This window comes from Leiobunum rupestre, chromosome 10 (assembly GCF_980474605.1).
Source record: "Leiobunum rupestre chromosome 10, qqLeiRupe1.1.hap1, whole genome shotgun sequence".
Taxonomy (NCBI): Eukaryota; Metazoa; Arthropoda; class Arachnida; order Opiliones; family Sclerosomatidae; genus Leiobunum; species Leiobunum rupestre.
This window is the reverse complement of record NC_143393.1, coordinates 36,828,811-36,900,899: the sequence shown is the minus strand read 5'-3', so window position 1 is coordinate 36,900,899 and position 72,089 is coordinate 36,828,811. Positions and strand designations below refer to the sequence as shown.

Genomic DNA, 72,089 nt, shown 5'->3' with positions numbered 1-72,089 from the left:
TGCGTATTCTCTCGGCGTTGTGAACGATGGAATCGAACGAAACCCCCTTGGTTCGCGATAAAATGATTCAGTGGCATGTAAGCGGCTGCGTTTTCTCTCGGCGTTGTGAACGATGCAATCGAACGAAACCCCCTTGGTTCGCGATAAAATGATTCAGTGGCATGTAAGCGGCTGCGTATTCTCTCGGCGTTGTGAACGATGGAATCGAACGAAACCCCCTTCGTTCGCGATAAAATGATTCAGTGGCATGTAAGCGGCTGCGTTTTCTCTCGGCGTTGTGAACGATGGAATCGAACGAAACCCCCTTCGTTCGCGATAAAATGATTCAGTGGCATGTAAGCGGCTGCGTTTTCTCTCGGCGTTGTGAACGATGCAATCGAACGAAACCCCCTTCGTTCGCGATAAAATGATTCAGTGGCATGTAAGCGGCTGCGTATTCTCTCGGCGTTGTGAACGATGGAATCGAACGAAACCCCCTTCGTTCGCGATAAAATGATTCAGTGGCATGTAAGCGGCTGCGTTTTCTCTCGGCGTTGTGAACGATGCAATCGAACGAAACCCCCTTGGTTCGCGATAAAATGATTCAGTGGCATGTAAGCGGCTGCGTATTCTCTCGGCGTTGTGAACGATGGAATCGAACGAAACCCCCTTCGTTCGCGATAAAATGATTCAGTGGCATGTAAGCGGCTGCGTTTTCTCTCGGCGTTGTGAACGATGGAATCGAACGAAACCCCCTTCGTTCGCGATAAAATGATTCAGTGGCATGTAAGCGGCTGCGTTTTCTCTCGGCGTTGTGAACGATGCAATCGAACGAAACCCCCTTCGTTCGCGATAAAATGATTCAGTGGCATGTAAGCGGCTGCGTATTCTCTCGGCGTTGTGAACGATGGAATCGAACGAAACCCCCTTCGTTCGCGATAAAATGATTCAGTGGCATGTAAGCGGCTGCGTTTTCTCTCGGCGTTGTGAACGATGCAATCGAACGAAACCCCCTTGGTTCGCGATAAAATGATTCAGTGGCATGTAAGCGGCTGCGTATTCTCTCGGCGTTGTGAACGATGGAATCGAACGAAACCCCCTTCGTTCGCGATAAAATGATTCAGTGGCATGTAAGCGGCTGCGTTTTCTCTCGGCGTTGTGAACGATGGAATCGAACGAAACCCCCTTCGTTCGCGATAAAATGATTCAGTGGCATGTAAGCGGCTGCGTATTCTCTCGGCGTTGTGAACGATGGAATCGAACGAAACCCCCTTCGTTCGCGATAAAATGATTCAGTGGCATGTAAGCGGCTGCGTTTTCTCTCGGCGTTGTGAACGATGGAATCGAACGAAACCCCCTTCGTTCGCGATAAAATGATTCAGTGGCATGTAAGCGGCTGCGTATTCTCTCGGCGTTGTGAACGATGGAATCGAACGAAACCCCCTTCGTTCGCGATAAAATGATTCAGTGGCATGTAAGCGGCTGCGTATTCTCTCGGCGTTGTGAACGATGGAATCGATCGAAACCCCCTTCGTTCGCGATAAAATGATTCAGTGGCATGTAAGCGGCTGCGTATTCTCTCGGCGTTGTGAACGATGGAATCGAACGAAACCCCCTTCGTTCGCGATAAAATGATTCAGTGGCATGTAAGCGGCTGCGTTTTCTCTCGGCGTTGTGAACGATGCAATCGAACGAAACCCCCTTCGTTCGCGATAAAATGATTCAGTGGCATGTAAGCGGCTGCGTATTCTCTCGGCGTTGTGAACGATGGAATCGAACGAAACCCCCTTGGTTCGCGATAAAATGATTCAGTGGCATGTAAGCGGCTGCGTTTTCTCTCGGCGTTGTGAACGATGCAATCGAACGAAACCCCCTTGGTTCGCGATAAAATGATTCAGTGGCATGTAAGCGGCTGCGTATTCTCTCGGCGTTGTGAACGATGGAATCGAACGAAACCCCCTTCGTTCGCGATAAAATGATTCAGTGGCATGTAAGCGGCTGCGTTTTCTCTCGGCGTTGTGAACGATGGAATCGAACGAAACCCCCTTCGTTCGCGATAAAATGATTCAGTGGCATGTAAGCGGCTGCGTATTCTCTCGGCGTTGTGAACGATGGAATCGAACGAAACCCCCTTCGTTCGCGATAAAATGATTCAGTGGCATGTAAGCGGCTGCGTATTCTCTCGGCGTTGTGAACGATGGAATCGATCGAAACCCCCTTCGTTCGCGATAAAATGATTCAGTGGCATGTAAGCGGCTGCGTTTTCTCTCGGCGTTGTGAACGATGGAATCGAACGAAACCCCCTTCGTTCGCGATAAAATGATTCAGTGGCATGTAAGCGGCTGCGTTTTCTCTCGGCGTTGTGAACGATGGAATCGAACGAAACCCCCTTCGTTCGCGATAAAATGATTCAGTGGCATGTAAGCGGCTGCGTATTCTCTCGGCGTTGTGAACGATGGAATCGATCGAAACCCCCTTCGTTCGCGATAAAATGATTCAGTGGCATGTAAGCGGCTGCGTATTCTCTCGGCGTTGTGAACGATGGAATCGATCGAAACCCCCTTCGTTCGCGATAAAATGATTCAGTGGCATGTAAGCGGCTGCGTATTCTCTCGGCGTTGTGAACGATGGAATCGATCGAAACCCCCTTCGTTCGCGATAAAATGATTCAGTGGCATGTAAGCGGCTGCGTATTCTCTCGGCGTTGTGAACGATGGAATCGAACGAAACCCCCTTCGTTCGCGATAAAATGATTCAGTGGCATGTAAGCGGCTGCGTATTCTCTCGGCGTTGTGAGCGATGGAATCGAACGAAACCCCCTTCGTTCGCGATAAAATGATTCAGTGGCATGTAAGCGGCTGCGTATTCTCTCGGCGTTGTGAACGATGGAATCGAACGAAACCCCCTTCGTTCGCGATAAAATGATTCAGTGGCATGTAAGCGGCTGCGTATTCTCTCGGCGTTGTGAACGATGGAATCGATCGAAACCCCCTTCGTTCGCGATAAAATGATTCAGTGGCATGTAAGCGGCTGCGTATTCTCTCGGCGTTGTGAACGATGGAATCGAACGAAACCCCCTTCGTTCGCGATAAAATGATTCAGTGGCATGTAAGCGGCTGCGTATTCTCTCGGCGTTGTGAGCGATGGAATCGAACGAAACCCCCTTCGTTCGCGATAAAATGATTCAGTGGCATGTAAGCGGCTGCGTATTCTCTCGGCGTTGTGAACGATGGAATCGAACGAAACCCCCTTGGTTCGCGATAAAATGATTCAGTGGCATGTAAGCGGCTGCGTATTCTCTCGGCGTTGTGAACGATGGAATCGATCGAAACCCCCTTCGTTCGCGATAAAATGATTCAGTGGCATGTAAGCGGCTGCGTATTCTCTCGGCGTTGTGAACGATGGAATCGAACGAAACCCCCTTCGTTCGCGATAAAATGATTCAGTGGCATGTAAGCGGCTGCGTTTTCTCTCGGCGTTGTGAACGATGCAATCGAACGAAACCCCCTTCGTTCGCGATAAAATGATTCAGTGGCATGTAAGCGGCTGCGTATTCTCTCGGCGTTGTGAACGATGGAATCGAACGAAACCCCCTTGGTTCGCGATAAAATGATTCAGAGGCATGTAAGCGGCTGCGTTTTCTCTCGGCGTTGTGAACGATGCAATCGAACGAAACCCCCTTGGTTCGCGATAAAATGATTCAGTGGCATGTAAGCGGCTGCGTATTCTCTCGGCGTTGTGAACGATGGAATCGAACGAAACCCCCTTCGTTCGCGATAAAATGATTCAGTGGCATGTAAGCGGCTGCGTTTTCTCTCGGCGTTGTGAACGATGGAATCGAACGAAACCCCCTTCGTTCGCGATAAAATGATTCAGTGGCATGTAAGCGGCTGCGTATTCTCTCGGCGTTGTGAACGATGGAATCGAACGAAACCCCCTTCGTTCGCGATAAAATGATTCAGTGGCATGTAAGCGGCTGCGTATTCTCTCGGCGTTGTGAACGATGGAATCGATCGAAACCCCCTTCGTTCGCGATAAAATGATTCAGTGGCATGTAAGCGGCTGCGTTTTCTCTCGGCGTTGTGAACGATGGAATCGAACGAAACCCCCTTCGTTCGCGATAAAATGATTCAGTGGCATGTAAGCGGCTGCGTTTTCTCTCGGCGTTGTGAACGATGGAATCGAACGAAACCCCCTTCGTTCGCGATAAAATGATTCAGTGGCATGTAAGCGGCTGCGTATTCTCTCGGCGTTGTGAACGATGGAATCGATCGAAACCCCCTTCGTTCGCGATAAAATGATTCAGTGGCATGTAAGCGGCTGCGTATTCTCTCGGCGTTGTGAACGATGGAATCGATCGAAACCCCCTTCGTTCGCGATAAAATGATTCAGTGGCATGTAAGCGGCTGCGTATTCTCTCGGCGTTGTGAACGATGGAATCGATCGAAACCCCCTTCGTTCGCGATAAAATGATTCAGTGGCATGTAAGCGGCTGCGTATTCTCTCGGCGTTGTGAACGATGGAATCGAACGAAACCCCCTTCGTTCGCGATAAAATGATTCAGTGGCATGTAAGCGGCTGCGTATTCTCTCGGCGTTGTGAGCGATGGAATCGAACGAAACCCCCTTCGTTCGCGATAAAATGATTCAGTGGCATGTAAGCGGCTGCGTATTCTCTCGGCGTTGTGAACGATGGAATCGAACGAAACCCCCTTCGTTCGCGATAAAATGATTCAGTGGCATGTAAGCGGCTGCGTATTCTCTCGGCGTTGTGAACGATGGAATCGATCGAAACCCCCTTCGTTCGCGATAAAATGATTCAGTGGCATGTAAGCGGCTGCGTATTCTCTCGGCGTTGTGAACGATGGAATCGAACGAAACCCCCTTCGTTCGCGATAAAATGATTCAGTGGCATGTAAGCGGCTGCGTATTCTCTCGGCGTTGTGAGCGATGGAATCGAACGAAACCCCCTTCGTTCGCGATAAAATGATTCAGTGGCATGTAAGCGGCTGCGTATTCTCTCGGCGTTGTGAACGATGGAATCGATCGAAACCCCCTTCGTTCGCGATAAAATGATTCAGTGGCATGTAAGCGGCTGCGTATTCTCTCGGCGTTGTGAACGATGGAATCGATCGAAACCCCCTTCGTTCGCGATAAAATGATTCAGTGGCATGTAAGCGGCTGCGTATTCTCTCGGCGTTGTGAACGATGCAATCGAACGAAACCCCCTTCGTTCGCGATAAAATGATTCAGTGGCATGTAAGCGGCTGCGTATTCTCTCGGCGTTGTGAACGATGGAATCGATCGAAACCCCCTTCGTTCGCGATAAAATGATTCAGTGGCATGTAAGCGGCTGCGTATTCTCTCGGCGTTGTGAACGATGGAATCGAACGAAACCCCCTTCGTTCGCGATAAAATGATTCAGTGGCATGTAAGCGGCTGCGTATTCTCTCGGCGTTGTGAGCGATGGAATCGAACGAAACCCCCTTCGTTCGCGATAAAATGATTCAGTGGCATGTAAGCGGCTGCGTATTCTCTCGGCGTTGTGAACGATGGAATCGATCGAAACCCCCTTCGTTCGCGATAAAATGATTCAGTGGCATGTAAGCGGCTGCGTATTCTCTCGGCGTTGTGAACGATGGAATCGATCGAAACCCCCTTCGTTCGCGATAAAATGATTCAGTGGCATGTAAGCGGCTGCGTATTCTCTCGGCGTTGTGAACGATGCAATCGAACGAAACCCCCTTCGTTCGCGATAAAATGATTCAGTGGCATGTAAGCGGCTGCGTATTCTCTCGGCGTTGTGAACGATGGAATCGAACGAAACCCCCTTCGTTCGCGATAAAATGATTCAGTGGCATGTAAGCGGCTGCGTATTCTCTCGGCGTTGTGAACGATGCAATCGAACGAAACCCCCTTCGTTCGCGATAAAATGATTCAGTGGCATGTAAGCGGCTGCGTATTCTCTCGGCGTTGTGAACGATGGAATCGATCGAAACCCCCTTCGTTCGCGATAAAATGATTCAGTGGCATGTAAGCGGCTGCGTATTCTCTCGGCGTTGTGAACGATGGAATCGAACGAAACCCCCTTCGTTCGCGATAAAATGATTCAGTGGCATGTAAGCGGCTGCGTATTCTCTCGGCGTTGTGAACGATGCAATCGAACGAAACCCCCTTCGTTCGCGATAAAATGATTCAGTGGCATGTAAGCGGCTGCGTATTCTCTCGGCGTTGTGAACGATGGAATCGATCGAAACCCCCTTCGTTCGCGATAAAATGATTCAGTGGCATGTAAGCGGCTGCGTATTCTCTCGGCGTTGTGAACGATGGAATCGATCGAAACCCCCTTCGTTCGCGATAAAATGATTCAGTGGCATGTAAGCGGCTGCGTATTCTCTCGGCGTTGTGAACGATGGAATCGAACGAAACCCCCTTCGTTCGCGATAAAATGATTCAGTGGCATGTAAGCGGCTGCGTATTCTCTCGGCGTTGTGAGCGATGGAATCGAACGAAACCCCCTTCGTTCGCGATAAAATGATTCAGTGGCATGTAAGCGGCTGCGTATTCTCTCGGCGTTGTGAACGATGGAATCGAACGAAACCCCCTTCGTTCGCGATAAAATGATTCAGTGGCATGTAAGCGGCTGCGTATTGTCTCGGCGTTGTGAACGATGGAATCGAACGAAACCCCCTTCGTTCGCGATAAAATGATTCAGTGGCATGTAAGCGGCTGCGTATTCTCTCGGCGTTGTGAACGATGGAATCGAACGAAACCCCCTTCGTTCGCGATAAAATGATTCAGTGGCATGTAAGCGGCTGCGTATTCTCTCGGCGTTGTGAGCGATGGAATCGAACGAAACCCCCTTCGTTCGCGATAAAATGATTCAGTGGCATGTAAGCGGCTGCGTATTCTCTCGGCGTTGTGAACGATGGAATCGAACGAAACCCCCTTCGTTCGCGATAAAATGATTCAGTGGCATGTAAGCGGCTGCGTATTCTCTCGGCGTTGTGAACGATGGAATCGAACGAAACCCCCTTCGTTCGCGATAAAATGATTCAGTGGCATGTAAGCGGCTGCGTATTCTCTCGGCGTTGTGAACGATGGAATCGAACGAAACCCCCTTCGTTCGCGATAAAATGATTCAGTGGCATGTAAGCGGCTGCGTATTCTCTCGGCGTTGTGAACGATGGAATCGAACGAAACCCCCTTCGTTCGCGATAAAATGATTCAGTGGCATGTAAGCGGCTGCGTATTCTCTCGGCGTTGTGAACGATGGAATCGAACGAAACCCCCTTCGTTCGCGATAAAATGATTCAGTGGCATGTAAGCGGCTGCGTTTTCTCTCGGCGTTGTGAACGATGGAATCGAACGAAACCCCCTTCGTTCGCGATAAAATGATTCAGTGGCATGTAAGCGGCTGCGTATTCTCTCGGCGTTGTGAACGATGGAATCGAACGAAACCCCCTTCGTTCGCGATAAAATGATTCAGTGGCATGTAAGCGGCTGCGTTTTCTCTCGGCGTTGTGAACGATGGAATCGAACGAAACCCCCTTCGTTCGCGATAAAATGATTCAGTGGCATGTAAGCGGCTGCGTTTTCTCTCGGCGTTGTGAACGATGGAATCGAACGAAACCCCCTTCGTTCGCGATAAAATGATTCAGTGGCATGTAAGCGGCTGCGTATTCTCTCGGCGTTGTGAACGATGGAATCGATCGAAACCCCCTTCGTTCGCGATAAAATGATTCAGTGGCATGTAAGCGGCTGCGTATTCTCTCGGCGTTGTGAACGATGGAATCGAACGAAACCCCCTTCGTTCGCGATAAAATGATTCAGTGGCATGTAAGCGGCTGCGTATTCTCTCGGCGTTGTGAGCGATGGAATCGAACGAAACCCCCTTCGTTCGCGATAAAATGATTCAGTGGCATGTAAGCGGCTGCGTATTCTCTCGGCGTTGTGAACGATGGAATCGAACGAAACCCCCTTCGTTCGCGATAAAATGATTCAGTGGCATGTAAGCGGCTGCGTATTCTCTCGGCGTTGTGAGCGATGGAATCGAACGAAACCCCCTTCGTTCGCGATAAAATGATTCAGTGGCATGTAAGCGGCTGCGTATTCTCTCGGCGTTGTGAACGATGGAATCGAACGAAACCCCCTTCGTTCGCGATAAAATGATTCAGTGGCATGTAAGCGGCTGCGTATTCTCTCGGCGTTGTGAACGATGGAATCGATCGAAACCCCCTTCGTTCGCGATAAAATGATTCAGTGGCATGTAAGCGGCTGCGTATTCTCTCGGCGTTGTGAACGATGGAATCGAACGAAACCCCCTTCGTTCGCGATAAAATGATTCAGTGGCATGTAAGCGGCTGCGTATTCTCTCGGCGTTGTGAACGATGGAATCGATCGAAACCCCCTTCGTTCGCGATAAAATGATTCAGTGGCATGTAAGCGGCTGCGTATTCTCTCGGCGTTGTGAACGATGGAATCGAACGAAACCCCCTTCGTTCGCGATAAAATGATTCAGTGGCATGTAAGCGGCTGCGTATTCTCTCGGCGTTGTGAACGATGGAATCGAACGAAACCCCCTTCGTTCGCGATAAAATGATTCAGTGGCATGTAAGCGGCTGCGTTTTCTCTCGGCGTTGTGAACGATGCAATCGAACGAAACCCCCTTCGTTCGCGATAAAATGATTCAGTGGCATGTAAGCGGCTGCGTATTCTCTCGGCGTTGTGAACGATGGAATCGAACGAAACCCCCTTGGTTCGCGATAAAATGATTCAGTGGCATGTAAGCGGCTGCGTTTTCTCTCGGCGTTGTGAACGATGCAATCGAACGAAACCCCCTTGGTTCGCGATAAAATGATTCAGTGGCATGTAAGCGGCTGCGTATTCTCTCGGCGTTGTGAACGATGGAATCGAACGAAACCCCCTTCGTTCGCGATAAAATGATTCAGTGGCATGTAAGCGGCTGCGTTTTCTCTCGGCGTTGTGAACGATGGAATCGAACGAAACCCCCTTCGTTCGCGATAAAATGATTCAGTGGCATGTAAGCGGCTGCGTATTCTCTCGGCGTTGTGAACGATGGAATCAAACGAAACCCCCTTCGTTCGCGATAAAATGATTCAGTGGCATGTAAGCGGCTGCGTTTTCTCTCGGCGTTGTGAACGATGGAATCGAACGAAACCCCCTTCGTTCGCGATAAAATGATTCAGTGGCATGTAAGCGGCTGCGTTTTCTCTCGGCGTTGTGAACGATGGAATCGAACGAAACCCCCTTCGTTCGCGATAAAATGATTCAGTGGCATGTAAGCGGCTGCGTATTCTCTCGGCGTTGTGAACGATGGAATCGATCGAAACCCCCTTCGTTCGCGATAAAATGATTCAGTGGCATGTAAGCGGCTGCGTATTCTCTCGGCGTTGTGAACGATGGAATCGAACGAAACCCCCTTCGTTCGCGATAAAATGATTCAGTGGCATGTAAGCGGCTGCGTATTCTCTCGGCGTTGTGAGCGATGGAATCGAACGAAACCCCCTTCGTTCGCGATAAAATGATTCAGTGGCATGTAAGCGGCTGCGTATTCTCTCGGCGTTGTGAACGATGGAATCGAACGAAACCCCCTTCGTTCGCGATAAAATGATTCAGTGGCATGTAAGCGGCTGCGTATTCTCTCGGCGTTGTGAACGATGGAATCGATCGAAACCCCCTTCGTTCGCGATAAAATGATTCAGTGGCATGTAAGCGGCTGCGTATTCTCTCGGCGTTGTGAACGATGGAATCGAACGAAACCCCCTTCGTTCGCGATAAAATGATTCAGTGGCATGTAAGCGGCTGCGTATTCTCTCGGCGTTGTGAGCGATGGAATCGAACGAAACCCCCTTCGTTCGCGATAAAATGATTCAGTGGCATGTAAGCGGCTGCGTATTCTCTCGGCGTTGTGAACGATGGAATCGAACGAAACCCCCTTCGTTCGCGATAAAATGATTCAGTGGCATGTAAGCGGCTGCGTATTCTCTCGGCGTTGTGAACGATGGAATCGATCGAAACCCCCTTCGTTCGCGATAAAATGATTCAGTGGCATGTAAGCGGCTGCGTATTCTCTCGGCGTTGTGAACGATGCAATCGAACGAAACCCCCTTCGTTCGCGATAAAATGATTCAGTGGCATGTAAGCGGCTGCGTATTCTCTCGGCGTTGTGAACGATGGAATCGATCGAAACCCCCTTCGTTCGCGATAAAATGATTCAGTGGCATGTAAGCGGCTGCGTATTCTCTCGGCGTTGTGAACGATGGAATCGAACGAAACCCCCTTCGTTCGCGATAAAATGATTCAGTGGCATGTAAGCGGCTGCGTATTCTCTCGGCGTTGTGAGCGATGGAATCGAACGAAACCCCCTTCGTTCGCGATAAAATGATTCAGTGGCATGTAAGCGGCTGCGTATTCTCTCGGCGTTGTGAACGATGGAATCGATCGAAACCCCCTTCGTTCGCGATAAAATGATTCAGTGGCATGTAAGCGGCTGCGTATTCTCTCGGCGTTGTGAACGATGGAATCGATCGAAACCCCCTTCGTTCGCGATAAAATGATTCAGTGGCATGTAAGCGGCTGCGTATTCTCTCGGCGTTGTGAACGATGCAATCGAACGAAACCCCCTTCGTTCGCGATAAAATGATTCAGTGGCATGTAAGCGGCTGCGTATTCTCTCGGCGTTGTGAACGATGGAATCGAACGAAACCCCCTTCGTTCGCGATAAAATGATTCAGTGGCATGTAAGCGGCTGCGTATTCTCTCGGCGTTGTGAACGATGGAATCGATCGAAACCCCCTTCGTTCGCGATAAAATGATTCAGTGGCATGTAAGCGGCTGCGTATTCTCTCGGCGTTGTGAACGATGGAATCGAACGAAACCCCCTTCGTTCGCGATAAAATGATTCAGTGGCATGTAAGCGGCTGCGTATTCTCTCGGCGTTGTGAACGATGGAATCGATCGAAACCCCCTTCGTTCGCGATAAAATGATTCAGTGGCATGTAAGCGGCTGCGTATTCTCTCGGCGTTGTGAACGATGGAATCGAACGAAACCCCCTTCGTTCGCGATAAAATGATTCAGTGGCATGTAAGCGGCTGCGTATTCTCTCGGCGTTGTGAACGATGCAATCGAACGAAACCCCCTTCGTTCGCGATAAAATGATTCAGTGGCATGTAAGCGGCTGCGTATTCTCTCGGCGTTGTGAACGATGGAATCGATCGAAACCCCCTTCGTTCGCGATAAAATGATTCAGTGGCATGTAAGCGGCTGCGTATTCTCTCGGCGTTGTGAACGATGGAATCGATCGAAACCCCCTTCGTTCGCGATAAAATGATTCAGTGGCATGTAAGCGGCTGCGTATTCTCTCGGCGTTGTGAACGATGGAATCGAACGAAACCCCCTTCGTTCGCGATAAAATGATTCAGTGGCATGTAAGCGGCTGCGTATTCTCTCGGCGTTGTGAGCGATGGAATCGAACGAAACCCCCTTCGTTCGCGATAAAATGATTCAGTGGCATGTAAGCGGCTGCGTATTCTCTCGGCGTTGTGAACGATGGAATCGAACGAAACCCCCTTCGTTCGCGATAAAATGATTCAGTGGCATGTAAGCGGCTGCGTATTGTCTCGGCGTTGTGAACGATGGAATCGAACGAAACCCCCTTCGTTCGCGATAAAATGATTCAGTGGCATGTAAGCGGCTGCGTATTCTCTCGGCGTTGTGAACGATGGAATCGAACGAAACCCCCTTCGTTCGCGATAAAATGATTCAGTGGCATGTAAGCGGCTGCGTATTGTCTCGGCGTTGTGAACGATGGAATCGAACGAAACCCCCTTCGTTCGCGATAAAATGATTCAGTGGCATGTAAGCGGCTGCGTATTCTCTCGGCGTTGTGAACGATGGAATCGAACGAAACCCCCTTCGTTCGCGATAAAATGATTCAGTGGCATGTAAGCGGCTGCGTATTCTCTCGGCGTTGTGAGCGATGGAATCGAACGAAACCCCCTTCGTTCGCGATAAAATGATTCAGTGGCATGTAAGCGGCTGCGTATTCTCTCGGCGTTGTGAACGATGGAATCGAACGAAACCCCCTTCGTTCGCGATAAAATGATTCAGTGGCATGTAAGCGGCTGCGTATTCTCTCGGCGTTGTGAACGATGGAATCGAACGAAACCCCCTTCGTTCGCGATAAAATGATTCAGTGGCATGTAAGCGGCTGCGTATTCTCTCGGCGTTGTGAACGATGGAATCGAACGAAACCCCCTTCGTTCGCGATAAAATGATTCAGTGGCATGTAAGCGGCTGCGTATTCTCTCGGCGTTGTGAACGATGGAATCGAACGAAACCCCCTTCGTTCGCGATAAAATGATTCAGTGGCATGTAAGCGGCTGCGTATTCTCTCGGCGTTGTGAACGATGGAATCGAACGAAACCCCCTTCGTTCGCGATAAAATGATTCAGTGGCATGTAAGCGGCTGCGTATTCTCTCGGCGTTGTGAACGATGGAATCGAACGAAACCCCCTTCGTTCGCGATAAAATGATTCAGTGGCATGTAAGCGGCTGCGTATTCTCTCGGCGTTGTGAACGATGGAATCGAACGAAACCCCCTTCGTTCGCGATAAAATGATTCAGTGGCATGTAAGCGGCTGCGTATTCTCTCGGCGTTGTGAACGATGGAATCGAACGAAACCCCCTTCGTTCGCGATAAAATGATTCAGTGGCATGTAAGCGGCTGCGTATTCTCTCGGCGTTGTGAACGATGGAATCGAACGAAACCCCCTTCGTTCGCGATAAAATGATTCAGTGGCATGTAAGCGGCTGCGTATTCTCTCGGCGTTGTGAACGATGGAATCGAACGAAACCCCCTTCGTTCGCGATAAAATGATTCAGTGGCATGTAAGCGGCTGCGTATTGTCTCGGCGTTGTGAACGATGGAATCGAACGAAACCCCCTTCGTTCGCGATAAAATGATTCAGTGGCATGTAAGCGGCTGCGTATTCTCTCGGCGTTGTGAACGATGGAATCGAACGAAACCCCCTTCGTTCGCGATAAAATGATTCAGTGGCATGTAAGCGGCTGCGTATTCTCTCGGCGTTGTGAGCGATGGAATCGAACGAAACCCCCTTCGTTCGCGATAAAATGATTCAGTGGCATGTAAGCGGCTGCGTATTCTCTCGGCGTTGAGAACGATGGAATCGAACGAAACCCCCTTCGTTCGCGATAAAATGATTCAGTGGCATGTAAGCGGCTGCGTATTGTCTCGGCGTTGTGAACGATGGAATCGAACGAAACCCCCTTCGTTCGCGATAAAATGATTCAGTGGCATGTAAGCGGCTGCGTATTCTCTCGGCGTTGTGAACGATGGAATCGAACGAAACCCCCTTCGTTCGCGATAAAATGATTCAGTGGCATGTAAGCGGCTGCGTATTCTCTCGGCGTTGTGAACGATGCAATCGAACGAAACCCCCTTCGTTCGCGATAAAATGATTCAGTGGCATGTAAGCGGCTGCGTATTCTCTCGGCGTTGTGAACGATGCAATCGAACGAAACCCCCTTCGTTCGCGATAAAATGATTCAGTGGCATGTAAGCGGCTGCGTATTCTCTCGGCGTTGTGAACGATGCAATCGAACGAAACCCCCTTCGTTCGCGATAAAATGATTCAGTGGCATGTAAGCGGCTGCGTATTCTCTCGGCGTTGTGAACGATGGAATCGAACGAAACCCCCTTGGTTCGCGATAAAATGATTCAGTGGCATGTAAGCGGCTGCGTATTCTCTCGGCGTTGTGAGCGATGGAATCGAACGAAACCCCCTTCGTTCGCGATAAAATGATTCAGTGGCATGTAAGCGGCTGCGTATTCTCTCGGCGTTGTGAACGATGGAATCGAACGAAACCCCCTTCGTTCGCGATAAAATGATTCAGTGGCATGTAAGCGGCTGCGTATTCTCTCGGCGTTGTGAACGATGGAATCGAACGAAACCCCCTTGGTTCGCGATAAAATGATTCAGTGGCATGTAAGCGGCTGCGTATTCTCTCGGCGTTGTGAGCGATGGAATCGAACGAAACCCCCTTCGTTCGCGATAAAATGATTCAGTGGCATGTAAGCGGCTGCGTATTCTCTCGGCGTTGTGAACGATGGAATCGAACGAAACCCCCTTCGTTCGCGATAAAATGATTCAGTGGCATGTAAGCGGCTGCGTATTCTCTCGGCGTTGTGAACGATGGAATCGAACGAAACCCCCTTCGTTCGCGATAAAATGATTCAGTGGCATGTAAGCGGCTGCGTATTCTCTCGGCGTTGTGAACGATGCAATCGAACGAAACCCCCTTCGTTCGCGATAAAATGATTCAGTGGCATGTAAGCGGCTGCGTATTCTCTCGGCGTTGTGAACGATGGAATCGAACGAAACCCCCTTCGTTCGCGATAAAATGATTCAGTGGCATGTAAGCGGCTGCGTATTCTCTCGGCGTTGTGAGCGATGGAATCGAACGAAACCCCCTTCGTTCGCGATAAAATGATTCAGTGGCATGTAAGCGGCTGCGTATTCTCTCGGCGTTGTGAACGATGGAATCGAACGAAACCCCCTTCGTTCGCGATAAAATGATTCAGTGGCATGTAAGCGGCTGCGTATTCTCTCGGCGTTGTGAACGATGCAATCGAACGAAACCCCCTTCGTTCGCGATAAAATGATTCAGTGGCATGTAAGCGGCTGCGTATTCTCTCGGCGTTGTGAACGATGCAATCGAACGAAACCCCCTTCGTTCGCGATAAAATGATTCAGTGGCATGTAAGCGGCTGCGTATTCTCTCGGCGTTGTGAGCGATGGAATCGAACGAAACCCCCTTCGTTCGCGATAAAATGATTCAGTGGCATGTAAGCGGCTGCGTATTCTCTCGGCGTTGTGAACGATGGAATCGAACGAAACCCCCTTGGTTCGCGATAAAATGATTCAGTGGCATGTAAGCGGCTGCGTATTCTCTCGGCGTTGAGAACGATGGAATCGAACGAAACCCCCTTCGTTCGCGATAAAATGATTCAGTGGCATGTAAGCGGCTGCGTATTCTCTCGGCGTTGTGAACGATGCAATCGAACGAAACCCCCTTCGTTCGCGATAAAATGATTCAGTGGCATGTAAGCGGCTGCGTATTCTCTCGGCGTTGTGAACGATGCAATCGAACGAAACCCCCTTCGTTCGCGATAAAATGATTCAGTGGCATGTAAGCGGCTGCGTATTCTCTCGGCGTTGTGAGCGATGGAATCGAACGAAACCCCCTTCGTTCGCGATAAAATGATTCAGTGGCATGTAAGCGGCTGCGTATTCTCTCGGCGTTGTGAACGATGGAATCGAACGAAACCCCCTTCGTTCGCGATAAAATGATTCAGTGGCATGTAAGCGGCTGCGTATTGTCTCGGCGTTGTGAACGATGGAATCGAACGAAACCCCCTTCGTTCGCGATAAAATGATTCAGTGGCATGTAAGCGGCTGCGTATTCTCTCGGCGTTGTGAGCGATGGAATCGAACGAAACCCCCTTCGTTCGCGATAAAATGATTCAGTGGCATGTAAGCGGCTGCGTATTCTCTCGGCGTTGTGAACGATGCAATCGAACGAAACCCCCTTCGTTCGCGATAAAATGATTCAGTGGCATGTAAGCGGCTGCGTATTCTCTCGGCGTTGTGAACGATGGAATCGAACGAAACCCCCTTCGTTCGCGATAAAATGATTCAGTGGCATGTAAGCGGCTGCGTATTGTCTCGGCGTTGTGAACGATGGAATCGAACGAAACCCCCTTCGTTCGCGATAAAATGATTCAGTGGCATGTAAGCGGCTGCGTATTCTCTCGGCGTTGTGAACGATGGAATCGAACGAAACCCCCTTCGTTCGCGATAAAATGATTCAGTGGCATGTAAGCGGCTGCGTATTCTCTCGGCGTTGTGAACGATGCAATCGAACGAAACCCCCTTCGTTCGCGATAAAATGATTCAGTGGCATGTAAGCGGCTGCGTATTCTCTCGGCGTTGTGAGCGATGGAATCGAACGAAACCCCCTTCGTTCGCGATAAAATGATTCAGTGGCATGTAAGCGGCTGCGTATTCTCTCGGCGTTGTGAACGATGGAATCGAACGAAACCCCCTTGGTTCGCGATAAAATGATTCAGTGGCATGTAAGCGGCTGCGTATTCTCTCGGCGTTGAGAACGATGGAATCGAACGAAACCCCCTTCGTTCGCGATAAAATGATTCAGTGGCATGTAAGCGGCTGCGTATTCTCTCGGCGTTGTGAACGATGCAATCGAACGAAACCCCCTTCGTTCGCGATAAAATGATTCAGTGGCATGTAAGCGGCTGCGTATTCTCTCGGCGTTGTGAGCGATGGAATCGAACGAAACCCCCTTCGTTCGCGATAAAATGATTCAGTGGCATGTAAGCGGCTGCGTATTCTCTCGGCGTTGTGAACGATGGAATCGAACGAAACCCCCTTCGTTCGCGATAAAATGATTCAGTGGCATGTAAGCGGCTGCGTATTCTCTCGGCGTTGTGAACGATGCAATCGAACGAAACCCCCTTCGTTCGCGATAAAATGATTCAGTGGCATGTAAGCGGCTGCGTATTCTCTCGGCGTTGTGAGCGATGGAATCGAACGAAACCCCCTTCGTTCGCGATAAAATGATTCAGTGGCATGTAAGCGGCTGCGTATTCTCTCGGCGTTGTGAACGATGGAATCGAACGAAACCCCCTTGGTTCGCGATAAAATGATTCAGTGGCATGTAAGCGGCTGCGTATTCTCTCGGCGTTGTGAACGATGGAATCGAACGAAACCCCCTTCGTTCGCGATAAAATGATTCAGTGGCATGTAAGCGGCTGCGTATTCTCTCGGCGTTGAGAACGATGGAATCGAACGAAACCCCCTTCGTTCGCGATAAAATGATTCAGTGGCATGTAAGCGGCTGCGTATTCTCTCGGCGTTGTGAACGATGCAATCGAACGAAACCCCCTTCGTTCGCGATAAAATGATTCAGTGGCATGTAAGCGGCTGCGTATTCTCTCGGCGTTGTGAACGATGGAATCGAACGAAACCCCCTTGGTTCGCGATAAAATGATTCAGTGGCATGTAAGCGGCTGCGTATTCTCTCGGCGTTGTGAACGATGGAATCGAACGAAACCCCCTTCGTTCGCGATAAAATGATTCAGTGGCATGTAAGCGGCTGCGTATTCTCTCGGCGTTGAGAACGATGGAATCGAACGAAACCCCCTTCGTTCGCGATAAAATGATTCAGTGGCATGTAAGCGGCTGCGTATTCTCTCGGCGTTGTGAACGATGCAATCGAACGAAACCCCCTTCGTTCGCGATAAAATGATTCAGTGGCATGTAAGCGGCTGCGTATTCTCTCGGCGTTGTGAACGATGCAATCGAACGAAACCCCCTTCGTTCGCGATAAAATGATTCAGTGGCATGTAAGCGGCTGCGTATTCTCTCGGCGTTGTGAGCGATGGAATCGAACGAAACCCCCTTCGTTCGCGATAAAATGATTCAGTGGCATGTAAGCGGCTGCGTATTCTCTCGGCGTTGTGAACGATGGAATCGAACGAAACCCCCTTCGTTCGCGATAAAATGATTCAGTGGCATGTAAGCGGCTGCGTATTGTCTCGGCGTTGTGAACGATGGAATCGAACGAAACCCCCTTCGTTCGCGATAAAATGATTCAGTGGCATGTAAGCGGCTGCGTATTCTCTCGGCGTTGTGAGCGATGGAATCGAACGAAACCCCCTTCGTTCGCGATAAAATGATTCAGTTGCATGTAAGCGGCTGCGTATTCTCTCGGCGTTGTGAACGATGGAATCGAACGAAACCCCCTTCGTTCGCGATAAAATGATTCAGTGGCATGTAAGCGGCTCCGTATTCTCTCGGCGTTGTGAGCGATGGAATCGAACGAAACCCCCTTCGTTCGCGATAAAATGATTCAGTGGCATGTAAGCGGCTGCGTATTCTCTCGGCGTTGTGAACGATGGAATCGAACGAAACCCCCTTGGTTCGCGATAAAATGATTCAGTGGCATGTAAGCGGCTGCGTATTCTCTCGGCGTTGAGAACGATGGAATCGAACGAAACCCCCTTCGTTCGCGATAAAATGATTCAGTGGCATGTAAGCGGCTGCGTATTCTCTCGGCGTTGTGAACGATGCAATCGAACGAAACCCCCTTCGTTCGCGATAAAATGATTCAGTGGCATGTAAGCGGCTGCGTATTCTCTCGGCGTTGTGAACGATGCAATCGAACGAAACCCCCTTCGTTCGCGATAAAATGATTCAGTGGCATGTAAGCGGCTGCGTATTCTCTCGGCGTTGTGAGCGATGGAATCGAACGAAACCCCCTTCGTTCGCGATAAAATGATTCAGTGGCATGTAAGCGGCTGCGTATTCTCTCGGCGTTGTGAACGATGGAATCGAACGAAACCCCCTTCGTTCGCGATAAAATGATTCAGTGGCATGTAAGCGGCTGCGTATTGTCTCGGCGTTGTGAACGATGGAATCGAACGAAACCCCCTTCGTTCGCGATAAAATGATTCAGTGGCATGTAAGCGGCTGCGTATTCTCTCGGCGTTGTGAGCGATGGAATCGAACGAAACCCCCTTCGTTCGCGATAAAATGATTCAGTGGCATGTAAGCGGCTGCGTATTCTCTCGGCGTTGTGAACGATGGAATCGAACGAAACCCCCTTCGTTCGCGATAAAATGATTCAGTGGCATGTAAGCGGCTGCGTATTCTCTCGGCGTTGTGAACGATGCAATCGAACGAAACCCCCTTCGTTCGCGATAAAATGATTCAGTGGCATGTAAGCGGCTGCGTATTCTCTCGGCGTTGTGAGCGATGGAATCGAACGAAACCCCCTTCGTTCGCGATAAAATGATTCAGTGGCATGTAAGCGGCTGCGTATTCTCTCGGCGTTGTGAACGATGGAATCGAACGAAACCCCCTTGGTTCGCGATAAAATGATTCAGTGGCATGTAAGCGGCTGCGTATTCTCTCGGCGTTGAGAACGATGGAATCGAACGAAACCCCCTTCGTTCGCGATAAAATGATTCAGTGGCATGTAAGCGGCTGCGTATTCTCTCGGCGTTGTGAACGATGCAATCGAACGAAACCCCCTTCGTTCGCGATAAAATGATTCAGTGGCATGTAAGCGGCTGCGTATTCTCTCGGCGTTGTGAGCGATGGAATCGAACGAAACCCCCTTCGTTCGCGATAAAATGATTCAGTGGCATGTAAGCGGCTGCGTATTCTCTCGGCGTTGTGAACGATGGAATCGAACGAAACCCCCTTCGTTCGCGATAAAATGATTCAGTGGCATGTAAGCGGCTGCGTATTCTCTCGGCGTTGTGAACGATGCAATCGAACGAAACCCCCTTCGTTCGCGATAAAATGATTCAGTGGCATGTAAGCGGCTGCGTATTCTCTCGGCGTTGTGAGCGATGGAATCGAACGAAACCCCCTTCGTTCGCGATAAAATGATTCAGTGGCATGTAAGCGGCTGCGTATTCTCTCGGCGTTGTGAACGATGGAATCGAACGAAACCCCCTTGGTTCGCGATAAAATGATTCAGTGGCATGTAAGCGGCTGCGTATTCTCTCGGCGTTGTGAACGATGGAATCGAACGAAACCCCCTTCGTTCGCGATAAAATGATTCAGTGGCATGTAAGCGGCTGCGTATTCTCTCGGCGTTGAGAACGATGGAATCGAACGAAACCCCCTTCGTTCGCGATAAAATGATTCAGTGGCATGTGAGCGGCTGCGTATTCTCTCGGCGTTGTGAACGATGCAATCGAACGAAACCCCCTTCGTTCGCGATAAAATGATTCAGTGGCATGTAAGCGGCTGCGTATTCTCTCGGCGTTGTGAACGATGGAATCGAACGAAACGCCCTTGGTTCGCGATAAAATGATTCAGTGGCATGTAAGCGGCTGCGTATTCTCTCGGCGTTGTGAACGATGGAATCGAACGAAACCCCCTTCGTTCGCGATAAAATGATTCAGTGGCATGTAAGCGGCTGCGTATTCTCTCGGCGTTGAGAACGATGGAATCGAACGAAACCCCCTTCGTTCGCGATAAAATGATTCAGTGGCATGTAAGCGGCTGCGTATTCTCTCGGCGTTGTGAACGATGCAATCGAACGAAACCCCCTTCGTTCGCGATAAAATGATTCAGTGGCATGTAAGCGGCTGCGTATTCTCTCGGCGTTGTGAACGATGCAATCGAACGAAACCCCCTTCGTTCGCGATAAAATGATTCAGTGGCATGTAAGCGGCTGCGTATTCTCTCGGCGTTGTGAGCGATGGAATCGAACGAAACCCCCTTCGTTCGCGATAAAATGATTCAGTGGCATGTAAGCGGCTGCGTATTCTCTCGGCGTTGTGAACGATGGAATCGAACGAAACCCCCTTCGTTCGCGATAAAATGATTCAGTGGCATGTAAGCGGCTGCGTATTGTCTCGGCGTTGTGAACGATGGAATCGAACGAAACCCCCTTCGTTCGCGATAAAATGATTCAGTGGCATGTAAGCGGCTGCGTATTCTCTCGGCGTTGTGAGCGATGGAATCGAACGAAACCCCCTTCGTTCGCGATAAAATGATTCAGTTGCATGTAAGCGGCTGCGTATTCTCTCGGCGTTGTGAACGATGGAATCGAACGAAACCCCCTTCGTTCGCGATAAAATGATTCAGTGGCATGTAAGCGGCTGCGTATTCTCTCGGCGTTGTGAACGATGGAATCGAACGAAACCCCCTTGGTTCGCGATAAAATGATTCAGTGGCATGTAAGCGGCTGCGTATTCTCTCGGCGTTGTGAGCGATGGAATCGAACGAAACCCCCTTCGTTCGCGATAAAATGATTCAGTGGCATGTAAGCGGCTGCGTATTCTCTCGGCGTTGTGAACGATGGAATCGAACGAAACCCCCTTCGTTCGCGATAAAATGATTCAGTGGCATGTAAGCGGCTGCGTATTCTCTCGGCGTTGTGAACGATGGAATCGAACGAAACCCCCTTCGTTCGCGATAAAATGATTCAGTGGCATGTAAGCGGCTGCGTATTCTCTCGGCGTTGTGAACGATGCAATCGAACGAAACCCCCTTCGTTCGCGATAAAATGATTCAGTGGCATGTAAGCGGCTGCGTATTCTCTCGGCGTTGTGAACGATGGAATCGAACGAAACCCCCTTCGTTCGCGATAAAATGATTCAGTGGCATGTAAGCGGCTGCGTATTCTCTCGGCGTTGTGAGCGATGGAATCGAACGAAACCCCCTTCGTTCGCGATAAAATGATTCAGTGGCATGTAAGCGGCTGCGTATTCTCTCGGCGTTGTGAACGATGGAATCGAACGAAACCCCCTTCGTTCGCGATAAAATGATTCAGTGGCATGTAAGCGGCTGCGTATTCTCTCGGCGTTGTGAACGATGCAATCGAACGAAACCCCCTTCGTTCGCGATAAAATGATTCAGTGGCATGTAAGCGGCTGCGTATTCTCTCGGCGTTGTGAACGATGCAATCGAACGAAACCCCCTTCGTTCGCGATAAAATGATTCAGTGGCATGTAAGCGGCTGCGTATTCTCTCGGCGTTGTGAGCGATGGAATCGAACGAAACCCCCTTCGTTCGCGATAAAATGATTCAGTGGCATGTAAGCGGCTGCGTATTCTCTCGGCGTTGTGAACGATGGAATCGAACGAAACCCCCTTGGTTCGCGATAAAATGATTCAGTGGCATGTAAGCGGCTGCGTATTCTCTCGGCGTTGAGAACGATGGAATCGAACGAAACCCCCTTCGTTCGCGATAAAATGATTCAGTGGCATGTAAGCGGCTGCGTATTCTCTCGGCGTTGTGAACGATGCAATCGAACGAAACCCCCTTCGTTCGCGATAAAATGATTCAGTGGCATGTAAGCGGCTGCGTATTCTCTCGGCGTTGTGAACGATGCAATCGAACGAAACCCCCTTCGTTCGCGATAAAATGATTCAGTGGCATGTAAGCGGCTGCGTATTCTCTCGGCGTTGTGAGCGATGGAATCGAACGAAACCCCCTTCGTTCGCGATAAAATGATTCAGTGGCATGTAAGCGGCTGCGTATTCTCTCGGCGTTGTGAACGATGGAATCGAACGAAACCCCCTTCGTTCGCGATAAAATGATTCAGTGGCATGTAAGCGGCTGCGTATTGTCTCGGCGTTGTGAACGATGGAATCGAACGAAACCCCCTTCGTTCGCGATAAAATGATTCAGTGGCATGTAAGCGGCTGCGTATTCTCTCGGCGTTGTGAGCGATTAAATGAACAAAACCTCTTTCATTCGCGATATACTTGTTCCACCCGTTGAGAGTGAACGTCGCACTTTGTCGTTTGCGCAGGCTCACTTAGTTACTAGTTGTAGTAGCTTAACGTCTCTAATAACTTAATTAAAAGATTGAGCGGGATTTTCCAACTATAAAAATCACTTTTGGATATAAAAATGTGATTCTGCCCAGGTCTGTCTACCACAGAACCACGGATACATTGTTTTTTTACATTAACTATTTGTTTTTTTTGTAGTAAATAAATTGGCTCAGAAGTAAATATTAAAAACACATTCGTTAAATGACCGCTGTCTGGCTTGTCAGATTACTCACAATGTATTACTCTCTTCTCACATTCCGCGCTGTGAACAAGTTTCTCCTTCCCGCCCTCCTTAGAGAGGGGAAATGGTGCTCGTCATTTTTTATTGATATTTGATACGTTTACTAGTTTTCTTAATAAACCAGTAGGTATAAAAGTGACATAAGATAGGTTTAATGAAAAAGGTTTAAGAAAATTTGGATATGGGTTTACACCGATTTTCTATGTTTTAATTTTTTGGTTCAGGGAGAGCTATATTTTACGTTACGTCGCCGACTGAAAAACGATGTAAGGGTGGCTCACTCCTGTAATCCCAGGCGTCCGGGAGGCAGAATTTGTGGTAGGCCGTGTTAGGGAGGTTTCTAATGGACCTATAACAAAAGAGGGGCCGCAGACGAGGCTTAAGTGAGACCTCTGGACGGAACATCCTGTTTGTGACGTTTTGAACCACGTGGCTGCCATTGTAATATACAGGCGGAAGTAAGGAAACGGATGTTCCGTCCAAATGCTGAGTTGCCAGGTAAAAATGTTAATTTTCGGCCCCCCAACTTTCATCATGGGTCTATTGCGCCTATATAATTTTGTTCCGGACTGAAGTTTATCTAAGTAAATGACAAGTTTTGTTTTTTTAAAGTTTAGTTTTATTTTTAGGAATGGTGGTTTTCTCCATCCTTGTCGACTTCGAGGCTAGGTCGAGAGTGCCAATACATTTTACAAATACAATGAAAGAAAGCTGGGTTGTGACGTCAACGGTCTCGATGTGGGAATCTTGGACACCTGGGTAAAAGGGGGGAAATTTGGCCCAAAGTGGCGAAATTTCATTTCCGCGGTTCCAAGAATCCCGCGTCGACAACCGAGCTTACGCGTTACAATACAATAGACATTTTTGGATTTTATTCAAAATAGCCAAGAAGCCCGCCCTACGGGCAGGCCCTCAGCTAGTTGTTTGTTTCAATGTGCTTTAATTATTCATATAAAGTGATTTGTGGTATTGGTCAAGAACTCGTATCTGCCTCGTCCCAAAAACTATAGTAGAACCACCCCAGCAAGCCCCTTCCCCCCTTTTCCCATGCGATAATTTCCATGGTACCCTTTTTCACCCCCGCAAGACCCCCCTACCTCTTTAAACCCCTGTATCCAATGGCTGATTTGTCCCTCTCCCTAAACGCCAGAATAAGGGGGAAAATAAAATAACCTATCGAGAGAACGGATATACCCTATAAAAATAAACGTGTACCCCTTTAAAGATATAAGTGAATTCATATAACAAGTTGGCAAGCCAAAATATACCTCTCCTCGGAAGAATTGTCCCTAGTGGTATTAATCTCTCGAGATAACCCTTAAAGATATATCTCCGCAATTCAGAGTTATTTACTAAAAACGTAATCCCGGTTCAATCCCGCACGGTATACAATTTAATTATAATTAAAATAATTTAGACGAAACAACCGAGTTTACTTTATTCAGAATATTATAAATTAAGTAGTTACAACAGTGAGTTAGACGAACTAGAACAATGCACAATTGAATTTAACCCTATTTACAGAACTTTATCAGTTAAATGTAATACGAAGTAAAATTTAATGAAAGAAACATCTACAGAGGGTATTTGTATTTTTCTCGCTTACGAAATAACAACACAAAAAAACCTTCTTTAAACCACTTCACACGAAAAAATGATAATTAAAAGCCAATAATACCGCCCAAAAGCTCAACACAATCAAAAAATTAAAATACAAAAACCCAATCGACCAAACTTTGGAGCCAAAACGACCAATAGAAAAATATATAATAACAACCCAATCAATCAGACCAGAGCAGAGCAAAAATAATTGTTAGAAAAATATTTAATAATATCCCAGTCACCATCAAAAACCAGCGCGCCAATCACAATCACGTCAATTTGACTCCTTTGGTTGGCAAACGGGGGGTAGGTATTGTTTGGTGCAACTGCGAAGGAACAGAGTGTATTTCTCACTGAAAAGCCCCAGGGCGTCCACACCCTGAAAGCGGAAGTTGCTGAACCGGACGAGGACAATACAACCACCGAGAGAGAAATAGTTTCCGGCTTTGAATGCCTCAGCATCGATGGCAGCAGCGTCAAACAAGAGTCTTTCTATGACTTCATCGACCGATTTCCCATTTCGTCAGTCATAAAGAGAGAAGAGTTGGAATGTCGCCCAAATGGGGACCAAAACGAGTTCGTCCCAAGTTACCTAAATCCCCCGATCAAGGTCGAGTTCCCTCCCGAAGAAGAAAACTTGTGATTTTTTTGGACGAAACTAACGAAAGCCGTTGTTCGTTTTAATTACTGGTATCTATATCCAACATTCAAAGTACATTTTATAAACTTAGAAATGCCTTCAAAGCGTTTAATTTGGTGGACGTATTCATAGACGTATTTTCCATTTATAAACTCTTTCAGATATTGTTTTTAAATTGAAGGAGATTGTTTGAGCTTTTCATGTTTATTTTAAGTCTAAATAAAAGTTGTTTGAGCTTTTCATGTTTATTTTAAGTCTAAATAAAAGTTGTTTCTGGTAGATTTGTTCTTTTTAAAGCGTTTACATTAAAAGCAGGCGAAATTATGTAGTTACTCGACCGCCATCTCAAGATTATTTTCTAAGCCTCTATTTAGCAGACGCCTGTTTCTAGTGGCAGGATAGCTTCGCTAATTAATAGACGGATTAGTGGAGACGTACTTAGTTTAATTGTGGTAAGGCCGTTCAGCAAGCGATTTAGAGATGGCACCACTTTAGCGGTTTGTGCGCACTAGTTTCCCACTCTCCATGGCAGCGTGGCAGCCAGTGATGTTCCGGCGCGATTTAGGAATGTACTTTCCACCTAGGTCAAAATGTACTTTTGGAGGATAAAATGTACTTTTTGTCTATATTACCAAAAAGCGCGGGAAATTTAAAAACGTTTCTAGATTTTAACTTTTTTATTGCTATAATCATATGTAACTCATAAGTATGCCATAAAAGCATTTTTGTTAATGAAACCTTGTTCACGGGATATGACGTAAATTACGCCACTTACAATTCCGTGACGAAATACGCGTCATCAACTTTACTGATTGGAAACGGAAGTTAGTGAGAATTCCTCACGCGTTTCTGGCTTTGTCCTTGTCAAATTTAGTTCGTGAATCGCGATCACATGATTTCATTTAGATGGTAACCTTTTCAATAGCGCAAGGATTATAAGCATTTTTGCATTTTTGGGTCCGCTCAATGTATGTTCCACTGAAACAAGGTCTCATTGAATTTTTTTCAATGGAAATGTTATACAGAGGCATACTTATCTGTAATTATGTTACATATGCTATAATAAAAGAACAAACTTTAATAACGCAGATGTTCCTAGGTAGAACTCAGATGTTACATTACACAAAATAAGATGATGGACGCGAAAATTGCAAATACAAGCAATGAGTGGAAACAAAAATAATCTAAAATTTTAATATTTTCAACTTAAATTTTTTTTGTATATTTTCAAAAACTTGTTTACAGTCTCCTTGATTTTGATAAGCGAAACTGTCCAAAGTTTCCTAAAACCCACCCCCACTATTGTGTGGTGAAAACCCGAAAATAAACAGTAAAAGGAGTAAGTACACAAAACATTCCACAAAACCAATGTACACCTGTTACCCCGCGAGTGCTTCAGAGCGGCCAAGTAGATTGCACTATTCACTTCATTTCCTGCATTTAAAGCTGCTCTATGTCTGCAAAAGGGGTTGACCCCCCCTATTGATACAGATGAACGGTCAAAAGAAGAAGTCCGAAATATTAACTGCCTTTAAAACGCAGCTGTCCTTGAAAACCAGTATTCCAGTAAGTCGGAGCTATGAGCGGAATTTTGCTATCTATACAGGTGGCTGAGGTGGGGAGGGTGGGAGAGCGGGGTTTACAATGGAAATTCGGAGATAAGCTAAAAATTTGTGATGGTTCAATCCCCCAAATTAAAAAATGTACTAAATATATGTCAAAAATATAAAAATGTATTTTCGTTTCATAAATTTTCAAAATGTACTAAATCCGTATCTAAAAGTTTACTTTGGTATCATAAATTTACAAAATGTACTAAATACGTATTAAAAATCTCAAAATGTATTTTTGTACTTCAAAATCAAAAATGTATCAAAAAGTACAAATGTACCGCCTGGAACATCACTGGTGGCAGCTAGGAGCAACAAACACAAGGAGAACGCAGCCCGCCTTTAAACACGCTAACGAAGGGCTGGGTACGAATTTCATTGGACGAGCGTCACGAGCCTTAACGCGAACGTTTTAAGGGCGGGGGGGGGGGGTAGACAATTTCCTAATTTTCCCCTTCCGACGTCAGCAATTTAAAAACTTACTATTAGCTCGTACCGATAGGTCTTCGAGTGAACAAAAAGACGCGAAACTCGGACCAAATAGATCTCCGAGTGAAAAATTAAATTAAGTTAAATTAAATTAAATAGCCAAAAATTCCAACGGTAGACCGGTTTCGTCCTATTTGGGACTCGTCAGTACCGTGCGTGAAATCTGGCTTGCGACTATAACACCGAATAGAGAAGCTAAAAATAAAAATTTCAGTTATATTATTATTATTATTCTTTCTTTATTTGTCCAAAAAATAAATTTACATTACTTTTTTTAGCTTAGACCTCAGTGGGTTTTATAACGGACAAAAATTCCCCCTAGCAAAGCAGTGCTTGTGTTTAGGGGGATATTTGACAGAAATAATTATTTAACATTTTTAGTTACTTTATTCATTATATTATGCTACCATAAGTAACGTAATAACTTATATGTATATCATTTGTACTCTTGTCCATGGTGAGTTTTTCTTCAATTAGTAATAGAGTTATAGTCGGACCAGCCGAAATATTTGTTCCCTATCGAGGTAGCAGGGAAAATCGGTGTAATTTGCCCTAGTTCCGAGAGGTTTTTTATCTTGTGTAACCCCTTTTGCCCAGATATATATTTCAAACGCGAGGCTACAATATTTCCAATCGATTGATATATCATAATCATTTGTGGACGAAAAACCTCCTTTGTATAATGGAAATTTCAATTAGGGGGCCGTAAAATCCTGAAACCCCCTTTCTCTAATATCGGCGGGACTGCACTGCAATTAATCGACGCCGCATTGAAAAATCTATCAAATGCCTTGGGAATTCGACGTTTGTCGGGAATCCATACGGGGACAAAATTCCAGAGATATTGAATGCCCAATTTTGTGGAGCCCCTAGGAGCAATAATATAACAAGTCTGCCAAGGCCGTAATATTAGTTCCACATCGTGAAAGCTGGGAAAAATTATTCTACATCATATGCTAAAATCAACAAAATTCAAGATGAAAAATCGAATTGGAAATGCTTAGTACGAACAGACCCTTTTCATAATGAGTTAACTAAAGTTTTGGAGGATATAGCAAATGCAAACGGAACCCTACTGCCGAAAGTCACGAGGATCACTTTAAGCTGTTAGTATAAGTGAAGAAGGGATGAAACTGTTACAAAATTAATTTTAAATTAATAACCTTTGGTTAAATTAAAATTAAATCTGGTAAAAAGTTATACCTCAAATCGCACGCGAATAGCTTTAAAATTAGCCCAAAACATTCTAAGCCTTCTTTAAATTAAAATGAAGTCTGGTAAAATATCCGCAATACCCATCCTAATAACTACATCCAGTTTCAAAGTTATACCTCAAATCGCACGCGAATTGCGTTAAAATTAGGCCAAAACAAGCTAAGCCTTGGTTAGATTAAAATTAAGTGTGGTAAAATATCCGCAATACCCATCCTAATAACTACATCCAGTTTCAAAGTTATACCTCAAATCGCACGCGAATTACGTTAAAATTAGGCCAAAACAAGCTAAGCCTTGGTTAGATTAAAATTAAGTCTGGTAAAATATCCGCAATACCCATCCTAATAACTACATCCAGTTTCAAAGTTATACATCAAATCGCACGCGAATTGCGTTAAAATTAGCCCGAAACATGCTAAGCCTTGGTTAGATTAAAATTAAGTCTGGTAAAATATCCGCAATACCCATCCTAATAACTACATCCAGTTTCAAAATTATACCTCAAATCGCACGCGAATTGCGTTGGCCATGCGCGGCTTCGATAAGTAAGTTACGCACTCTGCGCAAAGCAAAAACGAACGCCAGCGGAAATACGGTTTAAGTAGCGCCCAAGGCCCCCTAATTCTTTTAGGGTGCCATAACCTGGCACACCATTAAAAGTAAGATAAATACGTATTTTAAAACGTAAATACATTTTTTATATAACTCAGTTCGGTAATAATTGGAGTGCGTAAATCAGAAAAGGGGGGATGTAGCGCCCCCCCCATTTAAATTACAGGGTTGAAACTTGCACACAATGTAGAGCTATAGCAGTAATATAGATTACTGATGAAACTGAATTTAAAAGTCAATCGTATCCAAAATTGTTAGACTAAGTGTTTAAGGGGGGTCGGATAGAAGGGGCTGGCAAATCGCCGCTAACTACTTTTAACGCGCGGAACTTGGTTGTGCAGATAGTGGAAACCCTATAAAGTATTCTTAGAAAAAACGGCCTGGTTATGTCACCACGTTAAAAAGATATGGAAGGTGTTGCAAATGTGGACCTGGACGTGGACGTGGACGACGTGGACGACGACGACGACACTTCACAACATTCTAACGAAAACAATAGTCCCACTCGATATATACAGGGTGTTAACTAAAAAACGATACAGAGCCAATTACTCAAAATGTGTTTTATGTAAGAATTTGAAATTTGCAGGTTAGATAGAGGGTGCAGGGGGACAAATGTCAATGAAAATTTCAATGACCTTGAACCAGGTCTTCAAGGTCATTCAAATTTTATCTCGAGAACCATTAGGATTAAAAGAATGGTTCCAATTGGAAATTTGTTCTACGTTTAATTTTAAGTGTAACCATCTTGGACCCGATCTAATTTGACCAATGGGAAGCCGAGAAATGTTAGACCAAACACCATAAGGTCGTGGGTGGTATTCTAATCAAGACACGACATTTAACAGCTTATAAATCGAAAACTACCAGATCTAATGGATCAAAATTGTCGTGACACTCTAACCGAGTGGGGGAGTTCAAAATTTGTAACTTATGATGACCTTGAAACATAAGTTCAAGGTCATTCAAAATTTATCTCGAGGACCATTAAGATTAGGAGAAAGGTTCCAATTAGAAAAATGCCCGCCAAGGTTTTTTTTAAGTCAACTTACCTTTCACCTGAGGTAAATAAACCAATTAAACTCCAAAATAAACGATAATTAATTAAATTAAGACGTACCAAGTATTTTAATAGTAAAGAACCACAAAACTAAATAGGCAACTTAGACGTCGATGTCTTAGCGTATTTTAATGCAAATCCCCGCCGTAGTACCAGAGAAGCTCAAGCAGAATTGGGAAAGTTAATGACCTTGAACTTATGTTTCAAGGTCATCATAAGTTACAAATTTCGAACTCCCCCACTCGGTTTAGAGTGTCACGACAATTTTGATCCATTAGATCTGGTAGTTTTCGATTTATAAGCCGTTAAATGTCGTGTCTTGATTAGAATACCACACACGACCTTATGGTGTTTGGTCTAACATTTCTCGGGTCAAATTAGATCGGGTCAAAGCTGTTTTAACTTAAAATTAAACGTAGAACACATTTCTAATTGGAACCATTCTTCTAATCCTATTGGTTCTCGAAATAAAATTTGAATGACCTTGAAGACCTGCTTCAAGGTCATTGAAATTTTCATTGACATTTGTCCCCCTGCAACCTCTATGTAACCTGCAAATTTCAAATTCTTACATAAAACACATTTTGAGTAATTGGCTCTGTATCGTTTTTTAGTTAACACCCTGTATATATCATGTGGAACTAAAAATAATATGCGTAAATACACACAAATGGGTTGTAGGTAAATATAAGCTAATTAATATAATAATCGAATTAATTTAGTTTTATGCAATTAAACCAAATTATGCAAATATTAAATTTAAATTAAAACCAATTTTCAATCATCTTGTACTTAATAAACTCAAGGGGAATTTTATTTAGAAATAAGGTAGCGAAACGCGAACGCCACAAATTTAACTGAATTTCTAGCCAAACAGAATTTTGAATTACCTGGTTTTGGAAAACAAGTCGGTCAAGACCGTAATATTACCTCTCCTCGGAGTGGATTTATTCGGCTTACAACCCTATAACTACGCTTAATCAAAACTGTTACAACGGCGATAAATTTGTTTTTAGAAAAGAAAAATAAGAGAGCGGGCCGTAAATTTAAAAATTGAACCTATTATTGTTACCCATAAACAAATATATAATAATAACTCAATCGATCAGCCATCAAAGTAAAAATAACCCATATAAAATATATAATAATAACCCAATCTATCAGGTTTCAGAGCAAAAATAACGAATAAAAAATGTAAACTAACTCAATCTATCAGGCTTCAAAGCAAAAATAACCGGAAGAAAAATATAACGCAATCAAGTCACAAATTACTTCAAATATTTTAGAAACTAAGCAATAGAAAATGTAATTATAGCAAAAGTACAACAAATGACCATTCACAAATTCAAATTTTCGACGATACTATAATGCAACCGGATAAATTTTAGAACACTTTAAAACCTCCTCTAAGCCGGGAGTAGTGGCTCACTCCTGTAATCCCAGGCGTCCGGGAGGCAGAGTTTGTGGAAGGCCGTGTGAGGACGACCACCAATCCCCCAACGGGTACTTCCGCCGCGGATGTCCCCACCCCTGTCCCCACGTATCGCCCCGTTGGCGTGGCCGTTACACATATCTCACCCTGATTAATCAGTTATTGTGTGTGTGCTGGTGTCTAAGGCCTAGGGAAAAACAAAGAAAAATATGAAACAGGAACAAACCAACGATACGGAAAAATAGACAAAAAAATCAACGTTATCAAGATCAGTAAAATAACATAAGACCCTTCCTTTGTCTGAAAAAAAAATTCTTATTATATTACAAAAAAAAGCGTATCCAGAAAAAAATAAACTTACTGACAACAAATAACGAGTAAAGAAAACGACATTGATAACATCAAAAGTAACATAAGACCCAAAAGTGTGTCAGAACTGTATAGTAATTAATGAGAATTTGTCCTAAAGTAAAAAAGGGAAACGAAGAGGGAGTCGGAAAATACGTCATAAAAATCGAGATACTCGAGCGCTACCGTGTGAGGCGGCCAGGGTTGGCAAAGTGGATACCAGTCCGGTTTAATCCACCCGGATAAATCTGGATTAAACCACTAAAAAAAATCCACAATCAAATCCGGATTTTGCTAAAATTTCAAAAATACAAGAAATCGACCACTGAACCGAACTTTTATTTATTTTTCTCAACTCATATTCAAGAATCTGTTTATTTTAACCAGTTTTTCAGCTTTTTCGAATCCTAACCGGTTTCTTAAATTCGTCCACATTAGTCCATATGTAGAAAATAACATTTCAATTCCCGCTGAACTTGCAGGACAAGACATTAGTGATGAAACCTAAGAGCAACAAACCCAACACCCCACACAAGGAGAACGCAACCCGTCAAAAGTCGTGGAGTTTCTTGTGTACGTTTTTCATTGGCTAGACGCTTTAGCGTATGCTGCCGTTGGAAGGGGAAAATTCGGAAAATGTCTCCCCCCCCCGCCCGTAAAACGTTCAGCGTAAAGGCTCGTGACGCTCGTCCAATGAAATTCGTACACAGCCCTTCGTTAGCGTGTTTAAAGGCTAGCTGCGTTCTCCTTGTGATTGTGACGTTTTAGGACTTTAATCACAAGCTCTAACAGCGCTCTGTTCCCCGCGCGCGCTTGCTCCGCGTGCGGTCTGCGGAGGGAAGGCGAAAGAAAATGGCAGCTCGCTTGGCGGGTAAATTTCGCTCGTTTAAAAATTAATTTCTCGTCATTAAAAACAGATGCAATTTTACGACTGATATTTTTGAGTATATTTAAACATGATCTTTCAAATAGACCCAAGTTTTACCCAACCTGGACTTTTCCTTTAAGATATTAGGCCTAACGTCGTTTTATTAGTACATCGCGCAATATAGGTTCGCGTCCAATATTTTATTCGTCCAAGAAAGTCAGTGAGTGAAAATTTTGTTCCCCATCTTGTGAATACTCATTTCCCCTACGTCATAAAGTCGTCTATTCTATCGTCTTCCGTTAAAGGGAAACCGTTTAAATTCTTAACAACGCTTTCTGCCACAAGATGGGGTAAGAACACTATCAGTATTGCCATATTTTGCTAATGTAACGTTCAAATATTATAAATAAAAACAGAGTTAGTCTGTGGAAGGTACACTTTTCAAGCAAATAACTTTAGGGATATGAATACCTCACTAGTAAGAGATATATTATACTCTTCTGCTATGACGTTTTTTTTTTAAATAGAGCTAATACCCAAGGCACCACCTTCGACCACATAAGCAATGTTGCTTGTGCGTGATCAAGTAACAGGTGGCCGGGTTACAATGCGTAGGAGGGTGGTGGCAAGCCCTTCATGCCACGCGAGCCAACAGCTCCCTACACTAACTATTACCGTTACCTCAACAAGTTTTTATGGAAGGGGAAACCGAAGAGCTCGGGGGAAAACCCCTTAAACCAGCGGGGAGAGAACTTGCAAACTCAACGCAGAAGGAGTGGTTCCGAGTTTTCACCCAGTGCCAAAAGCTGGGTTCGAACCCGGCTCCTCTTGCTGCGAGTCGAAAGTGCTAACCTCTCCACCACCCCACCTTACTTCTGATATTATATCTCATTTCAAAGAATTCTAGTTTTCAACAGTTTAAAGGGGAACGGTCAAGCTTTACCCAGTTAGATAGCCCTATAGCCCATTAAAAACTAAAATTTATGGCGAAAACCGCATCAAAAAATATTGAGTGGTTAATTTTTAATATAATAAAGAAATGTCGGGAAATCGAAAAGAACGCGTCCGTCGCGACACCTGGTGAGAATTCGGTGAGACAGAAAAACAACGTAAAAGTGCGCGCTGCTGAAGACGCGAAAAATATGTTTAGAACGCGCGGCGCGTTCCAGTTATAAGATACCTAAGCCTAAATCGCGCGATTTTAAAAGATAGGATAGTTCGCAAATCGCTCGTACGGGGTTAGGGGCGCAGGCGGCAGCCACTAAGATGGCGGCGAAAATTCAAACCCAAACACCTGGCGTTATTTTTCGTTTCAAGCTTTTGGGCCAAAAGCTATTTTTTCAAGACAAAAAAAGGTACGTGTTAGTATATTGAACGACTTGTTAATCTTTTGATACGGGAAAGGCCATATTTTTGAAAAGCTTGGCCGTTCCCCTTTAAGTAATCTCTAAATTTAAGTGAATTAATAAGAGATTATGCTGATGGTAACGCGGCAGCACGTAATGCTCGAGTAATTACAACTTATATAAAAGGCAAATGTGGAACTGATAGATCCAAAACTCACTCTAGCGTACGGGCTGGCGATTCCGGTCAAAGTTTGACCAAATGATGGTCGTTGGTCTTCCGAGGAGAAATTTCTGAGCATTTGCTTCTGCCCCAACTTAAAGCGAGGTCGTATTTTATAGAGATAGGTCGAGGCAAAAGTGACATAATTCCCAAAAGTGTGACAATACCTGTACTTTCGTATGCTTAAGGTTTAATGAATGCTCGACTCGACGTAGCAGTCCTTAATATTAGACCGTTATTTGGGAAAATTTTCAAAGTTTAATTTTTTAATTAGAATAAATATATAAATAAAATACTATTAATTATTAAATTTATAAATAAACTACTATTAATTATTAAATTTATAAATAAACTACTATTAATTATTAAATTTATAAATAAACTATTATTAATTATTAAATATATAAATAAAATACTATTAATTATTAAATATAAAAATAAAATACTATTAATTATTAAATATATAAATAAAATACTATTCATTATTAAATATACAAATAAAATACTATTAATTATTAAATATACAAATAAAATACTATTAATTATTAAATATACAAATAAAATACTATTAATTATTAAATATACAAATAAAATAATATTAATTATTAAATATACAAATAAAATACTATTAATTATTAAATATTTAAATAAAATACTATTAATTATTAAATATATAAATAAAATACTATTAATTATTAAATATATAAATAAAATACTATTAATTATTAAATATATAAATAAAATACTATTAATTATTAAATATATAAATAAAAAACTAATAATTATTAAATATATAAATAAAACACTATTAATTATGAAATATATAAATAAAACACTAATAATTATGAAATATATAAATAAAATACTATTAATTATTAAATATACAAATACAATACTATTAATTATTAAATATACAAATAAAATTAACGGTGACACCGTCCCACGCCAGGACTCGGTTAAAGACCTCGGAGTGTACCTCGACCAAGGACTATACTTTAGAAAACATATTCAATACACTGTCAATAGCTGCAGAAGACTACTCGGCGTTATTCTAAAACTCCCGAAAAAAATTAATTATAAATTCCACTATATTTTACTGTATAAAAGTCTTATCTTCTCGAAGGTCATGTACGACTCTTTGGCCTGGGGAGGCTGTAGCACTTATCTTTTATTAAGTATCGAAGCTATTCAAAAGAAGTTTATCGAATATCTGCATACTAACTTCACTAAAAGTCATATTTACAATTATAATCAATTATTAGAAGACCTAAACATGGAAAAACTCAATGTAACTCGAGAGAAATCCGAGATTATCTTCCTATATAAATTGTTCCATAACTCAATCCCAAGTGAAGACTTACTGTATAATATCAATTTTTCCGTCCCAAATTATTCTATTAGAAACGTAAATCTATTTAAAACTATTAAAAGCCCCTTAAATCCTATCTCTAGAATCTTAAAAACTTCGAACAAATACGGTAGAGATATTGATCTGTTCAGCTGTACAATAAGAGACATAAAAAATCTCCAACCTCACTAGCTTTAAGACACTCTCTAAACATTTGTAACTATTGTTTATATTTTCATTCTAATTGTGTTTATATAATCTTCTAACCTTCTCGTTTTTTCCTTATTTATTTTTCTTACATTGTGTATCAACTTGCTGATGCTGTAACTAGTATTGTTTTGGTGCACATTAAATTTCATTTCATTTCATTTCAAAATACTATTAATTATTAAATATACAAATAAAATACTATTAATTATTAAATATTTAAATAAAATACTATTAATTATTAAATATATAAATAAAATACTATTAATTATTAAATATTTAAATAAAATACTATTAATTATTAAATATATAAATAAAATACTATTAATTATTAAATATATAAATAAAATACTATTAATTATTAAATATATAAATAAAATACTATTAATTATTAAATATATAAATAAAACACTAATAATTATTAAATATATAAATAAAACACTATTAATTATTAAATATATAAATAAAATACTATTAATTATTAAATATATAAATAAAACACTAATAATTATTAAATATATAAATAAAACACTATTAATTATTAAATATATAAATAAAATACTATTAATTATTAAATATATAAATAAAACACTAATAATTATTAAATATATAAATAAAACACTATTAATTATTAAATATATAAATAAAATACTATTAATTATTAAATATATAAATAAAAAACTAATAATTATTAAATATATAAATAAAACACTATTAATTATGAAATATATAAATAAAATATTATTAATTATTAAATATACAAATAAAATACTATTAATTATTAAATATACAAATAAAATACTATTAATTATTAAATATACAAATAAAATACTATTAATTATTAAATATACAAATAAAATACTATTAATTATTAAATATACAAATAAAATACTATTAATTATTAAATATTTAAATAAAATACTATTAATTATTAAATATATAAATAAAATACTATTAATTATTAAATATATAAATAAAATACTATTAATTATTAAATATATAAATAAAATACTATTAATTATTAAATATATAAATAAAATACTATTAATTATTAAATATATAAATAAAAAACTAATAATTATTAAATATATAAATAAAACACTATTAATTATGAAATATACAAATAAAACACTAATAATTATTAAATATATAAATAAAATACTATTAATTATTAAATATACAAATACAATACTATTAATTATTAAATATTTAAATAAAATACTATTAATTATTAAATATTTAAATAAAATACTATTAATTATTAAATATATAAATAAAATACTATTAATTATTAAATATTTAAATAAAATACTATTAATTATTAAATATATAAATAAAATACTATTAATTATTAAATATATAAATAAAATACTATTAATTATTAAATATATAAATAAAATACTAATAATTATTAAATATATAAATAAAACACTTTTACATGCTAGAAGTATCAAGAGCATTATTGTAAAGGAATCCCACCTGCCAGGCTGCCAACATGCGCAGTCAAAGATTCAAATTCTTGTAAAAAAGGAATAGGGACGACTTTTTGTCTGACATCCAGTGACGTTTCTTTCGGGGAATAAGTCGATGTCTTTCCCCTTTTCTCTCCTTCGTGAGTTTTTATATTTTCTCCTTTGAAAAGGGGCTTTATGCGCCAACCTAATTGTAAGCGTAGCTTTTTTCCAGGAACCTTGGAGATCGACCACTTAAAATACTATTTATTGTCGCCTTTCTGGATCTTTTTTAGTCTATGGTATTATATCGTAGGTAGATGGCGATAGCATCTCCACCGAACGACGAAAAATAAAAAATACACTAACTTTGACCAGTGCTACTTAGTTCCTCCGTTCCTCACTAGGAGGCGTAATTTGTGGGTTTTAACTTACTTCCCTCCCCAAGGCATACTTTCTCTTCTCCCCTCCCAACTTGTATTTCGCTCGTAAGTCGTAACATTCATTCGGAAATAGGTCCGATTGACACACTTTTGGTAATTATGTCACTTTTGGTCCCTTATTTTTAAGTTTAATTCGGATCCAATAAAAAATAATTAACAGGGTTTCCCATTTACTATTAAAATTTAATTACGCAATTTTTAAATAGAGATATTAAGTAAAGCATTGTTTAACGGAAATTTCAGTACGCTTTTACGGTACTGCCAAGTTATCTTAACGAATCTGTAGAAGTCTAGATGTTCTTGTTTATAACATGTGATGTTGCTAATTTCACCTGATACGAAGTCGTATTAATCGACGCCCGGAGTCCATACCTCTACTTGGAATGCTTATCCGGCCGCTTCGTGCCGGGTCGGGCAGAAATAAATTTTAATATTTACGGGTCGGGTCGGGCAAATTTATTTTTTGAAAATTTCGGGTCGGGCCGGGTTTTTTTATTTTAAAATTAAATGGCCTGGGTCGGGCCCGGCTAATTTTCAAAAGGGCCGGGCTTTTAAAAAAGAATTCTAGATATTCCCGCGTCACAAACCAGTATTTTCCAGCACGGGACTGACACTTGGTCCTCGAAGAACGAATTGATGCTATGGGTTGCGGCGGTTCTACGGGTCTTATCGGCAATTATCTGGTTTTCGGGTCTTGTCGGGTTTCCGGGCCGGGCCGGGCAAAATCGATTTTTTAAATTATCGGGTCGGGTCGGGCAAAAATTATTTTAATTTTTTACGGGTCGGGTCGGGCCGGGCAAAATTTAATTAAAAAAATTACGGGTCGGGTCGGGTCGGGTCGGGCAAAATTTTATTTTATTTATTTCGGGTTGGGTCGGATCGGGCAAAATTTATTTTTACGTTTTTCGGGTCGGGTCGGGTCGGGCCGGACTCGTCTCTAATGCCAAGTAGAGGTAAGGATTCGTGTCGACGCTTAAAAACATAAAAGTCTGTTGATTATCACGCTCAATTGATTTTATTTTTTATCTTATAAATATAGGTTAAATTCCGTATCAAGAATATCTACACCTGTCTCTTTTTTTTATAAAAGAAATTATCCAATTCGTCGTTTGGTTAGTTTGACATCATAAGTGTTAAAATCGTACGGAGAATCATTTCTAAACCAAAAAATGTCATTAAGCCTAATAAGTGCTGGTTGGTTGGTCGTCATATTGATGTCATGCAGGAAGCCGTGTCAAGGAGAATGACCGACGCGTGATAATTTGTTTTTAAGTGGAGTAGTTTTTTCACAATAGTCGTTTATCTTTTTATGACGTCACTTTTAGGTCACTCCACATAAGTATCAACATAAGTGTATATTATTATGATATAAGTGTGACATTTCCTATTCTTCACGTGTCAAAGTTTTACTGAGAGCTACTATCAAGACAGACTGCATTACGCGTCACACGAAGCCTTTGACAGCGCCTTGCTAGGGGGAGATTTTAAGCTTTTGATGACGTCACTTCGTTACTAGCTCTCGGTAAAATATTCCCCAAAGAGACAAACTTATGGAATAATATTATAGACTTATGGTATCAGTATAGTTATTTCGGTTAAGTGACCCACTTATGGTAAATAATTGTAGACTTTTGATGGTAGATTGTAGTGAATAATAAAAAGTATCTTTTATTTATTAGTTTGAATTAAACGAGCGGCTTACAACTTCGTGATTTTCTGTTCAATGATGGATTACAGCGGTTACAAAATGATAAAAGAATAATAACGGCTTGATTACACAGATATTACCGTAATCATTTGATAGAGTGTACACTGATTACGTGATGAGTCACTGAGGAATGCGGAATAATAATTTTCGGGCTTTAAAAGTCAGCACTTCTCTGTTCTTCGAAAACGCTCTTTATCCGGATGGTTTTCTGGAGGGAGTGTCCGACCAGATATTCGCCCATCGCGTAAAACGACTCTTTCGTCGTGAACGTCTTCAGCAGCCCCAAAAGGCAGGCCGAATGAGGGACGTACACTATTTGTTTATTGGTCAAAACTCCTTCGACGATTTTGTCCACCACCTCTTGCGCTTCCACTAACGGCAACAGTCCGTCGTATTTACTTTGAAAGAGAGGTGTGGTACTGAAGAAAGGACAAACCACCGTGCTCTTGACGTTGCTCTTCCCGCATTCGATCAGGTCCAAGCTGACCGAGTCCAGAAAACCGATGGCCGCGTGTTTACTGGCCGAATACGCGCTGGCTCGTTGGGCCGCCATTAAACCGGATGTGCTGGCCACGGTGACCAAGTGTCCGTGGTTGTTCTCGACCATGCTCGGCAGGAACGCCTTCAAGGTCCAGAAATGAGCCATGGTATTAACATTAACTACTTTCTCCAGTAAGGAATCGGGCGTGTCCAGAAAGTAGTTGGAATGGGCGATTCCGGCGTTGTTGACCAAGATGGTCACTTTTCCTACTTCAATTTGCACCCGTTTGGCCGTCTCGTACACTTTGACCCGATCGGACACGTCCACGATGTTATAGTGGACTTTATGAGCTTCACTGACCTCGCGTTCGACTTTTCGGATTGTGTCCAAGCATCCCTTTTCGTCGACGTCCCAGATGACCACTCGGCAGCCCAATTGAGCGAACCGGACCGCCAGCAATTGTCCAAACCCGCTTCCACCGCCCGTGATCAAGACTACCTCGTTTCGAATGTCCTTTTTCCGTTTCAAACTAGCCGGGATTAGATTTGAGAAGGCGAGACATAGCGAGTCAGCTATTAGTAAGACGATACTCCAAACGAACCCCAAAACGCGGCTCATATCGCCGAGCTTAGTACCGAATAAATGATAGGTTCCAAACAAACCTCCGTTCTCGGTTGAAAAAGCATATTTTCAAGGTATTTCTAAGTCGAGTCGAATTTTGCAATTTATTTTCTCGGGGGGGGGGGATAACCATCGCTCCGTATTAACTCCATGTAATCGGTTAAGGTTTTACAATTGTCCCCGCTGTCGCCGTTGCAGAGGGATTATTTTCGGTTATCTCCGTTCGTATTGTTTAGGTAAATTACAGGTTTCACTTTCAAAACGTTTAGCCGTATTTTTGGGTCAGTGGCGATGTTTTCCTCGCGCGATAAACTTGAATTTGGTTTTAATTATACCCGCCGAAAAAATCGAAATTTCTGTTATGTGATAATTTTGATTAATTTTTCGGAAAGAGTTGCGTTATTTTATCCGTTACGGTTGGATACATCCGCTTTCAATTATATATTACCCTAATTTATTTTAAGGTGCCGCGACTAATTATAAAGAAAACAAATATTGATTAAACAGGTTTGATTTTAATGAGATTTAAATACCATTAAATCAGTAGTAACATTTATACGGCCAAAGCTACAGACTCCCATTTTAATCAGAGTTAAGTATGATTTAATCATTTTTGATATTTAATAATTTATTTATACGACCAAAACTTCAGATTTGATTTTAATAGGATATAAATGTGATTTAATCATTTTTGATATTTGTACGACCAAAACTACAGATTTGATTTTAATAGGATATAAATGTTATTTAATCATTTTTGATATTTATACGACCAAAACTACAGATTTGATTTTAATAGGATATAAATGTTATTTAAACATTTTTAAATATAATATAATCATTTTTAATATTTGTACCGCTAAATTTACAGATTTTCTACATCCATGTCGATACTAATCAGATTTAAATATGGTTTAATAATTTTTAATGTTACTAAATTAATATTGATACAGTCTCAGATGAGATTGAATCAAGTATTTAATCACACGATAGTTCCCTATTAAAAACGAGGAAAGTTCTAATTTCATCCTTTTTTACCTCTCCGAGGAGAGGTTTTACAATCACCGTGTCTGTCTGTGGGTCTGTCTGTCTGGGTTGCGAACGCGTACGCATTTTCGGGGCAAAGTGTAATCACCGCGATCGCAGTTTCTTGGAATTAAGGAAAAGCTTTTTCCAAAAGAACACTCTTTTTGTCATTGGGTGTAGTATAATTTCTTTTCAATTTGCGTTAGTTTCAGGCGGGATTCGAACCCGAGCCTTTCTGCACGACAGGTGAGCGTTCTACCACAGAACCTCGTATACATTTTAAGCTTCATTGAAAATTATAAAATCTTCCGAGGAGAGGTATATTTTGGCTTGCCAACTTGTTTGCATATTTATTTTCAATAACATTCTAATTTGGTTTTTAAAATTTTTCCGGTTTGCAATTTTGTTTCTGTTTACGGGTAATAAGGAATTCCCCTTAAAAATTAGAATTCCTAATTCGTAAAAGCTCGGTGGATTTGAGTAACTGGTTTGCTAGTGATCTTCAGCAATTGACCCTGGAACTTGTTATATGAAAAACCGCATATACACACGGTATTTTATCGCCTTAAGAAACAGTTAAGTTGATAAAAACAATTTCAATTTTTAAAAAAGTATTATTTTTCCTTTAGTTTAATGTTTTCCCCATTTCAGACCTACGCTTTTGTCTCCCGTTGTTCTCGCCTTAAAAGTTTCCTCACTCCAAAAAATAAGTTTTGAGAAAATAAAGAACCCTTCACTTTTATATTCTGACTTAATCTATTGGATAAATCAAAGTATATTAGGGGAAAGTGTAGACAACTACCTTGACGTGATCGGACATATTTACGATGTATTATGATAAGCAGTGGCGGCGCCAGGAATTTTCGCGAGGGTAGGCAAACCAAATAAACTAGCCCCCGACCCAGGACCCCCTTTTCTTAACAAAATGCTTCAATAAAATAAAGTAGTGATGTACATGACGAACAAAAAAGTTCAACAGTAAAACGAGTCCAAATATAACAGAACTAGTTTTATTTACTAGGAAATACCTAAAAAATTTCTAAATACATTATCGACAATTGTTTCATTGTTATTCATAAATAATTTTATCTCTTGGGACAATCTTGAGACTCTTTCTAGATCAATTTGGGGCCCCTAAAAATTTTAAGGTAGGCAGTGGCCTACCTGGCCTACCCCCTAGCACCGCCACTGATGATAAGGCCCTTGTTATTCGAGGTGGCAATGTATCTGATTCTTGGAAAAAACAACGTTACTGGAGAGCGTAGTGCCATCTATTAATGGTCAAGGAATAGTGGGGTTGGAATTGTCACGCAGCCTAAGTTGCGTGTAAAAAGCGATTTTTTGTTAACGAACATATAGAATCGACCCATTTTTACGAACCTTGGAATCGATCCTCCTGAGTAAAGAAAAATGTTGACAAACTTGTAAATCAAATTTCGGTTTTCAATTTATTTCTAAATAACTACTTATTGCAAAAAACAATCTCAACAGTTTTATGACAACTAAGGTCACAGTTACTAGTGCGATTTTTATCGAGGCTACAGTGGCGTTATAGGGGGGAAAGGAGCAGTTTGAATTTACCCCCACCTAGTTGTAATTTCATAAATGTCAATTAATTTTAAGTTTATTTTTAAAATAAAATTAATTTATACACAGTTTAAAGTAAAATAGGTCTATGGGTTTCTGAAAATAGTTTGCTTTGTGTCATAGACCTAACAGTGTTTTTGTGGCGCAATTTCAAAGGTACCCCCCTTTTAGCCAAAAAATTAACGTTTTAAAGGAATAATTGTTTATTTTTGAAAATGTGATATAAATCGAACCAACATAAATATTTAGGCTTATTTTTAATTACACATCTGACGACCCGTGACTATCTTTATAACCTATATTGCCATTAAATTGATTAACTTAATTAATTCATATAGTAATACATTTGTTAATCAGAATCACTGTCTGATTCATTCAGTGTAATTTTCTGAATATTGGTGCATTCGTCAACGCTTTTACAAGCGTCAGTGCACTGCAAACCATTTCTTCTGCAAGAAGAAATTCCCTAGCATCCGGTTTTACACCCACATTTAAGCAATTCTAGGATGCCTTGTGGCGCTGGAAGCTCAAAGCAGAGAGCGGCTTTGTAACTGTTAGATTTCTCATCTATCGTCCACCCGAACTCCTCCGGGGAAGGAATGTCATATACGCGACATTAGCAGCTTTCCAGATCAAAGCTAGGTAATGGGCCCGCAATATGTGTGGTATCATGGCACCTCTGGTCGGGGGAAGGTTTTCTCCGTGTAAACCTCTTGACGAGTCTAATTGCCAGCGAAAATCTTCGAGACAATGTTCTTTCTTAGCGTTATATAGCTTGCAACGGAATCTTAAGATATTTTCCTCAGTTCTGGATTTGATAAAGGCAATGGTTCAACGAGTGAAGAAAGCGCTACAAGTATTTTGTCATCACACTGAACAAATACTTTTAATGACCTCTCTTATGAGCGTCCATAAAACTTTCCGGTCATATCGCATCCATGCCAACCGAAAATGTTTTTGACCACTTAAAACAAAAATAAGATTTTTTACTTATTTTACCCAAAAATGTTCCAATTTACCCAAACTTGATGAAATTTACCTAAATGTGGTTCAAATTACACATTTCGTAATTTTCAAATTAAAAAAAAAATCGTGAAAACCGAGAAAATTCCATGCTTTTTTATATGGATATATTTTTGTTTTAAGTGATCAAAAACATTTTCGGTTGCCTTGGCAAATCGAATGGGTAGTTTAACGTCTCCTTTTGGGAAATTTCATATCTCATATAGGTCTACATTAACCCCGACTTTCAACAAAATCGGAAATAAACACCTCGGGTACTCTCCTTATAAGTTGAATCAGGAATTCATACAGCTAACTTGGAATGTTTATCCGGGCTGTTTTTCGTCTCGATCTGGCTGATCGCTTAGACTCCTCCCTCTGACGTCAAAATACACGTTTTTTTTCGGCGCGTTTCATTGGCTTAAAAAACGACTACCAAAATCTCCCAAAAGGACCCAAAATTCAGCGTGAAGTCGTCTGCTTCAGAATCTGAAATTTATGAGTTGACTAGGCTTAAAATGTTCGCGAAGGCGATAGCTTTGAGTCAAGTTAAAAAGTTAATTTCCATTGAGTCAAGCGATATTATTGAAGGAGTAAATTCGTGGTTAAAAAATGGACTTTTCAATTTGAGTGAAAGTCAAGAAAAGATTTTAGATGGTAAAGATAATAGTCCTAATAGAGATAATGATTTTCAAAAACTGTGCATGTCTTTATGGAGAAAATGTCTAGAAAATTATAGCAATAATACCAAAAATGCAAAATTTTTAGGTTTGTGGTATGCCAGCAACTCAAGAATTATAGAGGAAGGCCTTGATGTGGGAAAACAGATTGTTTTAAAATGTAGGTATAAAATTATGTACTTTGTACAAATTGTGTTATTGTGGCGTTTGTGGAACTGTCACGATTGAAGTGGAGCTTATCACAGGCTCTGCAAAATCTATTTCAGTTCCAAATACTTGAAGACTACCTCTAAGATTGGTGGATGTTATTACAACGCGTATGGGGTTTTTATAGCAGTTCAATTCGCTCCATAAGGCATCTTTATCCAAATCTTCACCGTTAAGCCTTTGTTTTGGGTTCTTCGGGAAAAAGAAATGATTTTTACGCGAAATAATTACTAACCGTTTTGAAGATGAAATATCATGAACTGTTTTGGCTTCCAGATCGAGACTGAGATCGACTGTTTTTTTAATCACGGATTCAAATATCCAAAAAAGCATCACAAATTACATTTGACGCCATCACGACGCCATAAAATAAAATTTGAATAGCAGACGATAGTACTGCTAAGCAAAGTAGAAAATACGGGAGAATTTTCTAGTATCAAAACAGCTACACGAGGGAGAACGAAACAGAGGGAATATTTTCTCTAGTGGGCGGAGCCTAAACGATCAGGCACATCGTAACATAGGGGATATGGCGGGATAAGCATTCCAAGTTAGCTGTATGAATTCCTGGTTGAATGTAATGTAAGTTGTTGCATTGTAACCCGGCCACCTGAATTAAAGGCTTTAAAAGTCGCTCGTTGACTTAGGCGTATGGTGGTGCCTTGGGTATTAGCCTAACTGATTATTACCTAACCTAGCTAATGTAGGTCTAGTTCAGTTGTATAAATAAAAAAAACTAAATGGCAAGACCCAAAAGAGCTATTATTATGAGAAATGTTAATAGGTTTATAATAGCAAATGCCAGATCATGATCAAATTGAAAGGAATGAGAAAACGGTGTCGTGAATGTTCGTTATATAGAGCTTCATTAAGGAAAATGAAGTCCGTGGAACGTTCAAATAAACGTTTGGGACGAGGCAACATTTATACAACAACCGCGCAAAGGAATGGCCACATCAAACAAGGGCGTATCCAGGATTTTATTTTAGGGGGGGTTTTTAGGGAAAATTTCAAGTGGGGGGGGGTGCTGACGGAAGTTTCACTAATTTTTATTAGGTACCCCCCAATCATCAGCATTTCGGGGGGGGGTTGAACCCACAAACCCCCCCCCCCCCTTAAATACGCCCTTGACATCAAAAGAGGGAATACGATGTGGCCCAGGTTCCTCATGTGGTTTTGCTACATTAAAAACAAAGCCACGCTACGTTGCTTTGAACAATTCAGGAGCCATACTTTTACCTTCACCCCGTAAACTGTATAATCAGAATCATTCAATAAGTAACCACACTGGTTTCTGTGATGGAAAAATTTCGGAAATGACTTAAAAAGTTTATAGCCATGATCTACCAGAACACCAAAGGTACTTAAAGGGGAACGGTCAAGCTTTAACCAGTTAGATAGCTCTATAGCCCATTAAAAACTAAAATTTATGGCGAAAACCGCATCAAAAAATATTGAGTGGTTAATTTTTAATAAAATAAAGAAATTTCGGGAAAACGAAAAGCGCGCGTCCGCCGCGACACCTGGTGAGAAGTCGGTGAGACGGAAAAACAACGTAAAAGCGCGCGCTACTAAAGACGCGAAAAATATGTTTTGCACGCACGGTGCATTCCAGTTATAAAAGAGCTAAGCCTAAATTGCGCGATTTTAAAAGTTAGGATAGTTCGCAAATCACTCATACGGGGTTAGGGGCGCTGGCGGCGAAAATTCAAACCCAAACACCTGGAGCTATTTTTCGTTTCAACTTTTTGGGCCAAAAGCTATTTTTTCAAGACAAAAAAAGTTACGTGTTAGTATATTGAACGTCTTGTTAATCTTTTGATATGGAAATAAGGCCATATTTGGAAAAGCTTGGCCGTTCCCCTTTAAGAAGTTTATCGCCATGATCTACCAGAACACCAAATAGATATGAAACCAGATGTAGTGTACTATAAGAACACTGGATAGTTGACTGATTTCAAAGATATTACGCTTTATGACAAAGAGAGAAAGGCGATGGGCATCCTTGACAACCCATGTGTTGCAAGTTCTTGAAACTAACATAACTTCAAACATTTTCCTACAACAACTGCATCATCAGGAAATGTATATGCTATTATTCGAGATTCCATCAGGCGTCTAGAGTAGTATGGATTAATGATCCTTGCTATTTTGGCAAGCTTCAACGAATCGTAAATGTTTAAAAATAAGCTGTAAAATATCTTTATACCCGTGTAGTACAAATATGCCATAGTTAACTTATTACACGTACAATAGTCTTGCTTCGGATGAAGAAAGACCTGGTTTTTACTCACAAGCCCTATGGGATTCGTGTGTACGAGGAATTTTCACTTACAGTGTAGGTTTGGGTCCACTTGTCCCAACGAACATTTGTCCGAAAAACCTCTTCCTAAAATCGCAAATGAACACAAAAAATAATATAAATTTCTTATGCTAAAATCGTAAATTCACTTAACTTAAATAACTTAACCTAACCTAATCCAACCGAATCCACCCTCCTTACCCATAAAATAAAAACTCGAAAATTGGATGAAATAGATCTTCGAGTCGAAAAGAAAAGAAACTGGAATTAAAAAAGCCAGAATTTCGAGCGGTAGACCGGTTTCGCAATATGTTACTTTCCGTTACTACGCAACGCTTTTTGAAATTCTTAATGTTTAGGGTCAGCTTGAGAATTATATAGGCCTATATATTAATTAAGAATGGCAATACACGTTTTGGGCATTCAAACTTAATCCTCTATGTTAAGGCATCTTAATTATTCAAAAGCTTAAAGAGTGAGTAGACTGAAATTATTGTTATTTGAGGATCAGTAGTGTACGAGCCCTACCTTCGTAAGGTAGTACAGCCAGAACAGAACTGGAGACCCACCCTTTAAGTACTGTTGATAAATGTGCTTACTTACACTAAGCGCGTTAGATTTTTTTTAGTTTTTTAATATAACATATATTCATATTAATTGCCTTTGTGGCTATTTTCATTTACAATGTCTGTGTACTGTACGTACGTGAAAGATTTACCAAAATTAGCATATTTCACTTGCTTACTAGAACCAGTTATACACCTATTATCTTGTTATCTAAGTCTTAATGGGAAATTAAAACTCAATTTGACATAACCAATTATCATCATTATTTCAAAATGTTAAGTAAAGTATTGAAAGATAATATTCAATATTTTAAATTACATTCTAAAATATAATAATGTCTGTTCAAAATATATTTAAAATAAAACCTATTTATTTTCTAACTTACGGCTTTTATTTTCCATTATAAATTTTTAGGCAAAATATGCCCTGTGAGGCAGAGCAAAGGGACAGCTATTAAATAAAAAATGCTTTTATCAAAGCAGTTGGAAGGTTGATTTAAGGGGTAGTTCGGATCAATTAAGGCACAGATATTGGAAATGTTTTAGAATTAGAGTTATTTTTTGGAATTATTTTTAAAAGCAAATAGTCCAGTCAACGAATGCTCAAAAAAAGGTATAGAGGGAAATGTTATGAACACAATTTTTGACTTGGTAACTTTGTTTGGACTAGTTAGGAGGTGAACATATCAAAAGTCCCCGCCCGTAGCCCTTGATATGGGGGGGGGGGGTTTGAAGGTCCCATTTTTCGGTTTTTCACTTATATCTCGGAAACTATGAGTTCTAGCGACATGGGCACTCTATACACAATGAAAGCTAATTAAATTTGCTACAGGTCTTACTCAGTCACGGAGTTTGATATCTTGCATAGTTTTCGAGATATCCGCTCTTGAAAGTCTGTAATTTTGAAAACAAAAAATTTGCCTCACATTTTTTGCTCTTTTTGACCGGATAACCCTTCAACGGTGCACCCAAAAATTAAATTCCGCCCGTAGGGTTCTAGAGCATTAAATTCCCTTCAATAATATATATTACTTTACTATTTTATCTATTTTCCTTCCAATGTTAAAGCAATTTCAGTGTTGAGCGTGAAATCTGAAGTTTTGCGACAACTGCCGACTAATTAATCTTTCAATTTCTCACCATTCCCAGTCAACGTATTAACCAAAATATGCACCATTATGTACACATAGTGAGTACTGGACGTCTAAATAGCACAGATACTCATTTTAGAATATATACTAGTGGGGCCGCTGACCAGGCGACCAGCATCCTCACACTTAATTAAAGAAGACCTAGACTATTTTAATGGGAAAATATGTTGCTATGAACAACGTTGTGCATCTATGAGTGTCTATAAGGCATTGGGATAGTGACGAGAAGTGAAGTCACATTGGCTAGTTGGCTGATTTTGCCATCACCCCTCTCTTTACTGGCTTTTTTAAAGGGATACTATCCCCTTTTCACCAACTTTAGAAACATCAGGACTCGATGCAGTCACTTCCTCATCACATACAAAACACTTGCTGGTCATTTTGACGACACAACACTCATGACATCGTTAAATGTGACACCAAAACATCCCACTGAAACAAACAAAACAAACTATGACAAAAACAAACAAATGAGTTATAACTAGCAGTAAAGCACAAAAACAGTTTATTTTTGTGTAAAAATAACCTAACCATGTCACAAAATTCTAGCCGAAACGCTAAAACTATGAGACGCATGATCGTAGCGATCGCCGTCTATTATTTATGTTAGATACAATAAATCTTCAATAAAACAGCTAAAAATAACTTAAATTAATTAAAATTTAGATTATTTACTTTCCAATGATGTATTATTTTATTATTAAATACCAACAATAATGCATTGGAAGGTTTTAATTAATTTAAGTTATTTTTAGCTGTTTTATTGAAGATTTATTGTATCTAACATAAATAATAGACGGCGATCGCTACGATAATGCGTCTCATAGTTTTAGCGTTTCGGCTAGAATTTTGTGACATGGTTAGGTTATTTTTACACAAAAATAAATTGTTTTTGTGCTTTACTGCTAGTTATAACTCATTTGTTTGTTTTTGTCATAGTTTGTTTTGTTTGTTTCAGTGGGATGTTTTGGTGTCACATTTAACGATGTCATGAGTGTTGTGTCGTCAAAATGACCAGCAAGTGTTTTGTATGTGATGAGGAAGTGACTGCATCGAGTCCTGATGTTTCTAAAGTTGGTGAAAAGGGGATAGTATCCCTTTAAAAAAGCCAGTAAAGAGAGGGGTGATGGCAAAATCAGCCAACTAGCCAATGTGACTTCACTTCTTGTCACTATCCCAATGCCTTATAGACACTCATAGATGCACAACGTTGTTCATAGCAACATATTTTCCCATTAAAATGGTCTAGGTCTTCTTTAATTAAGTGTGAGGATGCTGGTCACCTGGTCAGCGGCCCCACTAGTATATATTCTAAAATGAGTATCTGTGCTATTTAGACGTCCAGTACTCACTATGTGTACATAATGGTGCATATTTTGGTTAATACGTTGACTGGGAATGGTGAGAAATTGAAAGATTAATTAGTCGGCAGTTGTCGCAAAACTTCAGATTTCACGCTCAACACTGAAATTGCTTTAACATTGGAAGGAAAATAGATAAAATAGTAAAGTAATATATATTATTGAAGGGAATTTAATGCTCTACAACCCTACGGGCGGAATTTATTTTTTGGGTGCATCGTTGAAGGGTTATCCGGTCAAAAAGAGCAAAAAATGTGAGGCAAAATTTTTTTTTTTTCAAAATTACAGACTTTCAAGAGCGGATATCTCGAAAACTATGCAAGATATCAAACTCCGTGACTGAGTAAGACCTGTAGCAAATATAATTAGCTTTCATCGTGTATAGAGTGACCATGTCGCTAGGACGCATAGTTTCCGAGATATAAGTGAAAAACCGAAAAATGGGACCTTCAAACCCCCCCCCCCATATCAAGGGCTACGGGCGGGGACTTTTGATATGTTCACCTCCTAACTAGTCCAAACAAAGTTACCAAGTCAAAAATTGTGTTCCCAACATTTCCCTCTATACCTTTTCGTTGCCTGGACTAAAAATATATTTCTAAAATAATTTCCATCAATTTTTTCTCTCCTTTTATATATTTTAAAACCCTTTCCTTAAATTTGAGCCTTGAAACTGTAACAGTAAACTGAGAAAATTTAAAATTTTAAAGGATTACGTGTAAAATTACAGTATTTAAATTGCTGAGACTCATTATAGAAACTAATCTAGTAAAAAAATCATCAAAAAAAGAGATTTGCAATCAATTTAATCAAGAAAGTTATTAAAGTTAACAGAAAATTTGGGTGCAGCTATAGAGCCTCTATTTTCACCATCAACAGTTGATATTCTCTACCTATAGAGAGAGCCTGCAAGTGCAAAGAGAGCCATGTGTCTTGTCCTTTAGCTTAGAAAAGATAAGTCATGAATTTTCTTTTATTAAAGAGACTTTCAAGAGACCCTCTAGTCAATTTAAAATACGTAATTCAGTTGCCGTACATACGGTACATTATATTATATTCAACTAGGTCTTTCTTGAAAGTCTCTTTAGCAATTCAAACCAGCTTCTGCAGTGTAACTGCAAACATTTCATCAGGCCTTTCTAGAAAGAAATGCTGTCATTTTAATGTAACTCTAATGTCACTCGTTTTTACTACCAGCGGGTACTTGACTTGTGAGAATCTTCAGTTTTTCATGATGCATGCCAAATTTAAATACTGATGTATAATTCTACTTTAAACCAGAAGTTTAAAATAATAAGTGCAGACTTGAATAGATAGAATTTAGTACATGTCTGTTTTATAAATTCATGCAAACTCCTTTGACCGTTTAATTTCATATGTATTTATACAAAATTTTAATTTAACATATAAAACAGCATATTAATTAAGCTTATAATATTTTGCGAGTAGAAGTTTGAAACACAAAACTGCAGAATCCAGTTACGACAGCATATCAGACGTCTCTACAGGGCTTCCACATTTGATATCTAAAATTTTCCTCTTGTGATAATTTCATTAAATGAAAAAATCCCGTTTTTCGCATTTTTGACCTAGAAATTTCCATTTTGTATCCCTCGCTCTTAATACTAATTTATATAGATATTCAGATTAATTCTGAAAATGAATTCAAATTTAAGGTTTTATTTATTACAAAATTACTTACATTTGAATAATTTTGCATAAACATATCCTCAAAATTATTTTAGATATTTAGATCGTGACTTTCATTACTTTTATAATGACCCTATATTAAATTTCCATCGTTTTTCCCGTTTTCCCTCTTAAATTGCATTATTCCCTTTTAGCGTTTTTAAAGGTTGAAAAATTCCGGAAAAAGGAAAAAATTCCCCGCATATGGAAGCACTGCGTCCATAGCATTGAAAATCAATTCCAGAAATAAGCGTTTCAAAAATATGGTGCCTTATCAAGCAACATAACTCAGCTCGTAGTATGTCTTTTTCTTTCGAATTTTTTATCCCACAGCCCTATTTTATATCCATGGCGGCTGATTTTAAAATTCATTTTAAATATTTCCATTAGAATATACATAATTCTGAACTAAACACGCGTACTCCTTTACAATTTAAAATTTTCTCAGTTTACTGTTACAGTTTCAAGGCTCAAATTTAAGGAAAGGGTTTTAAAATATATAAAAGGTGAGAAAAATTGATGGAAAATATTTTAGAAATATATTTTGCTTTTTAAAATAATTCCAAAAAATAACTCTTTAATTCTAAAACATTTCCAATATCTGTGCCTTAATTGATTCGAACTACCCCTTAAATCAACCTTCCAACTGCTTTGATAAAAGCATTTTTTATTTAAATTATCATAAATAAAGGTTTTTTTTAAGTTTGAAATATTACTTTTTTACATACAATTTTGAATGAATTATAATAATTTAATTATAGTAATTATGTAAATTTAAATAAATCTGAAAATGGTTGAAGCTTGTGTAGTTCCAAATCGGATTTTACTTTGAGATTCTACAAAATCGGGAGAAAAGTATACAATTTTAAGAGTTTAATAATCCTCTCTGTTCCTCAAAGACACTCTTGACTTTGATGGTATTGGGAAGCGAATCTCCAGCTCCGATTCGACACATATTGTAGATAGGTTGTTTTCTGGCCAGAACTTTAAGCAGGCCGAAGACTACAATTGAACGCGGTACGTAAACCACTTCTTTATTGGTGAGAATTCCTTCTATGATCTTGTCCACGACGACTTCGGCCTCCACTATCGGCATCAGCCCGTCGTATTTACTTTGAAAGAGAGGTGTGGTACTGAAGGAAGGGCAGACCACCGTGGTCTTGACGTTTGTCTTCCCGCACTCGATCAGATCCAAGCTGACCGAGTCCAGAAAACCGATGGCCGCGTGTTTACTGGCCGAATACGCGCTGGTCCTCTGAGTAGCCATTAACCCAGCGGCGCTCGCTACGGTGACCAAGTGTCCATGGTTGTTCTCAACCATGCTGAGTAGGAACGCCTTCAAGGTCCAGAAATGAGCCATGGCGTTTACTTTCATGACTTTTTCGAGGAGACAGTCGGGCGTCTCCAGGAAGTAATTGGAATGGGCGATTCCGGCGTTGTTGACCAAGATGGTCACTTTTCCTACTTCAATTTGCACCCGTTTGGCCGTCTCGTACACTTTGACCCGATCGGACACGTCCACGATGTTATAGTGGACTTTATGAGCTTCACTGACCTCGCGTTCAATTTTGCGGATTGTGTCCAAGCATCCCTTTTCGTCGACGTCCCAGATGACCACTCGGCAGCCCAATTGAGCGAACCGGACCGCCAGCAATTGTCCAAACCCGCTTCCGCCGCCCGTGATCAAGACAATCTCGTTTCGAATGTCCTTTTTCCGTTTCAAACTAGCCGGGATTAGATTTGAGAAGGCGAGACATAGCGAGTCAGCTATTAGTAAGACGATACTCCAAACGAACCCCAAAACGCGGCTCATATCGCCGATGATAGGTTCCAAACAAACCTCCGTTCTCGGTTGAAAAAGCATATTTTCAAGATATTTCTAAGTCGAGTCGAATTTTGCAATTTATTTTCTCCGGGGGGGGGGGGGGGGATGACCTTCGCTCCATTTTAACTCGATGTAATCGGTGAAGGTTTTACAATTGTCCCCGCTGTCGCCGTTGCAGAGGGATTATTTTCGGTTTTCTCTCGATTCAAAATCTCCCATTCGAATTTGCGCTCACTATCTCCGTTCGTATTGTTTAGGTAAATTACAGGTTGCACTTTCAAAGCATTTAGCCGTATTTTTGGGGTCAGTGGCGAAGTTTTTGTTGCGCGATAAACTTGAATTTGTTTTTAATTATAGCCACCGAAAAAGGCGAAATTTCAGTTATGTGATAAATTTTGATTAATTTTTCGGAAAGAGTTGCGTTATTTTATCCGTTACGGTTGGATACATCCGCTTTCAATTATATATTACCCTAATTTCTTTTAAGGTGACGCAACGAACTATAAAAAATTAAATATTGATTAAACAGGTTTGATTTTAATGAGATTTAAATACCATTCATTCAGTTTTAATATTTATACGGCCAAAGCTACAGATTCCCATTTTAATCAGAGTTAAGTATGATTTAATAATTTTTGATATTTATACGACTAAAACTACAGATTTGATTTTAATAGGATATAAATGTTATTTAGTCATTTTTAATATAAATCATTTTTAAATATAATATAATCGTTTTTAATATTTTTACCGCTAAATTTACAGATTTTCTAAATCCATGTCGATAATAATCAGATTTAAATATGGCTTAATAATTTTTAAGGTTACTAAATTCATATTGATACAGTCTCAGCTACAGATTCGATCTGAATGAGATTGAATCAAGTATTTAATCACACGATAGTTCCCTATTAAAAACGAGGAAAGTGCTAATTTCATCCTTTTTGAGAGGTTTTACAATCACCATGTCTGTCTGTCTGGGTTGCGAACGCGTACGCATTTTCGGGGCAAAGTGTAATCACCGCGATCGCAGTTTCTTGGAATTAAGGAAAAGCTTTTTCCAAAAGAACACTCTTTTTGTCATTGGGTGTAGTATAATTTCTTTTCAATTTGCGTTAGTGTCAGGCGGGATTCGAACCCGAGCCTTCCTGCACCACAGAACCTCGTAAACATTTTAAGCTTCATTGAAAATTATAAACTCTTCCGAGGAGAGGTATATTTTGGCTTGCCAACTTGTTTGCATATTTATTTTCAATAACATTCTAATTCGGTTTTTCAAATTTTCCCGGTTTGCAAATTTTTTTCTGTTTACGGATAATAAGGAATTCCCCTTAAAAATTAGAATTCCTAATTCGTAAAAGCTCGATGGAATTGAGTAACTGGTTTGCTAGTGATCTTCAGCAAGTGACCCTGGAACTTGTTATATGAAAAACCACATATACACACGGTATTTTATCGCCTTAAGAAACAATTAAGTTGATAAAAACCATTTCAATTTTTAAAAAAGTATTATTTTTCCTTTAGTTTAATGTTTTCCCCATTTCAGACCTGCGCTTTTGTCTACCGTTGTTCTCGCCTTAAAAGTTTCCTCACTCCAAAAAATAAGTTTTGAGAAAATAAAGAACCCTTCACTTTTATATTCTGACTTAATCTATTGGATAAATCAAAGTATATTAGGGGAAAGTGTAGACAACTACCTTGACGTGATCGGACATATTTACGATGTATTATGATAAGCAGTGGCGGCAAACCAAATAAAATAGCCTCCGACCCGGACCCCCCTTTTCTTAACAAAATGGTTCAATAAAATAAAGTAGTGATGTACATGACGAACAAAAAAGTTCTAACAGTAGAACGAGTCCAAATATAATAGAACTGGTTTTATTTACTAGGAGATACCTAAAAAATTTCTAAATACATTATCGACAATAGTTTCATTGTTATTTATAAATAATTTTATCTCTTGGGACAATCTTGAGACCCTTTCTAGATCAATTTGGGGCCCCTCAAAATTTTAAGGTAGGCAGTGGCCTACCTGGCCTACCCCCTAGCGCCGCTACTGATGATAAGGCCCTTGTTATTCGAGGTGGCAATGTATCTATCTGATTCTTGGAAAAAACAACGTTACTGGAGAGCGTAGTGCCATCTATTAATGGTCAAGGAATAGTGGGGTTGGAATTGTCACGCAGCCTAAGTTGCGTGTAAAAAGCGATTTTTTGTTAACGAACATATAGAATCGACCCATTTTTACGAACCTTGGAATCGATCCTCCTGAGTAAAGAAAAATGTTGACAAACTTGTAAATCCCATTTCGGTTTTCAATTTATTTCTAAATAACTACTTATTGCAAAAAACAATCTCAACAGTTTTATGACAACTAAGGTCACAGTTACTAGTGCGATTTTTATCGAGGCTACAGTGGCGTTATATGGGGGAAAGGAGCAGTTTGAATTTACCCCCCACCTAGTTGTAATTTCATAAATGTCAATTAATTTTAAGTTTATTTTTAAAATAAAATTAATTTATACACAGTTTAAAGTAAAATAGGTCTATGGGTTTCTGAAAATAGTTTGCTTTGTGTCATAGACCTAACAGCGTTTTTGTGGCGCAATTTGAAAGGTACCCCCCTTTTAGCCAAAAAATTAACGTTTTAAAGGAATTATTGTTTATTTTTGAAAATGTGATATAAATCGAACCAACATAAATATTTAGGCTTATTTTTAATTACACATCTGACGACCCGTGACTCTCTTTATAACCTATATTGCCATTAAATTGATTAACAAATGTATTACTATGTGAATTAATTAAGTTAATCAGAATCACTGTCTGATTCATTCAGTGTAATTTTCTGAATATTGGTGCATTCGTCAACGCTTTTACAAGCGTCAGTGCACTGCAAACCATTTCTTCTGCAAGAAGAAATTCCCTAGCATCCGGTTTTACACCCACATTTAAGCAATTCTAGGATGCCTTGTGGTGCGGGAAGCTCAAAGCAGAGAGCGGCTTTGTAACTGTTAGATTTCTCATCTATCGTCCACCCGAACTCCTCCGGGGAAGGAATGTCATATACGCGACATTAGCAGCTTTCCAGATCAAAGCTAGGTAATGGGCCCGCAATATGTGTGGTATCATGGCACCTCTGGTCGGGGGAAGGTTTTCTCCGTGTAAACCTCTTGACGAGTCTAATTGCCAGCGAAAATCTTCGAGACAATGTTCTTTCTTAGCGTTATATAGCTTGCAACGGAATCTTAAGATATTTTCCTCAGTTCTGGATTTGAAAAAGGCAATGGTTCAACGAGTGAAGAAAGCGCTACAAGTATTTTGTCATCACACTGAACAAATACTTTTAATGACCTCTCTTATGAGCGTCCATAAAACTTTCCGGTCATATCGCATCCATGCCAACCGAAAATGTTTTTGACCACTTAAAACAAAAATAAGATTTTTTACTTATTTTACCCAAAAATGTTCCAATTTACCCAAACTTGATGAAATTAACCTAAATGTGGTTCAAATTACACATTTCGTAATTTTCAAATTAAAAAAAAATCGTGAAAACCGAGAAAATCCCATGCTTTTTTATATGGATATATTTTTGTTTTAAGTGATCAAAAACATTTTCGGTTGCCTTGGCAAATCGAATGGGTAGTTTAACGTCTCCTTTTGGGAAATTTCATATCTCATATAGGTCTACATTAACCCCGACTTTCAACAAAATCGGAAATAAACACCTCGGGTACTCTCCTTATAAGTTGAATGTAATGTAAGTTGTTGCATTGTAACCCGGCCACCTGAATTAAAGGCTTTAAAAGTCGCTCGATGACTAAGGCCTAAGGTGGTGCCTTGGGTATTAGCCTAGCTGATTATTACCTAACCTAGCTAATGTAGGTCTAGTTCAGTTGCATAAATAAAAAAAACTAAATGGCAAGACCCAAAAGAGCTATTATTATGAGAAATGTTAATCGGTTTATAATAGTAAATGCCAGATCATGATCAAATTGAAAGGAATGAGAAAACGGTGTCGTGATGTTCGATATATTGTAACGTCGCCCAATCAGCTCAGCCATCCAGATCCACAAACGGAGAGAAGATTGTGCGACACTCCTCTCTACGAGGTCCGCGCTCCGAATATATATAGAGGGGCTGCAGCCGAGAGAGTTCAGACTAAGACCAGTCTCAGACGTAGACGCGTCGCTCACGGAGCCGCCCTACGTCAACTTCCAGAACCTGCCGCCCACCGACCAAGCAGTCCGGCCGCCCACCGACCAAGCAGTCCTGCCGCCCACCGACCAAGCAGTCCTGCCGCCCACCGACCAAGCAGTCCTGCCGCCCACCGACCAAGCAGTCCTGCCGCCCACCGACCAAGCAGTCCTGCCACCCACCGACCAAGCAGTCCTGCCACCCACCGACCAAGCAGCCGAGAAGCCGCCGCCAACGTAGCCGTTACTTGAACCGCCGTCGAGTCGCGCCTAACTATTCCCATGTATATATTCAATTGTAAATAAACACTTGTAAACTAAATCCGACGTCACAATATAGAGCTTCATTAAGGAAAATAAAGTCCGTGGAACGTTCAAATAAAAGTTTGGGACGAGGCAACATTTATACAACAACCGCGCAAAGGAATGGCCACATCAAAAGAGGGAATGCGATGTAACCCAGGTTCCTCATGTGGTTTTGCTACATTAAAAACAAAGTCACGCTACGTTGCTTTGAACAATTCAGGAGCCATACTTTTACCTTCACCCCGTAAACTGTATAATCAGAATCATTCAATAAGTAACCACACTGGTTTCTGTGATGGAAAAAATTCGGAAATGGATTAAGAAGTTTACAGCCATTTTCTACCAGAACACCAAAGGTACTTAAAGGGGAACGGTCAAGCTTTAACCAGTTAGATAGCCCTATAGGCCATTAAAAACTAAAATTTATGGCGAAAACCGCATAAAAAAATATTCAGTAGTTAATTTTTAATAAAATAAAGAAATTTCGTGAACACCTGGTGAGAAGTCGGTGAGACAGAAAAACAAAAGTAAAAGCGCGCGCTGCTAAAGACGCGAAAAATATGTTTCGCAGGCGCGGCGCGTTCCAGTTATAAGAGACCTAAGCTTAAAATGCGTGATTTTAAAAGTTAGGATAGTTCGCAAATCACTCATACGGGGTTAGGGGCGCAGGCGGCAGCCCCTAAGATGGCGGCGAAAATTCAAACCCAAACACCTGGTGTTACTTTTCGTTTCAACTTTTTGGGCCAAAAGCTATTTTTTCAAGACAAAAAAAAGTACGTGTTAGTATATTGAACGACTTGTTAATCTTTTGATACGGAAATAAAGCCATATTTGGAAAAGCTTGGCCGTTCCTCTTTAAGAAGTTTATCGCTATGATCTACCAGAAAACCAAATAGATATGAAACCAGTGTAGTGTACTATAAGAACACTGGATAGTTGACTGATTTCAAAGATATTATGCTTTATGACAAAAAGAGAAAGTCGATGGGCATCCTTGACAACCCATGTGTTGCAAGTTCTTGAAACTAATGCTTTTGAGACATAACTTCAAACATTTTCCTACAACAACTGCATCATCAGGAAATGTATATGCTATTATTCGAGATTCCATCAGGCGTCTAAAGTCGTATGGATTAATGATCCTTGCTATTTTGGCAAGCTTCAACGAATCGTAAATGTTTAAAAATAAGCTGTAAAATATCTTTATACCCGTGTAGTACAAATATGCCATAATTATTACACGTACAATAGTTTTGCTTCGGATGAAGAAAGACCTGGTTTTTACTCACAAGCCCTATGGGATTTGTGTGTACTAGGTATTTTCACTTACAGTGTAGGTTTGGGTCCACTTGTCCCAACAAAAATTTGTCTGAAAAACCAATTCCTAACACAAAAAATAATATAAATTTCTTATGCTAAAATCGTGAACGCACTTAACTTAAATAACCTAACCTAATGTAATCCAACCCAACCCACCCTGCCATTCCATATAAAATTAAAACTCGAAAATTGGATCAAATAGATCTTAGAGTTAAAAAGAAATTCGTCCACATTAGTCCATATGTAGAAAATAACATTTCAATTCCCGCTGAACTTGCAGGACAAGACATTAGTGATGAAACCTAAGAGCAACAAACCCAACACCCCACACAAGGAGAACGCAACCTGTCAAAAGTCGTGGATTTTCATGTGTACATTTTTCTTTGGCTAGACTGCTGCCGTCGGAAGGGCAAAATTCGGAAATTGTCTTCCCCCCGCCCGTAAAACGTTCAGTGTAAAGGCTCGTCAAATGAAATTCATACACAACCCTTCGTTAGCGTGTTTAAAGGCTAGCTGCGTTCTCCTGGTGTTTGTTGCTCCTAGCTGGAATCAAAATAACCAGAATTTCGAGCGGTAGACCTGGTTTCGCCATATGTTACTTTCCGTTACTATGCAACGCTTTTTGAAATTTTTAATGTTTAGGGCCAGCTTGAGAATTATATATATATATTCGTGTTGTATTGGGCAGGAACATAGATATAGAAAGTAGAGGTCCAACCAGGGCAAAAGAGAGCGCCACCACACCGTTCTGAAGGAACTAGAAATATGCGGTAGAAACAAACTACAGCTTTTGAAAACCAAACTTTTTCGGCTATAAGGAAGTTTCTGTAACTTGTAATAGGCTTTATTATCATAAATAAAGTTTTTTTTAAGTTTGAAATATTACTTTTTTTACATACAATTTTTAATGAATTATAATAATTTAATTATAGTAATTTTGTAAATTTAAATAAATCTGAAAATGGTTGAAGCTTGTGAAGTTCCAAATCGGATTTTACCTTGCGATTCAACAAAACCGGGAGAAAAGTATGCAATTTGAAGTGTTTAATAATATTCGTGATATACAAAAACAGCTAACATAAACATAATGATTTGGTCAGTTCGGATTAATAATATACATCTAGCACCTGCTGTTGCAGGGAAACATTAAAACTCCCGAAAACGTCTTTGGATGTTCGAGTTGAAACGTTCTATGGTCTCGACACTCTCAAGTTAGAAGTGTCATCCTCAGATAAAAAAATTGGCCTAATAATTAATATTCCGCAGGAATCCGTACCTCTACTTGGAATGATTATCCGGCCGTATCGCGTCTGGTAAGATCATACTGACGGCTTTGGCCCCGCCTACGAGATAAAAAATCCCCTTTGCGCGCGCTCCCCTCTCACATTGTTGTTTGTTAAGTTAACATAATGACGTCAAAAAAGCCGTCAGCCACATCGAGACGAAAATCTGCCGCGATAAGCATTCCAAGTAGAGGTATGGATTCCTGCTCGTGTTAATAGGCGTTTACTTAACATCGGCCATTAAACACTAAGACATTCGATTCCTGCCGGAGGTGATATGATTTATTCTCAGAAGCCCAGGGGCGCGTCAAATTTCTAAGAATTCTTCCCTTGATAATGATAATTCTCACTTCTAGAAATTTTGACAGTCTTTCTCTCAGGAAGTGACTTCCGGAGGTTAACGGTAATAGTGAGTGTAGGGAGCTGTTGGCTCGCGTGCCATGAAGGGCTTGCTACCACCCTTCTACGCATTGTAACCTGGCCACCCAAATTAATGGCTTTAAAAGTCGCTTGATGACTTAGGCCTAAGGTGGTGCTTTGGGTATTAGCCTCGCTGATTAATCTCTTCTCACGAGTTAATATTCTCGGAGGCAAAAAGGGGGGTAGATTGTAAATAAAAGTGGCAGTTTACTTGATGCTGAAGAAAATAAACTATGATATTTTGAGAAAACCGAATGTCAAGTTAATTTCCGATGAAATATTTCCTTTTAAATTATAAATAAAATGTTTTCTTCCTTCAAATATGGTCGTGAAATCGTGTAAAAATAATATTTATTGTCAAAGGCTTAGTTTGCAACGTTCGTGGCATTCTCGTAAGCCGCCATCTTTAGAAAAATCTTTTTACATTTGATGCTTTTTAGCGAGTTCTCACGGGGAGAAAAATTCTCAAGAGAAGAATTCCTTCTTAGAATTTTGACGCGCCCCTGGTATGGAAACATGCACAGAAGTATTCCTTGATTGAAATAAGAAAATTCTATAGGGTTAGCTTCTCTTTTCGGCTTAGTTAATCGCAAGCCAGATTCCCAGCGTGATGAGCTCGAAAAAGGGCGAATCTGGTCTACCGATGGAAATTATGGCTATTTTAACTCTGTTTTAATTGGTTTTGACTCGAAGATCTATTTGGTCCAAGTTTCAAGTTTTTATTTAAATTGGTTAGGGTTTATTTTTTGCCCCCTTTTTATTATGGACTTTTCTACCTTTTCACAATCCAGCATACCCTACCCTACCCTACCCTACCCTACCCAACGCAACATAACCTAAACAAAACAAATATAAAATTGCACGTTTAATACAGAAAAAAATATTTAGACATATGCAATAAATTATTATTAATTATTAATAATATATATCGTAGACGCTCCTACACCAACTAATCAACAAGAGCCGCGATCATTTTTGGATTTGATCACATATTATTCGAAATGTATTCCTAATATGTCAACCCTTCTAGCGCCATTATATTTGCTGACCCACACCAATACGGAATGGAGCTGGAAAGAAGAAACTGAAAAGGCTTTTAATTGAGCTAAATCAATATTGTCAACATCTTCAGTACTTGTCCATAACGATTTACGCAAGCCAGTTACACTTGCATGTGACGCATCACCTATTGGCCTCGGTGCAGTTTTATCGCACATTTGAACCAGACGGAGGCGACAGACCGATCAGTTTTGCCTCAAGAACATTAACTATAAAACCGAAAGAAATTACAGTCAGATTGAGAAGGAAGCGTTGGCGCTGGTATTTGTACTAACACGGTTCCGAGAATATATACTGGGCCGTCAATTTACCCTTTTAACGGACCATAATACTCTAACTACTCTTTTATCTCCAAATAAACAGTTTCCAACGACGACAGCCGCTCGAATCCAAAGATGGGCAGTTACGCTTTGGGGCATATGATTACGATATCAAATATCGACCAGGAAAACGTAACGGCAATGCAGATGCTATGAGCAGGCTGCCAATTCAGCTCAAGATCGATAGCGTTGTTGAACCACAAGAATATGTCTTGGCTTTACAATCCATAGAGACCGGTCCGGTGACAGCTGAAGATATTCGAAATGCTATTGAAATCGGTAGCACCACATTGGTCCTTCATCAGTATATCGTGGACGGTTGGCCTAAAGTGGTTCCGGAGCCGATCAAACCATTTGATTCCAGGAGTTTAGAACTCTTTACTATGAAGGGTATTTTTTTTTCTGGAACAATCGTGTATTTATTCCACAGATATATAGAAATGCTATCCTGAACGAGCTGCATGAAGGTCGTTTCGGAGTCACTAAAACAAAAAGACTGGCAAGAGCGACTGTCTAGTGGCCAGCGAATTATAAGGACGTTGAAAACCTAATAGCATCGTGAACCAATTGCCAAGAAGTTGAAGCAATGCCAAGGAAGCGTACTTCCCATTGGCCGGAAACAACTCGTCCAATGCAACGAGTTCATATGGATTATTTGGGTCCGTACGATAACACGATAATATTCGTATTTTTAGGTACGGATTCTAATTGGACTGAAGCCTTTCCCATCAAACTGTCCCCATCGAAGCGCAGCATCGAACTGTTGACGGAGATATTTTCCCGTTATGGATTTCCAGTGTCTTGTCAGTGACAATGGTACCACTTTCTCAGGCCAGGGGTGTCCTCCTTTATGGAAGAGAACGGTGTAAAACATTTGACGATAGCACCTTACCATCCGTCATCAAATGGCCATGCAGAAAAATAAGTTGGTACAGTCAAAAGAGGTCTCCAGAAAGTCACGGAAGGATCTTTGCAAAAGTGCCTTGCCAACGTACTACTATCTCATCGTCGAATTCCTAACGAAGAGGGGAATTCTCCAACCGAGCTGTTCTTGATGAGATCTATACGCACCCGTCTGCATCCATTACCTAGAGATAATATGTCAAAATTTCGATGTCTCAGCAATTGTTGAATTCCTTCTTCAACAAAGACTATCCTGTATGGGCAAGAAATTTCTGTAGAGGAACGAAGTGGTATAAAGAATCGATCCTTGCACCCATTGGAAATACAATGCTATTGGTATCTACACCTGCAGGAGTTATAAAAAGGCATGTCAACCAGACACGTCATCGTCGACAACTTTCTTTGCCAAATATCCATTTTCGAGACATAGTAACTACACAGAGATCAGACTCTCCAAAACCAGTGCAGCAGACGTCCTTTTCACAAATTACTCAACCACGGCAGCAATTGATTCCAACAGACAAAGCATCTAATGATCAAGGTGTATCAAGTAATTTATCAACGTCGAACATCGATCCGAAGCAACTACAGCCAAGAGTATCTTCAAGGAACAAACGAATGACCGATCGTTTAACGTATTAACATGGAGGACATTTTTCTATTGCGGGGAGGATATTGATACAACTCTTATCTTGTGTTTTTATAAATATGACTTTTGTTAGTATCTTTGTATTTCATGTATTTTTTAGTATCGCACTCCGGTAAATTCATATTTTAAATGAAGTATAAATGTGTATTTTTATGGCATTAAATAACTCGCACCTTAGACCATGAAACACGGGGACGTCTCGCTCATAGCATACCCAACGCTTTATTTTTCGGCGGGGCTTTGTTGCGGCTGCGGTAGGGAGAGGGGGATTGGGTGATACAGATAGTCAATAGGCGCCATCCATGAGAGATAAAAATAAAGTTTTTTTAAAGAACTTGAAAAAAATAATCAGCTAAGAGTTACATATTTTTAAATTATTTTAATATTTTAGGGACACAAATATTAAAAAACAAACAAGAAATTTCGTTTTTTGGAGCCACGCTGTTGCAGGCCACGTGCTGACAGATTGTAGGGCTGTGCACGTGACTCAAATAGCCAATAAAAATTGACTCACCTTCGCTACTAGCGACACAGCGCGAGATAAATAGGTAATAGGCAGCCGCAACGAAGCACGGGCGCGAAATATCTACCGTGCGACGTCCCTGTGTTTCTTGGTCTAAGCTCGCACAGTGAAGCTAAACGTTTCTACTACTTTTACATACATGTTACAACAGTTATAAACATAAACTGTCAATAGAATGGAAAATAACATTTAGTTCGAAGAAAGGTGCTTCATTTATTTTAAGCCATCATTTGAAGCAAGACATTTAGGGATATGAATTTGGGTCACATCATGCAAGCCGGTTGAAATATAAATCCCTTCTTCTGGATGTATCAAATAATCGTGCATATTTTGTAAGTAGAAATCCCTATCATTATCGTCAGTCAGTCAGGAGCAGGGCAGGAAATAAGAAATTAAAGTTATCGGACATTTGTCCAGTGACTCCCCCTCATTTAAAAATTTTTATCGGACATTGTCCAATGACCCCCCGGATCGCCACTACCCGCCAGGAGTCCATCCCTCTCTCTTTAGCACAGCCACAGCACAGACTCACTGTTACAGAATATACTATCAAGTATCAACTTCAGTAACTCGGTACTTCCTCATATTTTTTGTAAAATAATTGTTAATATTATTATTTTGTATAAAAGAACATTCCAAGTTTATTGAAAAAGTTATCGGACAAAAGTCCAATGACCCCCCTAATATTTTGAAAAGTTATCGGATATAAGCAAAATTTATCGGACAATGTCCAGTGTCCTGTGCTCAGGGCCGGATTAAGACTTTATGGGGCCCTAGGCCCAAGTTAATTTTGGTGTCCCCCTTTCAATAGCGAGCTAGGCGCTTCCTCAATTTAAAATTGAGAAATGGAAGGAAAATTAATTTTGCTGCCAGATTTAGTATGTCATCAGACGTCAAGGGGTAGACGGCAGTCCGTCAGAGAATGTGACAATCAAACGTTTTTGGTTCATAGGGGTGAACGCATTTACTAAAATAACTCCGGAAAATATTTTGTGAAAAGCAAATGATTAAAGTTTTGTACTTTTATTTTTTCGAACCCTATTGGTGCCCCTTGTAGGCTTGGTGCCCTAGGCCCAGGCCTATTCGGCCTATTGGTTAATCCGGCCCTGCCTGTGCTTATTTCATGCCTTGGTCAGGAGATAACTTGCAAACTCCTCGCAGAAGGAGTGTTTTCGAGTTTTCACCCAGTGCGACAACTTGGGATCGAAGCCGGCTCTTCTCGCTGCTAACCACTCTGCCAGCCCACTAGAAATTTTATTTTCACCATGTATTTTCCACGGGTGTTTAAAGAAAATGCTGAATAGTTTTTCTCAATATTTAGCAGGGACTTTAAATACTGTTTAAGTTTACTTTACTTCTTTACCTATCCCACGAACCCAAACCTTAATGTTCGCGTTTCAATGCTGCTTGGTTTTGCGCTTGTTTCAGCCTACTTCCAGGGGCTAGTAGGCCACACTTTGAAGCTCTCTGGCACTCTTTTAACTCATCGTAGGAAAATGGAGAAAAACAAGCATACTTCTCAACTTACCACCTACAACTCTTTAAAATTGCTGCATAACCTTTTGAAACACCCTGTAAATAGTTTCACTTCAGCTATGTTCTCATCCATAATATCAAAGATTTGGTTTATAATGGCGTTGAATAAATTTAAAAATTAAAAATGGCCATTTTATGTAGCTAAGGCCTATGAGTTTTAATGGAATATTTAGCTGAGAGAGGGGGATGCCCTTCTGGTGATTGAGAATTTCATTCTCAATCACCAGAAGGACACAAAGCTGTAGCTCCCGCCGTTCACCCGCGCCTCTCCCCCATCTCAATCACCAGAATTTCTAATCACCAGAATTTCTAATCACCAGATTCTCCCGTTCCTCCCTTAATCACCAGAATTTCTAATCACCAGATTCTCGTTCACCCGCTCTCCCGTTCCTCCCTTAATCACCAGAATTTCTAATCACTAGATTCTCTCTCCCGTTCACCGGTTGCTTTCCCCCATCCCCATTCTCCAAAATTAGTTTTGCTCGCGCAGATATCTGGAGATTAGATTTTTACCCGTTTGCTTATCGCTTTCGAACCCCTTAATTTCTAATCTCTAGGCAATAAAAACAAGTTATTTACATTTAATTTTTTATTTTAGAACTTTGTTTTACATGTTAGTAGGTACTATCAGATATTCCATTAGATGGTTATCTTGTACATTACACAATTAAAACAAATTAAAGTAGTTAAGTTTACAGGCATTTAAATGGGGTGAAACGATCTCCTGCAACTTAATTTAATTAAAAGTTCTAACTCACGTATTTGTAGTGTTTAGCAGCAGTATCGTCTGACATCCGAGGGACAGTCACAAACGTCTTCTTCTTCTTCTTCAGGTACAGGTGAGAAGCTTTTGTCAGAGACCGTAGTTACTTTTGGCGTCGGGGGAATGTCCCATTCTAGCGAAAGGTACTTTTTTTCCGATGGTGAATTATCCCTAGCCGGACAGTTTGGAAAGCATCTGGCGTGTTCAAGTTCTGGTACGTCTCCCGAGTTCCATCCTTCTAATACGCCATGGCATTTGTAACATCGTACTTCATCGCCCCGCTGAATATAGTAGAATCCAGCCTTCGCTAGTTGCTCCTTAGTGACGTGCGGATTTTTCCAGTGACGAAACGTTTCAAGTCGATACACTTCAATGTCCATAGCTGATCTAGACCAAATACGTTCTATAGTTTCAAATGATACATTCTCTAAGCCTACATTTACCCCTAAGTCTACTAAACCTAATTTTATCAATATGGTTAAATTTCTACGCTAAAATTCTCAATATAAACGCTTTTTTCAATATGCAAATTGTTTTAAATATGTCTAAAAATATAGTCTATTACAAAGAAAAAATAGTTACTTACTTTACGGGTAGAAATCCATTGTCGAGCTGTAGAAAAGACTGAGCGATCCGTCAGCAGGTCTTTACTCGTCAATGTGCCGAAGAGAAATGACGCGTGTAAGATTAATTTATTCCTATCTTGTTGAGAATAATTCATCACGTGATCTAAACTTCAAATAACCCTCAAATTCTATTGGCTGTCTCTCTCTGACAGTTTAAACTGCCTCTAATGATTGACGGCACATATTAACCCACTTGAGTATTTGGAAAAAACCCTTTGCTACTCGACGGAGAGTTTTGGAAATACCACGTTGACGATATCAAAATCGAGCTCTCACTTGAAAATGTTTACGGAAAACAATCCTCTTGGAAAATTGAGTTACGTAGAAGATTGCTAAAAAATGGCTAAGTGTTATGTTTTTTTCAATAATGAGTCTTATTTTTTTACATTTTAAAGTATTTATTAAGAGTGAAAAATCCCATGACTACCCTGACGGCATATCTTAAGTACCGGTGGAAAAAAATCCATTGCTCAAAGTTCAGTTATCTTATTAAACGTGCGCGTGCACAGAAAAATGAACGAGTCACGTGATAGTAACTTAATTTCTACGCTAATCTTACCCCTACTAGACCAAATTTCTGTCTAATACATTTCCAATATATATATATATAAAAGAATGCCTAAAAATTTCATTTTAAATATAATAAAATAGCCTAGCTGATTATTATTATTATTATTATAACTTACTTTTCAGCGTGACCTTCAATGACTATTCCCAATGCTAAGACTCTTTATTGAGATAACGAAAACTGTAACTAAGAATTGATTCCCATGACTTCCCTGACGGAATATCTTAAGTACCAGTGGAAAAAAATCCATTGCTCAAAGTTCAGTTATCTTATTAATCGGGTGCGCACGCGCAGAAAATGAAAGTCACGTGAGAATCGGTACGTCACTGAAAATAGTGGAAGTGTCATCACTAGAGTTCTTTTTTCAATATATTTAATTAAGGATTATTTCAAACTTTAGATGGCGCCATGGTTCTCAAAGCAGTGATATTAAAAGATCTCAACGGGTGGAATTGGAGAAACGCTAAAAATATTATCGACATATTCATTCTCCCTGAGTATAAATAAATAAATAAATAAATAAATACATTCTTGGCGTAGTAGTAGGATTTTAAGAAAAAAATTAAATACGGAAAATCAATTATTTTATTTTAAAGGTTTTGTGATTTCTCACCAAACAATTTCAACATCTTCAATGTAGGCTATCACATCAGGGGCATCTCAAAAATCTTTTTCCTCTGATCTCCTAGTTTCTGCCTCTGTCTTTAGTATTTATAAATATTTTCCTATCCATAAACCATTTCCTAACTGGTGGACATTGATAACACTAAAAGTTTACTTATAATAATATGCTGAAATACATTTTCCAATACGCAAAAAATTAAAGCTAGACCTAAAAACCTGTAAAGTGTAAATAGTTAAGACTAAATTTCTAAGCCTAGCCCATGAAAGTACATTTTCCGTAAATCATATCCTAACATGAATGCATTTGTTAAGAATAAATGTTTTTTTTAAAAAAATATGCTAATTAATTTCGTAAACAAGCATAAATTTTAGTTCGCCCTTCCTCCAAAATATCTAATAGAGCTAGTACATTCTCGATAAATATACATGTTCTTGGGGAATAAGAGACGTTTTTTATCAAAGTAAGCCAAGTTTAAAGCTTATTGTCATTGGTTCCATAACAAAAACCACATTGTAACGTGATAATGGCTGCTCACTAATCCCAATTCCATGTGAAACTCTTTCAGTTTCTTTTGAGTTTCAAAATAGGGTTTTAGAAATAGATTTTTCCTATTTCATTAAATATAAGTATTAAAATTAGAATTGCTTCATTAAATTATGCATTTGTACTGTACTGTACACAATACCTGCATTTGAAATTGTATAACATTAAAACACAGTTTTAAAAAAAAAATATATCAAGGTTTTCAATTCAGTTAAAAATAATTATATTAGATGTAATGTGTTTATATTTTTAACTTAATTGCATTGATGTTTTAAAAGCAAACCTCGGGCCTAAGAAACAGGCAAAGTGTAAATTGCTAAGACTAAATTTCTAACTCTAATAATGTGTAAATCAATTATATTATTAGAGACTTTATTACAATGAAATAAAACCATGTAGAAATGTATATGATATAAATTTAAGAAAACTCAAACAATCGACAGACATAACTTTTCTGTTTTAAATCAACAATTTTATTATTCTTTCTTATCATTTTTTTATACAACCATTTGTTTTTATATAGATAACCTGAGGACGGCTATAATATGAACATATACCTAAAAAAAATCGGGGGTTGAACAAAAACAACCTTAAGTTTACTATTTTTATATATTCACACGTCCTCAATTATGCAAATTTTATATTAACATTTCTACTATACATATTTCATAATTATCTCGTATAAAAGAGGGTCATTTTTGTACTATAAAACCATTCCATTCCTGAAATCCGCTACAGGAAAATCTGCAAAGGGATAAAAAACAAACATATATATATATATATATATATATATATATATATTTATATATATAGCTTTAATCAAATAAATAAATAAATATATTCCTTATGGATTATAAGTTCGCGAAAGGTGTGTATTATATTTAATTTCTTACATTTCGTTTCATTATTTAATGATTTTTTTTATTTTTTAAAAAAGTATGTCTTACTCTGAAGTCACACTCTGGTTTTTGGAGTTACAGCTTCAATTTTTGATGGTGCCCCAGCCGTGTACTTAACAAACGGTGTCAATAGTATCGTTGTCTCAATTCAATCTTGGGATTGTCTTACTGAAAAATGGTCCTATGTCATTGACGCTCTGGGGTCACAAACAGGAATACGAATTACTCTACCAACGCCTACTATTGAGCAGTATTCGGATTGCTGTTACAACCATTACTTTCGCGTAACGTCGACAGGCGGAGAGTTTAATTGGATTCTACAACCATTTAGTCAAAAGTATTTGCTAGATGAAATGTGTTTAACTGGGAGTTTGACGCTTAGCGTACCCCAGGTAATTGCGTTCGATCAGTGCAAACCCAGAATTGATGAGCAATTTTCCGTACTTCGGCAAAATCAATCATCCATATGAAGTTCTCGAACAAAAATTCAGAACTTTCTATAGTTTTTTCAAACCTTTGGAGAGGAGAGAGAATCCCTGTGGCTTTTTAGAACTATACAGTGGATTCCGTCTCTCTCAAACGACTATTCTAAGCCTTTGGAAAACCTCTTTTTAGAAAAATTCTGTGGGAATTGCCCCTTTGAAATATATTCACTAATGAATTATTGTTTGAACGATATAAAACATTTACAATTACTGTTGGGAGACATACTGTAATTTTCTAAACAATAAACAAAATACGAACCATTTTCATGTTTTATTATTATTAGGAATATGGATGAAAAAAAACACACATTAAATATTTATTTCAAATATCTGTAGAACCGAAGCCTCTCGATCCTCTTTCTGTATCTTCTTCAATTTGCTAATACAAACCAAAACAGGAAAATTGAAATAATAATAATAATAATTTTGGAGGGTGGAACATATCAATTTAACTCACAAGGCATTCCATAGGAACTGGCATCGAAATACATTCGCAGATAAGTTGAGCTATTCGATCGCCTCTGAAGATTTTAAATGCGTTTTTCCCGTGATTAATCAAGACAACCCCTATTGTACCAGTGTAATCTTTATCTATCACACCTGCTAAAACATCAATACCATGTTTTATGGAAAGACCCGAACGAGGGGCTAGAAATAAATAAATAAATATAAAACATGGTATTCGTTAAATAAATATATATATATATATATATATATATATATATATATATATATATATATATATATATATATATATATATATATATAATATTACCAATACGTCCGTAGCAGAAATCAGGTATAACTACACTTAAATCAGTATTTATTAGTTCTCTTGCCATGGGGGCTACAACATAGTTATATGCACTACATAAATCAAGACCTGCAGAGCCAGGTGTTTCTCGAGTAGGCGCGCATGCATATTTCGTTAATCTTACGAATTTCAGAATTTGCTGAGGAATTTCCATTATGGATAAATATTAAAGACAAATATTTAAAAAATATTCTAACGAGTAAAGAAGTTTCAAACACAAATGACAAGTTTTACGAAAAAATTCCTTTTATAGCGTTTAACTCGATTTAAAATTCTTTAGATACGCTACTTAAGATAATCTATGAAGTATTCTTGTAAACTGATCTTGTTATAGTGAAGATAAGTTGATTAAGCTAAGCAATTTACGAGCGACGTCCTAGCGTACTTGTAATTAAGAAAGTAAGTACTTAGTTTTACGATTTTGCTTAAAACTATGTTTTTAAATCGATAAAGTGAAGCACGTAAAGTGTCCCTGACCAAAATTGTTTCACAAACATCT

At 40.2% G+C, this 72,089-nt stretch overlaps 1 protein-coding gene across 1 annotated transcript; it reads right to left on the bottom strand.

The window, feature by feature from the left end:
• Positions 1-39,182: 39,182 nt before the first annotated feature.
• On the bottom strand, positions 39,183-53,785 carry LOC149925551 (uncharacterized). The gene is made up of 2 exons (XM_090161777.1): positions 52,790-53,785; positions 39,183-40,356 (listed from the first exon to the last, which is right to left on the bottom strand). Exons 1-2 carry the CDS (start codon positions 53,783-53,785, stop codon positions 39,403-39,405), a joined length of 1,950 nt encoding a protein of 649 aa, XP_090017903.1. The 3' UTR covers positions 39,183-39,402.
• Positions 53,786-72,089: the final 18,304 nt, after the last annotated feature.

Bases quoted from the DNA above. Each gene is read 5' to 3' on its own strand.
- LOC149925551 (XM_090161777.1), bottom strand. From the start codon at position 53,785: ATGCTTTTTCAACCGAGAACGGAGGTTTGTTTGGAACCTATCATCGGC. The intron at 40,357-52,789 runs TAAAATTGTATA...TTCGGTACTAAG, and splicing joins AGAGAGGATTATTAAACTCT to CTCGGCGATATGAGCCGCGT.